Below are 72,089 nucleotides of genomic sequence, written 5' to 3'. Positions count from 1 at the left end.
AAAGTAGAAGCAGTGAGCGGATATAAAATTAATATGCCTGTTGCCAAGCCGCCCGTAGTCAGGATGGCGCTAACAAAGGCAAGAAATGCATTGCTATATGGACAAAATCTCATTCATTTCTCTAATTGTCAGTTCGATGCTACTGTTCTAGGACCAAAGTATCCAAAATTAAAATTCATCGATTAACCGCACAGAAAATTTGAAGGAAACTTTTCTCCACATACACGATCAAAAAATCCCAATCTATAACTTTAGAAGGTAAGAGAAGCAGTCGCACATTAGAAGGTAGCACATTTTCACTTATTTCAAACCTTATTTTTTATTCATGTTCAATTCAAATATCATTTACGTTCAATATCAACTTCACGCCTAGAGTCAACAGATCGGTATTCTGAATGGAATTCAACGCCTGACATACATGCAATAACTGAAACATGATCCCTACATGATGAATTACTGGCAGTGAATCGAGCGCATTATTGCGAGTAGAGCTTGAGTAATTGACGTTACAGAGAGCAGTGCACGACACGGTGCAGGAATTATGACGTGTATTAGTTTATGTCACTTGCGAGTGATGCTTAATTTATTAGCACCGCGCTATATCGACTCAATAACATAATGAACACAACACACCGTCAACACAGAGGCTAATATCAACTTGGTCACCGTGACCAGCATTCATTGAATGGCCGGTTAAGCCTAAAGGAGGCTTTAGGACTAGCCTTTAACTTTGGTAAATAGATCGTTGTTTACGAAAATTATCAATTATTATCTTTGATAACGATAATAATCCTTAGCGTTGTCCTTAGCGTGTAGATGGCGTGTAGAATATTCTTTAGCGTGTTGAACGAATTATTTCGCTGTTACAAATTTGATTTAATTATGTTCAGCTAGTACAATAAATTTGTAGATGCTTTTCTTCCCTACTGATTTTAAGCTTGCCATGAAATTAGAACAAATGATTTAATTTTCATCTTCTTTACTAATGACGTTGAGTTGTAATCTTGGCTATGAAAGGATGTATTTCAATTTTAATTAGCAACATCAATCCTCATGTGTTACTCTCATAATAATCATTAATGAATAGATAGATCAAGACTTCAAATGCTCAAGCTTAATTATAATTTTTATTGATTATAGTTGAATAATTGTAATTTCTATATCATAATTATGATACAGAGATCGGCTTGTGAATATATAGATTCACGATGTATAAATAAAATACGGAACTTAAGATATCTTTTATATGGTTTCCTTATTTTTGTACGCAAAACACAATGTAGACATTCCTATAAATATATATAATCATCAAGAAGAGTCGCATCTCGACAGAAAAACAATGTACGCCTTTTGGAATGAAATTTCAAGTGCCCCTAAATGTATATTCCTAACGCATTCCAATTACAGCTTGCCAGCCATGAAATTGCTCCAGCCTTCTCCAGGGTCTAGAAAAATCACTGAATTTTCCATGAGTCCCATTCAACTTTTTTCCGCCGGAGCCCAAACGGCGGTAACTTTAAGTGCTGCAATCAAACATATTAGATCATAGGAAAAACCGTTGAATAGTAAGAAATATGATTTAATTGCATATATATGGGAATATGAATCACTAACAATATTATTTAGTGTTTGACGCTGGAGCTTAATTTCCCCTGATATTTCTACATTCGATTTTTACAATTGTCCAAATAATTCATATGAGCTTATAAGGGAGTTTTAAGTAACATCATTGTAGTAGCAAAGCATTTACCACAATTGGGCTAATTTTCTTTTTCTTCACGACTACAATCATAATTAATCAACACGGTCCAAATAATTCGCTCATTTAGAAGAAAGTTTTCCAGCGAAATTTTATTTTCTTTTTTATTTTAATAGCAATGTGAAAGCAAAATAAGGCACGCTTATTCATTATCATTTATCAAAAAGTATGGCCATTATATTGACTATTAAAACCAGCATTCTTGTTATAACAACGTTCTGAAAAACTCATACTGAGATAATTATCGAAATACTTTATTTTCAATAAATACTAAATAATTGACCTTTTACTGAGACGAATATAACCTGTGTAACCGCTGCCTTGCAGTCTAAGATGGTTACGTACCTTTCTAGTAATGGTCTTCACGTTTACTGACTTAGTAATTCACACAAGGGCATGAAACTATAATGGATATTCAACACAAACAAATTTTATTACAGCAAAGTTTCGCCAAACGGGCTTCAAGTTAGTCTCAAAGGTCTTATGCCGCAGGTTGAAATTATTTGCATTTTCGTCTGCAAAGAGATTAAGAGCTATTACATACAGTAATAAATCCTACAACCATTCAAAAATAGCAATATGACAAATGTTCACATCTCCGCACCATACCGCACTGGTCAGCGTCGGGAGCAAAGTGACACGTGGAGAAAGAGTGATGCTGAAAACTACTCATGGTAAACAAATGCTATAAGAGATGCGTCAACCTGCGGCTACAACCTGTGTACCAATAAGTGGAGGTTTTAAACGAAGTATTATCCATGCAATAGGTGTTACTTTCCATCCAAACATAACAAATTAATGGTACCAGCGCCTCTAATTCTTGACTAAATAGGCTGGCGGATGCGATTTTTTATTAATTGATTTAATTCCAGTTGTGTGATGTTATGTGATGTTGAGCTGCCCAATCGAAAACTTGCTAAATTGGGCGGCATTAGCCCTAAATGGTTGTCAAGCACATATGGGAGCGACGCAATCCCAATTGATTGCTTAATTAATGAAGATATGGTGACGGCCAACTAGTTCTATTCAATGAATTTAGGTAGCCTTTTTAAGGATTCTGCAGCGGTAAATCAAATAGCCCATTATTTAAGAGAAATTTTTCTAGATTTCATAAGAAGAACTTTCAAATAACTTCCCGTTTCAAGACAAAAAAAAATTTGAGAAATATAGAAATTATGAAGAGGTTCACCAACCCCGAAGACTGACAAACAATTCAGGTATTTCAAAATATTTCGAATTTCATACTACCCTATAAACTTTAGCGATATTTTAAAGGATGGTGCTCTCTGATCCTACAAAAGTTTTCCCTGAAGCAGTGTCAGTCAGTCGGCCGTCTGCTGAGGCGTCCGTAATCTCGCTGAGGTGCCCTATGGAAAATGAATTTCTTGTGTGAGTGAAGTTTCTTAAGAAGCTCGGAAACACTTGGAAATAATACCGTACTTTATACAGATTAACTTGGGAGAACTCAAGAGAATTTCGTAAGGTTTATGCAAGGAGCCGTCAGTCTCCTGTTCCGCACTCGTGACGGGCTGGCAGGGGAATACACCCTTTGCAGCGGCCTTAAATCTTTCAGTGAACGCATGCCACTGAGTTTGTCGCTGCACTGTGTTTATCCAATGTAAATTATGAGAGATTTTTCAGTGGCCGCTGAACGGCCGACGCACGGCGGCCGTTCTGTTTAGGATTTGCTTGAATTTTCTGATTTGTTTAGGATTTTTAAGGGGACCAGTCCAGGGGGACTTAAAGAAAATCCCGGTTATCAGACTTCATAAGAAAAAAAATTCGCCCGAGTTATTCTCTTCATCTATGAATATATAATATAAGAAACCATAAGAGAATAAGAAAGCAATTTTTAGAATTTAAGACACCCATTTTCTGATCAGATATTCAATTTTATCGATTGATAGAGGTTAATTGGTAACAGTTATATAGTTTAGCGTATTTACTGAAAATGGTTGTTGATTTTAAAATCTATTGGCACAGGAATTAGAGAAAAACATCAATAGATAAAACATAACTTAACTCGTGCATCAACTGCCTTGTTTATGGGTTTTCCTCCACGACAGCGAGATCAGTCTGTTTAAAAAACAACAGAAAAATGCGTTACAAAATACGACTGTTACTCATGGATATCGGAGAAAACCGTCTCGTAAAAATCCATTTGTTAGCGCGGCATAGAAAGTTTTCTCATGGACCTCTCACTAAGGAAGTCGTAGCTTCAAAAGAGAGGAGACGTTACCAAAGATCGCTGAGACCCCGGCCGCCGCTCGAGCCCAAAAAGATCCGAACATTTTCGACGACAGCCTTGAATCTGACCTCTTTTGAGGTATTTTTCCAGTTGTGAGGGGTTAAGAAAATGTCAAAATTAGCAAATAAATATCATTAAAAAAAGTACAGGTAAACAATTATTTTCAACCTAAACCTACCTGCATCAAGTTAAAACCAAGCTGTTCATGCTATGAAGAAAAATATTTATATAGTTCAGACCTATCGTGATGCATATTTTACGACTAATCGTAACAACGATTAGTCATAACCAAGACATCATCCAGCTGCGTCACAGCAGGGCAAGTCAACGGCAATTCACACCCAAACTTCATCCAACTGCGTCATAGCTGCACTAAATAATGGGGAAAATGGACTAAAGTCAAGGAAGGAAACAAGTTTATTGAACGAAACTCAGAAGCTAGTAAGGCTTCTGACCCAGACTCCTTCCAGGCATCTTCCACCTTTAGCGCCACTTCACACGCCTGCAAATAGTTTACAAAGGTTTTAGCTATTGACAGAATTTCAATGTGATTTTAAATTAGGTTGTAAATTAGAATTCCCATTCAAACTGGCTGATTAAATGGTTTATGACGTAGAAGCTTTTTATATTAAAGGAACTTGCTCAGCGATCGGAAACAGTTCCATACTGAATGAGAACACGAACACTCTCGGACTCGTACCGTGAATTCTCGCCGTGGGGCCATCAGCGCTAAGATCGTGGGCCTCCCTGCAGATCTCAACACCTCCCATGCAAAGCCAACCGCCAAGACAGGTTGATCATCCACGTCACCACCGGCACGTGCTGCTCGCCGTGGGAGTAGCGAACGTCTCCGTGAGAGTAGGAATAACTCAGGAGATACGGCGAAGGTGTACGCATCAGGTGAAATGGGCCCAGAGAACAAGGTGGTCGAGTTACGGTGAAGACTAACTGAAGATACAAAGATGATGAGACCAAAGTGGACAAGTGGACAAGTCTGCACCGGATGGGATATGAAGTTCTACTGACTGTTGATTCATTGCCGCTAGCTAGCCGTGCGAACTGCGGTTGGGCTGACTATAATTCGTGACTACAAGCAAATATTGGAGTCACGGTACAGTAACAGTAATGATTTGGAATTCCAATTTTTAACATAAGGTGCAATTTCTTAATCTAAGATCCTTAAATTGTACTACAATTTTGTATAATAGCAGGGCAAGTCAACGGCCATTCACACCAAAACTTCATCTAACTGCGTCATAGCAGGCCAAGTCAACGGTCATTCACACCAAGACTTCATCCAACTGCGTCACAGCAGGGCAAGTCAACGTCAACTGCGTCACCGCAGGGCAAATCAACGGTCATTCTCACCAAGACTTCATCCAGCTGCGTCACAGCAAGGCAAGTCAACGGCAATTCAAACCAAGACTTCATCCAACTGCGTCACAGCAGGGCAAGTCAACGGCCATTCACACTTGTTTCATCAACTGCGTCACAGCAGGGCAAGTCAACGGCTATTCGCACCAAGACTTCATTCAACTGCGTCACAGCAGGGCAAGTCAACAGCCATTCACACCAAGACTTCATCCAACTGCGTCACAGCAGGGCAAATCAACGGCCATTCACACCAAGACTTCATCCAACTGCGTCACCGCAGGGCAAATCAACGGCCATTCACACCAAGACTTCATCCAACTGCGTCACAGCACGGCAAGTCAACGGCCATTCGCACTAATTGGCGCACACTTTACGGTGCTGCGATGGACCGCGCATGAGAGGCTGCGTAACGAGGCTACTATGGATTAAATATGCCAGGAGGTCGTTCACTTCGGCCGTCAAGCATCGACACTGGCCATCGACGGCTTTGGTTATTACGAGTATGGCGACTATATACTGGCTACAGACAGGACAGGAGGACTCAAGCCTACTATGTCAACATAGTTAAACCTTGAGTTCTCCGGGAGAAATATTCCAGCAATTTATCGGATAATGTTTAAATTCTATCGTAGTAAGAAATGATGTATAAACGTATATGAAATACCTAATACAAGTTCATTATTATTATTATTATATGAACTCTTAAAAACCTGGAAAAAATTAGAGGTGGTTTGCGAGTTAACGACAAGGCACAGGTAACGACAAGTGCATAAATGTAGTAAATGAATGGCGTATGATTCAAAGTCATGACGTGTGGCTGGGGCTCCGGTCATGACAAGAAGAATATCGCATGTATTGGCCCTGACAATGACTCGCCGAGGAAGCGTAACTTATTAAAGTTTGTTCTGATCATGACAACAGGAAGAGCAAGATTTGTTGGCCTTGACAATGACGAGAAGAAGAAGAGCAGAAGTAATGACTTTGCGAGAAAGCGTAACTTATTAAAGTTTCTTCTGGTCATGACAAGAAGAATAGTGCATGTATTGGCCTTGACAATGACGAGCAGCAGAAGAGCAGAGGTAATGACTCGCCGAGGAAGGGTAGCGTCGTCTTAAAGTTGTCCTGGTTGGGAGGTTGACTTGATTGCACCTTGAGTCGGTCTGCGCCGCGCCCTAAACTCAAGCCTCATTAGCCGACACAGTCCTGCTGTCAACACCGCAGCTTGCGACGAGCGCTGCTATATTACAGCACGCAACTTGACGCCCCAATTACGTTCGCCGTATAACACGGCTTCCCTAAAATACCCATGATTAATGCTAAGCAATCTAGCAAACAAGATATTACAATGTTGTACTATTGGAACCATGCTTCACCGAGTGCTTGTTTTTCTAAGAGATCAAGAGGTAAATGTTGTGCGGCTTCATAGAGCGGAAGAGAAATTGCGCTCTAAGAGAAAACTCTACGATTTTTTAAAACAATTTTATGTAATGGATCCACAATTAAGCAAACTTGAAACCATTTTAAATTGGTTATCAGTTGAAAAATGTGCATTTTCAATGCACCTTGCATTTAAAATACAAATCCCAGGTTACATTTATTTAAAAGAAAACTAGTGCTGGGCGATCGGTGGGAAAATTTGGGCTGAATTAGCAGGCAAGTAAAGATGGACGCCAATGGGGTGCGATGGTCTTAAACGGCGCGGCCGCGGATGTCGGAAAAACGGAAATGTTCTAGCCAGCCCACCGTATGATTTAACGGCACAAAACCGAAAAAACAGTGCAATGGCACAAAAAAAGCTAAAAAGCAAACGGTATTGTCAGCTCCGAAATCTGCGGGGAGGAGGGCAGACCACATCCTGCATTTTTGACGTTGGAATTGACGGAAGAAGAAAATTTTAAGAAAAATGTACAGGTGTGGAAATTGTACGAAAAATTGCCGATTTTAACATGGTTAAAAATAAGTTACTAATCCCAATAAAATAATAAAATACGAACAATTATGTATTATGCATATTCACTTCTTAAAAATGGTTCTGCTTTGGACTATCAGGAAATGTTGAAAATGCTCGTTATGAGCGAAATTTTTTGAGACGATGATGCTTAAAAGTACTTCAGACTATTTTAGTTTACGTCTAGCGATTCTTGCAAACTGTAGCCTGATTAATTAAATTTATGTCTTTCCATATAACATCGGAATAATAGCAAGTGATCGTATCCAAACTCTCTTATAAAAATGCAAGTTTCGTAAAAAATAACAGTTTACTCATTTACAACATACGAGATATTCATTCAAGAAATTTATTCACTCCCTTCAAGTTATCATCACCTGACTTCTTTTAAGATTATCAAGCAATGCCAAGTTGATAATCCGGTACTGTCATGGCCATAGTGGACATTGTTGAGAGCAAACAAGCTAGGGAGCTCGAGAAGTTTCCATATTTTAACGTTAATCTCTCGTCAAAACTTTTGTTTTTAAGCAGGAATTTAATATTCCTGATCCCATCCTCAAAACTTTGTCTGCCTTCCTGCGATCAAGTGGATACACACTGTGTACACTGAGTGTGACATTGTCCAAATAGCGATGCACTTGTGCCCTTATCTGGGTCATCCTGACCCAATTTGGCCTGGCAAAAATGGGTATCAGTCCTGCTTGCAGAGAGTGTGTTACTGCATGTTGAGACATTAGGAGGAATTATGTTGAGTGGAATTTAAGCTCGCTCTCAGAGATTCAGCGTTTCGTCACAACCCTTATTAAGCATAATTTACTTAGCATTTTGAACCACAAATCAACCGTGCAATACGAAAGATTCGTATGAAAGATTTACGACCTATGTTTTTCAACCGTTGGGTGATTCATGCATTCTATTACAATGTTTTCTTTATTTCATCTTCGCTTCGAAAACATTACGTATAATTAATGGGTTTTGGGCTTATATTGTATTTCATTTCCTATAGTCGCTATTTTGATTTTGAATCATGACGCAATTCATGCCCGATAAAAATTTCCTTTCACTATCCTACGCAGAAACTTCTCGGGATATAATTGTGAAATGGAGATTCAATCGTAAAATGTTTTCAATATTCAAGTTTTCTGACTCGCTGAATGGATTCAATTATTTACCATTCATATTAATGCAAGCCAAAGGAAAGCGAGCCGTAAGAAAGCAATACTTAAGATATCGTAAGCAAGCTTTCATAAGCTTGTTCAAAACAAATCCGGTCTTTGGATATTAAAAGACTTGATAATGAGACGCACGATTGATTCATTTTGGTGGAAAAACGTTCACTTAAAACGATGAGCATTTGAGCCGAAGCAATTAGTCTAGTATTTATCTACATACGAACCGATAATCAGAACATAAAATTTAAAAATATTGCTGAAATAGTTTTTTAGGAGCAGTTTAAAATTTAAAAACAAATAGTTTTTAGAAGCAGTATAATTTTTTACTATATAAACGGAATGAACATCTTTGAATTTAATTGTTTTGTAACTAGAGCATAAATCCTTGAGATGAAGAAACCCCTACCCTTTCCAAATAATTTTGGTTTAAATTAATTTTATTATTTCAGGTATATTGTGTGAGTCAGGATAAGAAAAATTTTATTTTCGAAGCTTGCTGCACATGGCAGCCTTGCCGATAAAGGCTGAACCTCTGAGCGATGCGTGAGATGCACTGCTGGAAATGAACCTCTCTAGCCTCGCTGAGGGCATTCAACAGTAAGCCGAGACTTAGGCCAGTAGGCACGAAACCTTCTTGCATCGACTCTTTTTCTGGGGGTTGTAAAAAAAATAAAATCAGAGATTCCGCGTATGAATTTTCAGGTGTAATTTTTTCAAGTAAAATAGAACAATATTGATCAATTGACCGTTAACTATACTGGCTCACAAATCAAGCGTTCATACATCAAAAAATCAAATCTACTCTATAAAATTATTTCAAACCTATACACTTTCCAAAGTTTACTGCATAATACTACGTGTTCTGATTTAATTCAGTTTCATTTGTCCGCACACTATTAGATCACAATATCAACCTTCCGTCGTATGCCCCTCCGGTCATCCTAGCTGTACTCTGCTGCACTAGTCTGTTGTAGCCTGCTACAACTAGTCTGTAGTATAAAATTGTATAAAATTCTTTGCTATTTCACTCGTCATTAACATTCTACACGCTCGATGGTCTGCTCTTCATGCGTATCAAATGACCACTTTCTTGAAAGGAGTGAAGTCGTTTTTGGCAGGAATTTGTCAATGCAAACAATCAAATCAACTCAATTGCACCGGGCCATAGTCTTATTGAACGCCACATACAGAGATATTTCTTTGTGATATTTCTTACAGAGATATTTCTTTGTGGTGCAAATATTTGCCAGGCTTGTTAACTGCTTCACTTCTGTTCAACAAGCAATGATTCAACCAAACAACCTTGAGTAATTTCTTGCCCTCATTATTTCATTTCATGACCTAGGTATTCAAACATAAGTTTAAACACCTAAAGTTTATGGTATTTTACTTTTAAAGTTTGCCCTTCTATCGGAAGATAAAAACTAAGCGAATCAATAGCTGAAGTTTCATTCTTAGCATTAACAATATTCCATCCTGGCTAGTCTTTTTCCATGTGTGTTCTGCGATATCGAGTTTAAGAAAGGCGTTGAATAGCTCGAGGTTGCATGGAGTCTTCAGTTTAGCTTCTGAAGACAATACCGGTAAGGGATCTCGAGCCAGACGGAGTTCGTGAAGGCAGTTCAAGCCCTTAAGACAGAAAACAGAAGGAGCCTCGGTGAACATCAGAGACCAGCCAATGGACAATAAAAATCTCGGCGATCTCCTGCCTCACAGGCTTGTTTGTTGCCGCTGCGTTCGATACAAAGAGGTAAAAGCAGCAGCTTCTGCTACGTTGAATCTGCGTAACGGGGAGAGAGATAAAAAATATTACAGGAAAATGCCCGCAAAAGTACTCTCATAGCAGATGCACGCAGTTATGTAATATAAAAATACTCACAAACTTGAAAATTCATTGAAGAACATAACGTTTGTCAGTGAAAGCTTGAACCAGGTAAAAAACGGTGGCAGTTTATTTTGAAAACAGCCAAGTTCAAGTTAGAAAATCGGTGAAGCATGACTAAAAAAGCAAGGGAAACCTTTAAAATTGCAGCAAAATATTGGTGAAAACTGAGAGCTATGAATATATCGGAAAGGTGTAGAATATTTATGCGAAAATCGTGTATCACTATCATGGAGTAAATAAAACTGACAGTTCATATGATAATTAAGGGGACCGTCTAACCTAAAATTTTCAATTTTGGCGTTTTCCACTTTTTGGGCTCATCTTAAAGCTCACTTTTCAACGCATTCAACGGTACCAGAATCATCCCTGTGCGTCAAAAAATGATTTCGTGACAGCTTCCCAAAGAAGGGCAGTTTTTAGGCCCTTTATGATAGATTTTCTGAAGTACCCGTTATTTGTCCGTTTTCTATGAATATCACGTTTTCTATCAATTTTTTCGAAAAATTCACAGGAGCAAAATGTTTTTCTTTTTACATTTTACGTATGTATGTGAAGTTTCATGTCAATCGGATAATAACTATAGAAGTTATCAAAATTATCAATCGGTCCCCTTAAGCAGGATTCTTATTAATAAGGCACTGAAAGGTTAGACCGGTTACAAGCTTAATTCAGTAAATAATTATTAATTAAACTCACCGCACCATTTAAACCCTGATCTTACATTTTTAAAAGGGTGAACATTTTTAATGATTCAGCTAACCTATAGTTTCTTTTATTCATTAAATTTACACGTATTAGACTAACACGCGAGCGTCAAATTTAAACGTTTAATTAATGGTGCAACAAAGTTTATACATAATTTCTCTTGATTAACGATGTTCCTTCATCCCGTTGAGTCGTCAGACAATTTAAAGGCGTCTTGAAAGCTACAAGGCAGGGAGGAATCAGCTTGAAGGCTGATTGCTAGGAGTCCGCCTGGCTGCAGATCGATATAGTCATATTCAGTCAAAGCTGAGACGTTATTTAGATGAGCGACGGCAGTCTAGCGAAAGGATGCACGTCGGTCGCTCACAGAGATTCACCAATTGATGAAGATGGCAGCTGAATCGATGGCTGATGCGCTGCATCGACTTTATGAATGCCTTCCGCCCCTTGCACTTCAACAAACGTGCTGAATTGTTGTATTAAATCACGAGACTAGCTGAAAATTTTCAACGGAAATTTAGTCCCCTTGCACTTCAACAAACGTGCTGAATTGTTGTATTAAATCACGAGACTAGCTGAGAAATTTTCAACGGAAAGTTGATTCAGTTAAGCGAAGAACTTGAGAGAACCATTCTTTAGAATGAATTCGATTGCGCTTAAAACAGATGGAAAAATCCTTTGAAAAGAGAAAACACCAAGTGCGTGGAAGAAATTTTTGTAACTAACTTGCTTTTTCAGGCCTATTAAATTATTATGACATTTCTGCATTGTATGTAATATCAAAAAAACTAATCATTGCTCATATATTCAATTATATTCTACGAAGTATCGACACCTATGGAAGTATTGGTGCATATTTTTCAGAACGAATTTAAGAACTAGAACACATCTTCAAGTTCACTTACATTTTTAAACGGCTAGAAATGGTTTACTGGCTTATATATTTTTTATTGTGACTCTCTTCACTTGCTTGTGGCTTTTATTGTGGCTTCACCCAAATGTCCTCACCTGCTTGTGGCTTTTATTGTGGCTTCAGCTAAATGTCTTCACTTGCTCTTTTATTGTGGCTTCAGCCAAATGTCTTCACTTGCTTGTGGCTTTTATTGTGGCTTCAGCCAAATGTCCTCACTTGCTTGTGGCTTTTATTGTGCCTTCACCCAAATATCTTCAGTTGCTTGCAGCCACGAAGGTTTAGCACCGCAAGGTCACACGCAGGCTCATGCTGGTATCTATCAGAGACGGGCTCGTTACGCCGGACACATTGAACGTCGTCAGAGACAATGTGCCCGCTGACTCTGATTAACGATTGCGTAGCACGCCAAGCAAGGCGCCAAATGCAGCCACGAGTTTACGAAATTCAACAGGAAAAAATGGTGTGAAACTTGAATTGTATTGGCAAATGAATTCCTGAATTCAGTCGATCATGCTTGAATAATAAAAGTAATGGAGGTAAGTTATTGACAAATGCATTTAACATCGTCAATGTTAAGTTCTTTCACTTTATGACACTTAACTGATCAATAAACCACTGTTCAAAAAATGTATGCTTTTCCTGACTCAATGCAAGTAAATACTTTGCGTCCCTAAAGCATTTCGAACATTGTATAGTGATCCAATGTTCAGGAATAAAATAGCCAACCATTTGTTTTGTGATGCCTCATTAAGGCATTGAACTGAATGCACACATCTAATTGAACAGAAAATGCTAACCGAAATTACAGAGAAAAAAGTTGGCATAGGATGACCGGTTTTCCAATCTTATTTTTCGTGAGGGCGCGTGATTTCATACGCAGTTCGGGGCATTCCATAAGTGAGGCAAATGCAAGTGTCTCTTCAACATAGCCCCGAACCCTTCATCGTTCAGTTTTGCGTATACACCATACAAGCCACATCTACCATCAGCGGTAATGGTGGTTTAAGACCAATTGGCGAAAAGCAGTTTTTCGGCGATAACTTGCAGTTAAGGTTGCGCTCTACCTTCGTTTAACTCTGCAAAGCATCAACTTTAGAAAAGTAATTTAACTTTGGTATGTAGCCGACAACATCAACTGGAGAGAAAATAAATTAAAAGCAAGCATGCATGTATAACCTGATTTAGATTCAATTGAATCCATGCATTCAGATGTACGTTGAAATTAAAAAACGATAGATTCTTTTTATTCTGAGTTGAAAACGCATATTAAGACCATGCGAACAACTAGATGAATTGAGTCTTTGTGTAATGAAGAGACCTCTCGGTCCAAAGTCTTTATGTACGAATAACATCGACGACGCACACGAAGAAACCAATACTCTTCTCGTGTTAGAAAAGCCGGCCAAAAAACAAACCTCAGCAGGCATGTCAGGTCCAATTAATTTCTGGCTGAGGATCCATTACCGATCGAGGAGTGTAATTAGCCGATGGCAATCGCACGGCCTGTTGTATCAGCCGGGATTCGGGCGTCTCTTTTCGCTTCCTCTTGTGCTCCAGGCTGACAACCTGACGCGCATGCCAGATGAACTTGTGGTGATCCTTAGCTTTGGGATTGTCATTGTTACGTATTTGTTTTATTTTATTATTTTTAGCGCATTTTCTCATTTATGGAAAAAATACACTATTGTGCTCGCCATGTCCGTCTGTCCGTCCGTCTGTCTGTCCGTCCGTAACTTCATATTTTCGTCGACGAGAAAATGTGCTTTCTGTCACTCACTGCAGTGAGTACTGAGTTATATTTTTTTAATATTCTCCGTTTCAGGCCAGGTCACTAACGGCTATAAGCCTGGATAAACATTGGTTTGGTAAGAAATGGACGAAATAAAGGATGAAATTAATAATAGGATCTCCCTGTTATTTCGTCGCAATTACGCAATTTTTATGTTTCTCAAAACAAATTATCTTTTGTTTCAAACAAGCAACTTTGGTGCAAGGGAAGGGAAGAGGAAACTAAGTGTAAATTTCGCTCTAATACTGAGATCTTTTAGAATAATTACGTTTTCATTCGCATTCTTATGGGAGGTAAGAAAAAGTGTTGGAATTTTGACTATGAAGTTTTGTATTCAAAAACAAATACATAATTTTTCATATATGTTGTCACATTAGTCTACACAGTTTTAGGACAATGAACAATTCGTTAAGGTATCAAGTTTCAATTTACGTCATTTCGCAAGAAAAAAAAGTTGATTTATATCCTAGCGCTTGGTGCCGGCGTCCGAAGACGCGTTAGAATTTATGAACGTATAACGCGGGACAAAAGACATGCTCGTTCAGGTTGATACCGTAACCAAAAACGTTTCGCCTGAGAGAGGATAGGACGCTTTTTCTGTTGCCGTGATTGCGTTTACCAAGGCCAAAATTAATGAAGATTTAACACGCTATCTTGGATTTTTCGGCACCCTCCGCCATTCATCGCACGGATGCTCTGATGAGGATTGGATCCGGAAGCAATCTTGCGTGTTGATTTATCATTCCATCTCACGCAGCAAACTAAATTTCTCGAACTTCTGTGCGTTTACTACAAATTCCTGAGTTCAAGTAATTTTATGTATGCGATTTTCAAATCTTGCATTAAAATTTCTCTTCCTTTCTTCTACGAAAATATTTTTCCTGCCGTCAAAGGTTGAAGAAAAATTGGATTCCTAATCTAATTTCCAAGAATTGGTTTATTTTCTCCAATACCATAAAAAATATATTTCATAGGCCAAGAGATATTCCCTTTCTTGTCATCTGCATCTTTTGGTGGCAACTCATTCATCAGGATTATTATTGAGGAATGATTACTCAATGAAGGGTACTTTTCACAGAAGATGATTTTTCAGTTAATTGTGGGATTAAATAACATCGCTGCATCATCGAAGTTCTATTCACAGTACAACTTTTTATTCAACGTTTGTACAATTCCCGGAGATAAAATCACATTAGAATCAAGCGGCTTTGCAAACCAACTCTTGAGGACAGCTAAGTTCCAAAATAGAACACTTCTTCCAATTCATCTTGAAAATACGGACTTTCAAGTCTATAATAAAACCTTCATGATTGGACTTCTAATCAATTATTTCTTGTTCATAGACCTTTCATAAAACATATTTCCTAAGGACTTTGAAACCATAATAATAAAAACAGCAATAATAATAATAGTAATAATAAGATTAACAATAAAAATAATAATAACAATAATATTATTAATATTAATAATAATGCAATTAGACCGGCTTTTTCTCACCACAGTTCGTTATTATTATTTTTTTATGCCATCATGTTCAAAGAAACATCAACTAGAACCAAAAAGTATAAAATATTATTCAATATTTGAATAATGACATCTTATCGTAATAATAACATCTTTTTCTGAGGATGTCGTAGAAATTAGACCATTTGCAAGGGATGTTACTCCTACTACATATATAATATTCAAGAGGAGGTATTATTGTGATCTCAATGGGAAAATTTTATGTATGCTATTTGTCCAAAGCAAATGTTTTAGTTACAGACTTATTCAGAAAATTTCCGAATTCTCGAAAAAATTGCTGTCTTCTTTTGTTTTATTCTTATAACTTTCTTTCGATTACTTACCTAATGTCGCTCTTGTCTTTCCTAGAATCAATGTCCTTGAGATATTAACTATTACAGAATACTCTTAGCTTCCAAATTTGTATTTAAAGTTTTATAATACTCAAAGAATAATATAATATTTAAAAATACTACGTACTCAATACATTAAATTTTTCAGTAGGGCCGCGCAGGGTAATAAATAGAATAACGAATGGAAATTGCGATGAACAGGAAATTTCTAGGCTTAAGCAGGTGGTATGTATAGTATGTATGCATGGGGGTATGTATAAGAAAAAATATAACTCAGTACTCACTGAAGTGAGTGACACAGAGCGCATTTTATCGACGACGAAGACGTTAAGTCACGGATGGACAGACAGACAGACGGACATGGCGAGCACAATAGCGCCTTTTTCCATAAATGAGAGAATGCGCTAAAAATATAACTCAGTACTCACTGCAGTGAGTGACAGAGATTGCATTTTCTCGTCGACGAAAACGTGAAGTCACGGACGGACGGACAGACAGACGGACGGACGGACAGACAGACGGACGGACAGACGGACATGGCGTGCACAATATTGCATTTTTTCCATAAATGAGAAAATGCGCTAGAAAGGGGACGAGGTTACGCAGAAAAATAGTAGGAGTATAAATAGGCAATAACATACCGAAAACGAAAACAAAATTATTTAAACAAAAAACAAAACCAGAAAACTCGTTTCCCTAACTTCACAGTTAGGGACACAAGAAGACATTTATCGGTAGAACATATAGGCAACACAATAAGGTAAAATTATTGGACTTAGCTTAATGCAAAGAAAGAGAGAATAAACAATTATTAAGATTTAATAGCTCTTCCTACATTCCTTGTCTCCAAGTCTTCAATTTTTAGCACTTTTTGTCCCTATAAATCGAAGAGCCCTAGCAATTTTTTCAATTCAATTTTCAATTGTTTTCTGCTGTTCTTGCATCTCTTACTGATTTTTCTTATGTTGCTAATATTCCAGTCTTGTCTCCAGTGTTATTCCCATCCCCTTGTACACCGAGGCATCCTCTTCATTTGTGGCTCTCATTAGAGAAGTCCGGTGAGCAAACACGCCAACTTCTGAATATGCGAGCGACGACTCCATTAATGGCCGCGACGGCACGCCTCTGCTTCGGTGTCGAATTTGGGTCAAAGAGAAAGCGATCTCGACTCGCCGCTGCTTTTGATGTGATGACTTACTCTGTACCTGGATTGTTGTTTGGTTCCTGCAAGAACGGGCTGGTGCTAAAACTGTCAAGCCACTGCTCGGCAGTCAGCTGAACTAACAAGCTACTGTAGAGCAATCAACTAAACTGTCACACCACAGCTGAGCAATCAACGAAACGGTCAAGCCACTGCTGAGCAGCTACTCATATGCCAAGCTACTGTTGGGCAATCTACAACTTATTTGGTTACTTGATTAAGATACGGCGCAGCACCAACTAAGGTATTAGCGCCCCCTTTCCGCCTCGTTTTAAAATTGAGTCCATGTAGTTGGGTCTTGCGCAGAAATTGTATTATCATTTCGGGGTCAAATGGTGGCGAGAAAAGAGTGCTCAGAGAGAAAGGGAGGTTCAGTTGCTGACAGGCTGTGCGCAAGGTGTCTTGTTGTTGAGTGTATATCGGGCAGTCACTGAAGATGTGTTTTATTGTTTGTTGGCAATGGCTGGACAGGAAGAGCATGTGAGTGGTGGGGACTTAGTGAACAGGTGACTGTGTGTGAGGAGGCATGTTTCCAGTCGTATGCGAGTGATGGCTACTTGTTGGGGTCGGGGCAGTTCTGTAGGGGTGAGTGAGGCAAGTTTGGGGTTTGACTTGGTGATGTGGGCAGGTAGGGTTGACCAGGCAGTATGCCAAACGCTGCGGTAGTGTTTAGCGATCTTGATTTTCCAGTCTCTCGTGCCCAAGGCAAGGTTGGTCGTGTTGCCTAAATTCAGTGATGCTCGTGCAAGAGCATCTGCAGCAACGTTGCCTGTGATGCCACACTGTACTGGCACCAACTCAAGCGTTAGTTTTCCGATTGTGAGTTGGTTGTATGCCTCGATGATCCATGGGACTAGGAAGTGCGTGGGGGCGACGTTGGAACGCAGGGCTGATACACAGCTGAGTGAGTCACTGAAAACGACAAAGTTGCCAGGTAATGTTGAGATAAATTTGATGGCGCAGTAAATGGCATAGAGTTCAGAGGTGAATATTGAGGTGTCGGGTGGAAGTTTGGCTTGCAGGTTGAAGTTTGTGGAGTAGACTGCGCAGCCCGACCTATCCTGGGAGACTGATCCATCAGTGTACACCAGGGAGTTGTCGGAGTAAGACTGGGATATTAGGTCTTGAAAGCATTGATGCCACTGTTCGTCGGAGAAGGAGGGCTTCGTGGCCACAGCGAGTGTTGATAGGGCTGGAAATCTTAGGCGGACGTAGCGACAAGCCATTGGTATGGTGTGAATGTTGTTGGGTGTGAGCTGAAGGGCTTTGAATTCTCGATGAGCTCTGCCTGGGAGTGGGAGAGGCATGGGGAGATGATCGTATGAGGCATAAGGGTGGTATTCTAGTAGGAGTTGGCGGACGGGGTGACGAGGTATTGTGGGGATTCTGCAGCAGTAAGCTGTGAGGAGTTGGGGCCGCTTGAAGCGTAAGGGGCTCAGCGATGCTTCGGCCTCCAGTTTCGCGGTTGGTGTGCAGCGAAGAGCACCCAGCATGATTCGCGCTGCGACGTACTGAATGCGGTCTAGTCGTGCAAGGTGACATGGTGCGGCCGGGAAAAATATGAATGAGGCGTAGTCAAGTTAGGGGCGAGTAAGGGCAAGGTATAGTTGACGGAGTGATACAAAATCTGCTTCCATTTCCTTGCAGCGATGATGGAGGAGTCTAAGCTCTGCTCTGCATCGGATGTTGAGGGCTTCGATATGGGGATGCCAGGTGAGATGCCTGTCAAAGGTGACTCCAAGGAATTTGACCGTTGGTGTGTATTGCAGAGGTGAGTTGGAAAAATAAAGTGGTGGTGTCAGCAGTGGGCGGTTCCTGGTGAACAGGACCGCAGATGTTTTGCTGGGAGAGACACAGAGGCCCCACTTGCTGCACCACCCTTCAACGCTGTTCAGGGCGGCTCTGAGTGGCGACTGCCAAGGAGGGGTGTGAGACCCAGAGTGCGCTATCGTCTGCATATAGAAAGCAGTTTATTCCGGCAGGTACGCCGTCGAAGATGTCATTAATGAGGATGGTGAAGAGCGTAGGGCTTATGACTGAGCCCTGGGGCACCCCGCTATAGAGTGGATGAGAGGTTGACAGTGTTCCACCGACTCGGACTCGAATGGAGCGCAGACGTAGGAAGTCGGCTATAAAGGCAGGAAGGTTCCCTCTCAGTCCCACACTACTCAGTTTTATGAGTATCCCATCGTGCCAGGCGGTGTTGAATGCACTGGCAATGTCCAGAAACACTGCGACGCAGTATATATAACCACAACTGAGAAAGCTTAAATCTACAAAACTGTCAAGCTATTGCTGAGCAATCAACTAAACTTTCAAGCCACAGCTGAACAGCGCTACGAAACTATCAAGACCATCCAGGAGGTTCACGTTCTTGAGATGTCCTTTACTGTACTATAGACTTTTGTATCGTCAGCGCACATGAAGTCAAACGACAGGTTGACAGAATACATAGGTTATTAATATTAGGTTTTCAAGAGTAATGTGATAGAGATACAATGTAACAATATTACTTCAACACATTTCTCGTAGATTTATCTTCCATAATCTCATTGTTACAGAATTAAAGCGGTTATATTCAATAACTTTGGCACCAGAAAAGAAACCCATTACTATGTTTAGAAATGGCGTTTACAAGGAGGATCGTCCACTTCATGAACGGAGCTGAAATGAACCCGATAATAGCGACGGTTCTGCCACAATTAAAAAGACTATTGTACTACGCTGCGGTAAATACATAAGCCAGATATAATAAATACTCCATCATAAATATCACCACAAAAATACTCCATCATCTCTTAGCAGAAATAACTTAAATGTTTTAGGTTTACAGAATCAAGCCGAAAGTCCATTGTCCATCCTAAACTGAAAGCGTAGGCCTAAAACCCAATAAAAAATCAGAAGGATTTGTTCATGTATGAAGTTTATACATGATAATAATAAAGGTTCAACTCATCCGTTTATGCAAGCATTCATATGGTTTTGGATTTCAGATGGTTTTGGATATGTACGTTAATTAACGCATTCTCAAGTAACTGAAAATATATTACGGGCAAAATATGTCACTTATATTATCGACCAGTCAGGTGTTGCCACACTAATAAAAATACATAGCGTATATACCTAAAAACGGCATTATTTTCTATAAATTTTTGAGCTAAAATAATGTGGGTTTTGACTATTTTGCGCGTTAAAAATATTAAAATCAAAATTTAAAATACATAGCGTGTTTACGTAAGGGTATAACGAGTCTTTGCTTTGTTATGCTCAATGCAATTCTTGTTGGAATCGTGAAATTCGTCGAGTATTTTATTCGTCGAGTACTTGATGGTTGTTAAACGACTGGAAAATACACTTGAACTTCAGTAATAATCTTCGCACCAAGTCGTGCACGAAATCATTTTTCACGAAGTTCATTTCAGGAAAGACTTTCTAACAATTCAGCAAACGACTTTTTTGAGTTTTAAAATATTTTCGTTGCATTTTTCAGTGCATCGCTCACTGGAGCAGTCAGTTTAAAACTGCCCAGACACTGGACATTTCCATCTCATTTTTTTAATAGCTTCGCACGGGGAAGGGGAGATGGTTGTTTTTAAGCCGATTTTTCAGCCAGTATTTCGACTCTAAAATTATATATTGTATTCTCTGCAGCAGGTTCAAGTTTCTGCATCAATTTTGAAAAAAATTTGATATGTGTTCTTCAGTAATAATAATAGGTTGTAAGGGCCTTTTGTGCATTATATGCAGTTAGAAAAATCAAGGGATAACATTATCCAAGTAGGGAAACACTTTTTACACTTATCACTGATACGCTTGTCTGGCGGACCAAACTGGGTCGGAGTGACCCACAAGAAAGTCAATATTGTATCGCTATTTGGATAAAGTTTCATTTATTTCCCTGAGTGAGAGATCTGACCGTTAAACAATTCACATAGCTGATGCAAAGCCTCAAAAACTTTCAGCGGTTAATTTCTTCTATAAAAGAAAATAAATTCCATATAATAGAAATTTCATAAAATATTGAGGAGCAGATACAAGATGTAAGTTGATCACTGGCCAAGAATCAACGCGATTATGCATTCATTTATGAAATTCTCGCGAGAACTTAAGCTAAAAACTTTTCAAGTCACCCCGAGCAATGTTTCGAAATTTCTCGTACAATTTTTATCTTGCCCGCATTTCAGATGTTATTTTTTCAGAGACGCTGCGTGTAAGAATAATTGTTGACGTCCGAGATTCAAAGTTTTAGTGACATTTTACCTCATTTTTTATGAAGGTCAGTAATTATGAGTGGCGCACCGCACAACACTCATTTCCCACATGTCTGGAGATATTGAAAGAGTAATTATTTGGACATGCATGAGTTGTCATCTGCTAATAAATCAAGTATATAAGTCAAAATTTATTGTTAGTTGTTCATATTTTCATAACTTCAATATATGCGTTGTTTATAAATTCAATCGAGTCTGGGATTGTGTTTTGTACCAACACTGCGACTTATTTCTGCAGCTTATATATAGAGTGACGGATTCAAGCTGGATATTTTCGACTCAAAGAGTCTATGAAATTGACTCCAGTGCGGGTGAATGTGATTTCACATTCACCCGCAGAATAAGAGCGAAATTCAAGCCGAAACGCAATTTAATTACATGAAAAATATTCGTTGATGAAAAACATACGATTGAAAAATGGCAATATGGACAACACACACCAAGCCCAATAAATTTCAGAAATAGAGAATAAATTTTCGTCCGTTAAAGGCCAAACTGTGAATAAATAATTGTGGAATTGTCGCCAGAACTAGGAATTTCCTTAATTTTTTCTCAGTTCGATTCCAGTTTTAAGTAACGTCATCCATGTAATTTCCTGGATCATAATAGTAAAATGAATAACATTCTTGCTACCACGGCTTGCAATTAAAAAACCTCTCGTATCACGATATTCGTCTATGTTTACCACACGATATATGAAGAGACAAAATTAAATCCAGCATTCCACCAAAGAGGATGATATCTTCTGCCTCGGACACTTTCTTTTCGTCGCACCTAAATTCAATTCTCTGGCACAGGATGAAAAAAGTGCCCTGTTAATTAAAAGCTGGTCAGCCCGCGTCCCCATATTAGGCCGCTGATGTGATGTGGCAAGCGACTAATTCTATGCATATTTTATGCGTTGTTTGCGGGGAAATTATCGTTGACTGCATATTTTTGCATAATATCAGGAGCCCGGTGCTAGATTCTTTTTCACATGATTAATATTATGACTTTGACGTTGAAAATTTTAAACTTCCCTTCCCTGAATAACATGAAATGTTAGACTTTGAAGATATTCTGACTCTATTTTATCCATTCGTTTAACCATTGTTATTTGCTGAAAGTGGAAACATTTTGCATGTAGTAATCAATTTCGAATTAGGTAGTGACCGTAACATTTTCAACGTAAAGAAATTTTGTGTAACTTCTGTGACTACACGGAACTAACTACACAGAAAATATTCTTCTGTGTTTTCTTTTAACTGTTTTCTTCTAACTACACAGAAAATATTCAGTGAAAACGAGTCCAATTTAAATCGAAATAAGAGGTCAAATAAAAATCATCAATGGCATGTGTGTGGCTCGATTAACACTTGCAATTTTATGAAACACTGGCTGAATTCCGTCCTCTAGGCCGGGAATCAATACCAAGAGCGTCCAGTTTTCGCTAATTCAACAATCAAAGCTTAAGTAGAAACTGCCCCGATTGATATTTACCCTTCGATATTGTGGTATTTTTAAACCCTAATAGCTAACTATATCGTTTAATTCCATCAGTCCAATCACTTAGTCTTGGAACCATTACCAGGGATCGTAGCTGCGAGGCCTGGCCGTAGGAAACTTGCAATTCAATAAGTTAGTGAGTCTGATATGCCGCAAAATTAAGATTAGCAATCAAATAATCAGCAAAAATTACAATTAGCAATCAAATAATCAGCAAAAATTACAATTAGCAATCAAATATCCAGTAATAATAACGATTGGCAATCAGATAATTGCGATTAAAGAGTAGCAATTCAGCAATAATTACGATTAGAGTCAGACATTCAGAAATGAGTACGATTAAAGCGTCAAACACTCGGAAATAATTCTGTCACTTCACTTGAAATTTCCAGCGATGCAATTCAGTAACACTGCTGGAACTACGTAAGGATGATATCGCATTTACGATGACCTTATGACATTCAAGTATGTTTCAAATTGAAGAAATGTCTCGATATCAGGACCTGGTGCCTTTATATAGCGCCCGCATATAGGCATGGCGGGATGGAAGCTTTGGCGCCTGAGCCACGCCGTGATTTATAGCGAGAATTTCTTCGCCGCCGCAATTTACCTATTGACTTCGCTGATTTATGATCTCAAACTCTCTAACTTCGCCTCCGATGAATACAGAAAACCGAGCGCGTCAAGTTCAAAATACTTTTTGTCAGTTCTATGGCAGTTCAGGGGCAGTTTGTTAGGTTCTAATGCACAAACGTTCGCTTTATCAGAGCGCTGTGTGGCATGTAGGATAATAATTTATGAATTTAGGGTAGTTATGGTATTTTAATTCGGAAGATTTTCATTCGAACATTTTCATAATGACAATGTGATCTCACATTCACAAGTTATTTGACTTCTGGAAAGCTGCAACGTAAAAACTATCTGGAGCACCAAGGTGATGTTTTATTCAAGACACTGTGAGAATTTTTTTTATTAAACCATCGTTAAACCCGAAACGAACTTAACATTCAAGTCGGCCCTTTATTAATGTATCCCAGAAAAATGGTTGAATATTTTTGAATAATTGTGAGATCCTACAATCCGCCTTCTCAAGAACATTTCGCAGCAGCCGAATAAATAAAAATATGAATGGCCGGTTCATAATGAGTCATTCCCAGCCAGCCTTAGTGAATTCCATGTCACTTGAATTTTTAATTTGCAGCCAGCATTGTGATTTTCGAGAAGCAGTGAAATGTGCAGGCCTTTCGGAACCACAATTAAGCACTCAGCATATTACTGACGACGGGTCGCCATTAACGGACTGAAATCTACAATAAAAAATTGCTCAATTAATTCAGCCGTCGTCTGAGAATATTTATTAACGAGTTGATGTGCAGCAATAAACATTGACAAATGAATTGGAGACTTTTTTCTTGCTGTAGCTAAGTGTCAGGAGAACAAAACTATTTCCCTAGGACGCAGAGTCGGATTTGCAACGAAATATATTATCACATTACAGAAAAGAATAATTACTTAACATTAAGTAGTTGACAATTTAGAATAACTACTTAACATAACTGTGGGACAAAAAATGTAATTTTTCAGAATTTTCTACTAAAGAAATTGAGATGAAAAAATCTCAGGCTAAATTATTTTCAATGTTTCCATGTTTCTTTACAATTTTCATAATAATGCGCACAATAATCGTTTTTTCTGCAGGTAACCGATTGTTCTGCAGGTATAACAGAACAACAAGGCTAGATTGCAATCTAATTTTCGAAGGAAAAATCGACTATCAAACGATTAATTATTCATTTATTGTATTATTGTATTATTTAAAGTTATGTAAAGATATTTGGCCCGCCCCCAATGAAAAATAATGCCTTCTCATACATCAATCAAGTAAATTTAGGCCTGAATGTCTCGAGCTGAACACATATCCCACAGCAGAGCAACGTGCACTGGATGTTTGAGTTCCGACACATCAAACCCGGACGAGGATGCTACCTGACAAGAAATAGAAATATTTTGGAATTTATAAATCATATCGAGTAAGTGTCTTATATTTCATTGATACATTTACTAATAATCTTTAGTTCAAGAATCTCGCATATATACAACCGCTGACGCCTGCAGCATCTGTGCTCCAAAATAGCACCTTAGTTTTGTTTTTGCGACGTTCTACGACGTCTCCTTTTGTCAGCAGCGTTCAGCGCTCAATCCTCAGCACTGCTGACGCTTGCAGCATCTGTCAGCACTGCTGATGCTTGCAGCATCTGTCAGCACTGTTGACGCTTGCAGCATCTGTCAGCACTGCTGACGCTTGCAGCATCTGTCAGCACTGCTGACGCTTGCAGCATCTGTCAGCACTGCTGACGCTTGCAGCATCTGTCGCAACTAAACGCAATCTACGCGCAATGCGTCGTAACCTTGCATCGGTGAGGCTAAAAACTTCTTAATTAGCTGTAGCTTTTATTTGTTCTTGTCTTGTGTTATAAGAATTCGCACTGATACTGAAATATTATCTTTAATTGTTATCTTGCTACGTATTTATAAATACGTAGCAAGTGGCGGAAAATGCATTTCTGCACGGCATAGGAAGTGGAGGAGATATGAATTATGACAAATAAAACGTATGCGGATGCTGAATTATCAATTTGAAGACCAATTATTGTGTTTGTTTTTAAAAATGAAATCAGGATGACAGATCAACAGGAGAATCTTTTTAGCGCATTTTCTCATTTCTGAAAAAAATGCACTATTGTGCTCGCCATGTCCGTCTGTCTGTCTGTCCGTCTGTCCGTCCGTCTGTCTGTCCGTCCGTGACCTCAAGTTTTCGTTGACAAGAAAATGCGCTCTCTGTCACTCACTGCAGTGAGTACCTACTGAGTTATATTTTTTTTAATCCCAATCAGTTGAGAAGACAGAATAAAGTGATCAGTAGGTAAACTATTCACTTTTACACAGTTTAAGAACGATAAGAGGACAAACTTCAAAATAGAAATTAAAAATCTTTTTTACTAAATTTTCATGGTTTTGTATACAGACCATTTTCATTAGAAAAAAACATTCACCATCCAGCAAACGTGTAACGCTAAGACTGTTTAACGAAAAATTATGCAAGCTTTCTTAAAAATATACATAAGTTTTATTAGTTGTCCATTCTTCATTCGATCGATGTAACATTTACAATCAGTTTATTTTATTCGACGGTGAATTAAGTTTGTTTACAAAATTATAAAGGAGTCGAAAAAGTATGCCAGAGTGAGCCATGCAGACTGCAGCGTTCCCAACTATATTATAAAACATCTTGAAAGCATCTCGACCATATGAATAAAAATTTAGATAATAAGTGTAAATAGTGACAATGGTGATGACTATATTCCGGCAGGAAGTAATTTCATTGCAGTTTCGGTAATCCCCATACATATCGCCTGTTTCTTTCACGAGATCTGAAAGTGTCTTCCATCTATATTTAATAACTCATGGTTATCAACTTCATCTGGTACCTGACATGAACATGTCATGCAGAGTTATCTACCCCTGTAATTATTGCACAAGGTAATTAGGCCGCTTAATTAATGCATTAAAATCTCTTACCCAGTCTCTATAGAGTCATTTATCATTGAACAATTGGTCGATAGGGTTAAGGAGCCACCATGTTAAAAACCCTCAGGGGGAGTGTCTAGGTAAAAAATCGACTAATATGCTTTTTTCTGAACTTATTTTGTGGCTGCTGCCTACTTTGTAATCATGTGAAATTCAGTGGCCCTTTTAAAGTTTCATATGCAAAACATTAATTAGGCTTATATTTCTATCGTTGATTACATCGTTGGCACTCCAGTTGTGAACGCGTTCAAAAACACACTAGAAAATGCTATGAGGACGTCACATTTCAAGTCATAAGTTCAGACTTGAAATGCCTAGCACCCTTAGAAGTCCAGTAGCTGTTTCAAACCAAGGTCAGGTTTTAGATCTACTGGGAACATGTCACGAATATTACAAGCTTCGGCCACCGGCAATACTATATTATGTTATTTTATATAGGAATTTGTATGAGTGAATACATGTTTATTAATATTACATACATTGAGGGTTTATTTGAATTTACTCATTTTTTCCATTTTTTGTTATAATAGTCTATGTTAATATCCCAGGGTGTTTAAGAGAAGCCAAAATAGCAATAGCTTACAATATAAAAGTCTAGTGACTTAGCTCCATCATTTCATTGCTCCATACTCCTATATATTATTTTATCTATCCGTACCACTATACAGTATATTATTTTATATGACCACACCTCTCATATTACGAAGTAAATTCTAGACTGCGCGCCCACAATAACATCATCAGCAAAGTTATTATAGTGTTAAAAAGCAAAGTTTACGTAAATATCATGGAAAAAAAGTTTTTTTTTAGTAATGTTTTCTTTATACTCCACTCTGATAAAAAAAAAAAACAGGAAGACTCTTAAATTGAAACCAAAGTTGAAAATGTTTGATAAAGTGTTGCGAAAAACTTCTATGGAGTTCATTTCTTCAGCTATGATGTAAAAAAAATGAAAACAAATTAGACGGAATTGTGGAAATCGATAAACAGACTTTGTTGTGAAGTAGATATCATGTGGGCACTTTTTTTCTATTTCATGTCATTTTGATATGGCAACTTAGAGGACCCTGTAACATTTAGAAAACTATAAAATGGGTGGGTTATTCTAAAGAATCGCCATTGTTGTTTTTAGGGGCTTGCTCCATGATTACATAATTTTGAAATGACCGATTTCGTAAAATTTAAATTATTACAACCACTGCGCTGGTGTGAAATTTACATTTTTCTCGAGTTTGGTGATCCATTTCTCGATCCAAGCTCGTTTACGGGAATCGGTTAATTACCTAATTTATAATACGACTAATCCAACAAACATGAAATTAAAACACCCACTGCTCAGTAGTGAAATTCAAATTTTCCTGCAGTCTGGAGGAGATCCAAGTTTGTTTGATTCAGTTTTCAGCTGATTGCATTTTTCTTGAACGACTCAACCCGCATACCTAAAATTTTTACTGTTACTGCGCCGTAGTAAAATTCACATGTTTCTGTAATTTGGTGAAGACCCAAGTACGTTTGCGTCTGTTCTTGGTTTATTGCATTTATCTCGAACGACTTAACACACATACCTAGCTGACACCTAGATCATCACTGCACAGGTGTAAGACTTACTTATTTCTCTAGTTTAATGAAAATCCAAGTTCATTTGCAGTAGATATTGGATTCAATCTCCTAAAAAATAAGTTTTTCTCTCATAACTTTCGTTGAAATTGACGTAGAACTTTGAATTTTTTACCTGAGCGTGAGCCATTTATTGCCGCCCATGCACAATAATTTTTTACCTAGTATTTCTAGCTCTTTTCAACTATGAAGAGAAAACACGCGAAATTGACAACACCCACGTTTTCGCAAAAGCAACCCATTAGGTTATCAAAATATACCCGAAAAAATTTATAAGTTCACAGTATGTTCAAAAATAATAAATACTCTAGAAGTTTGAATGAACTTTATATTTACCTCCATTTTTTAATTTTGTGAAGTTAGTCTAAGTTGAGATCTCAGTGTGTTTCATGAGCTAAAATACGAGGAGGTTCTACAATGAAAGTCTATGGACTTTGATCCTGTCATTTCATTACTCCTCACGCTTGTTGTAGACTATACAGCCCAAAATTTAGAGCCGGGGCGATTCTGAAACAGGGAACGCCTAGAACTCGGGGAGCATGGAAATCCGCTTCTCTATGTTTGCTCTTTGGTCAACATTTGGTCTTTAACGAAAATAGACGTTGGTTTTTTAGGGGCTTGCACTCAAATTATTAAATTTTGAAACGACTGATTTCTCAAACTTTAAATTATTACAGCCTCGGTGGAGGTATGAAATGTAAGTATTTCTAGAGTTTGGCGGAGATCTAAGCTGAATTGCTGTAGATATCGGTTAGAGTTCAATCATCTAAAAACACATTTCCATTTTTTTCCTTTTGAAGAAGTAGACTTCAACTCGGAAATTTTTACCAGAGCGTGAGCTTTTTGCAATTACATATTCACAATAATTTCCATTCGTGAATAGATAGCGATTTTTAACTAGGAAGCATAATTTTGCCCAAAAACACAGTTTCGGAAAAACAACCCATTGAGTTGCAAAAACCCTAAGGTACACGAAACTTGACCTTTCTCAAACGCATCGTTAACAGGCCCCGAAGATGCATTGTTTGTTCTTTTGGCAGCATTTTAAACTTCGAGTTGTTGCAACGAAGACTCCTTTTTTACTTTATCTTCGCTCGTATTTATTTCTCGTTCTGTAAAAAATTAAGAGTTTGGAAATGAGATCCTACACTGCTAATAGCCTCCACGACAAGATTTTGTTTGTTCCTCAAAGCACTTACCAGATTCGAGGGGACAGCAAAAGGAAGCGGAAAAAATATTACTTCTGCACAAGTTTTTCCCTGAATTCGAAGTCAGCTGGACAAAACTGGTGGTACGGCTCGCGATAAGTTACACAAGAGATTCTGAACTACAGTACGGCTTTATAAACTTGTATTGGGCTCTGTACCAGCTTCCGCCATTAATTCTCTAACTAATCAACTTGATCATCAAAAATGGCTAGCTCTTAAAACTTTATCGGACTCAGGAAGCTGTCAACTGGCCATTGAATCCTCCTGCTCGCCGCTCTGTGGGCACGAGGTAAAATACATTTTCGGTTCTTTTGATCTTTAAACCCCCAAAACGGGCTGATGCTATCCCAGCTAATTGCGGTAACTCTGGAGGTATATGATAATGAAATAGTGGTGTGCGGATCCACCGAAAAAAAATTAAGTAAACTGTCAAATTATTTTTCTAAACAATTCAGGTGCAATCTATCTGTTACCAACAAATTTATTTCAGGTGTAACAATGCTCTCTCACGATGAATTGCGAAATAATTACTGTCACATGTTATGAAAAATATCAATTGTCAAGCAGTAGAATATTTAGGCATCTGCATTTTAACTCCCATAAAAGACATTCTTAATCATCCAAATAAATTTGAAAGCAGTCTCAGCAATCTCTAGCTGTCTGATTAATTAAATGCCCGGGGCGCTCTACACCTCCAGTGTTTAGTTTTAAAAAAAGATGCCATTCCTTCACGCACAATTTTCAGTTGGATTTTGAACCAAAACGTGTCATCAAATAACTCTTGTGTTCTCGTCTGAATCTCTGTTCAGACTTGTCCTAAAATATTCACTTTTTATAAAAAAAACTAGAATTTAAACATCCCTAAAGAACCTTCTTCTCACACAAGGGAATCTCTGTTAAAACATCATCAAGCAACTCATCTTTTCCGAAAAAGAATACCTGTTCAAACAGATCATCAGACAATGGCAGCCGTGGTTTTAAAATTTCAGGAACATAATTCGACTTGGCACACAGTTCAAGCCGATGGGATCGTTTCAAGTAGCACAGGGACGCAAGGCTTCAAAAAAGCGTGCGTCTCTATCCTTTGTTTGCCCAGCAGAAGAATCTAATGAGCCTGACAGGCGATTTGCCTAATTTTAGCTGGTATTGAATTCCATTTGCATCTTGCTTCTCGGTTTGAAGGCTTCATTCTACTAAAATCTAATGCATTACTCGATAAGGAAACGAAACGAAGGTGAAGACTGTGGAGTGTCCGAACACTTTTATTATTTAAATTATATTGTATCTTAACCTGAAAACATTTATTTGTCACTCATAAAGCTGGGAACGTTGAACGTTATTTTAGAACCCTAGCAGTGGTTATGTTAAAAAAACTCAGTAGTACCTTCAAACTCAAAACAATCAATAATTATCGCAGTAATATGAAATCAAATAATGGTACAGTTATCTTGTAAAACATAATTGACACTGTTGACTGGGTTTAAGGTTTCAGATTAACTTCAAATTTTGGCAAATTGATGGGCTTTGCACGGTTGGTACACTGTTAGAAAAGTTACCGTTAACGGTATTACCGGCGTTTCAGTGGCCGGTTGGTACGTGAAAAGAAACACTGTGTCGCCGTTTTTATTCTAATGTAACACTAGAAATCCGTAAAACATCTGATAAAAATGACGAAACAGTTAATTTTCACGGGGCGACCGGCCACTAGAACGCCAGTGGGACCGTTTTTTCACCGTTTTTTCTAACAGTGTAGAAGTGCTGAGTGTTGATCAATTTATGAACATGAGCCTATAAATAAATGAAGTCCAACGATTGATCTCGATTACATTTTCTGTTTCACTGAATTTTCACTGAAGGTGGCTTCCAGTTACTCGGCTGTCAATTTTCATTGGTTGTTTTTCAGAAATTTTTTTAGTCGTCAAATTTCAATTCATATTCAAAAAGTCAGGCTCAAATTTTAATTTTTCATACCGCAGATTCATATATTTTAAGCCCAGTTTTTTATTACATCTGTACTCACATCTTATTTGCAAATAATGGATTTATCAAATGCATCCCCTAATCTTCGCCCATAACCTGAACCCATAATTAACATTTCTATAACAAGAAATGTCCTCAAATGAAGTAACTGCATCTCCTAATCTTCGCCCTTAGACTGACCTCTTACCATTCCTAGGGCCAAAAATGTCCTAAAATTAAACAACCGCAGCCCCAACTTCTTTTTCTCAGCCCACCCTGTCCTCGGATGTCAAAAGCACTGCGTTGGACTGCTTCAAGGCCACTTGCATCCCACACACCGCTCTTGTTTGAAGCATTCCTGATAAATTTTTTAAAAGTAACTTCAAGTCGAGGAGAGGTGGACTTCATTGCCTGGAGCTCAAGCCCTCTATACCCAAACATCAAAGTTGAGATTTGTTCCTACAACTTTGTGGCAAGAAGAACTTCTAAACAAGAGACCGTGATCAAACAGCTCCGAGATTGGCCTGCGATCTCCAGGATGCGTCGCAGACTTCCTCGCTGGTCATTGAGGCACGGCTTTAGAAGCTACTGTATTTTCTGGCAGTGCAACTGGAAATTATTATATTATAATATAGTCTTAAATATATTGGTTCATTTCTGATGAAGAGGTAGAGAGAGAGAAGCCACGCTAAATGCAGTGTTGAGTGGACTGGTGCAAAGATGCTGTGATAGATAAAGATCGCTTGAGATTATTTTTCAATCAATTCTAGGCATCAATTTGTTACTTAGTTTCTAAATGCGTCTAACTTTAGCGCTTGTGCGAATAATCGATCGCCTGAAAAAATACTGATACTGAAAAAATACTGGTAGCTTGTTCAATTGTTCAATCTAATAATGTGCAACATGATTAATTTTTTGTGAAATTCATAAATCTTTACTGGACTGTTAAATTAAGACTGGCGTGAACAGGTAAATTGTATGCTGACCATTATTTAGAATTTGAAATGCTACCACGCTCATATGAATTGGCGAAGAACGTCTAGAAATGAGCCATCGAACAACTAAAAAATGAATTATATTAAGATACAATTTTTGTTCTAAGTTTCCATCACCTTACCTAAATTTAATATGAGTACTATATAAACAAAATATTTGTATGATGCAGATAAATTTATGTAAATGTGTTTTCAGATAAGTTTTATTTCTATTTAACGTTAAAATATTGAAGTGTAGTTCTCCTCTAAAAGACTTCAACACTCGACGACGTTAACAAGCCGAACTCAGTATAAACAAGGTCCACTCGTAATCATTTCTCGGACGTGATCTGATAAAGCCCAATCTTACAGGTCGTGCTGGCAGATTTGTAGCAAGAGGAAGAAATATTTCAGAAAGGTCACGCGGTTATTTCCTGCTGTGTTTCGTATCGTCCCCTGCGCTTTAGTGAAGGCCGACAAATCCCTAGGCTGCTCAGCTATTTATTGTAGCGCCTCACCGCCTCAGACAAAGACCCGGGCTCGACGACCGCATACTTTGGATGTTTATTTTTGGGTTCACGCTTTTATTTGGAAATTAGAAGATTATTCACTATTCGACTGCTATCACGAAGAATAATATCGCCCACTAAGAACACTAAATGGGTTATGTTGTCCACATAGTGACATACTTGCTGCCGTATGATGCAGGTAATCGAAATTTTTTCTGGGACAGTGAGAACATATCCAGATTATGTTAAATTTCCTGGAAAATAAACAATAGCGCTTCTCCAATAAGTTGTTCCCGATCTAAAGAAAACTTTTCCATGTACCTTAGAAGGAAATAATAAATTTCAATGCATTCATTTACCCTCTCTAACAGTCCATCGAAGGTTAGTGGGTCAACACAAATCTTGGAGGATGATGACTTACGTGAGAATTTACTCCATATGTCACGGTAAGTAGGTTTTAAGGGAAAATTGGAATACTCGTTAAAGGAAGCTTCAAATGTAGCAACGGAAAGTAGAAAGAATTTGATTCACACTACTGTGTTCATTACGGCTATTATCGCAGGTAATTCCAAATTAGAAATTTGGAACATTCACATCATTAGAGATGAATCATAAAAATCATTCCCGTAACATCACACCTAAAATTTAGTGAGATTCGAAAATTTGCCATCGAAAAAAGAAGCGTTGACAACTCATTAGTAAATTTTGATCGGGCAGAATTATATTAGTATTGAAGGCAGCTCGAAGCAGGTTGATTATAGTGGAGCACAAGTCAATTTGAAGTGATGCGAACAAGTGGCTCTGCCATTAGCATATAAGCTCTAGACTAACGCCAGGTTCGTGCTCATGTTCGACTCTTCTGAATCAAGGTAGGATGGAAACAAATTTAGACACGAGTTCTTGATTTGAAAAACAAACCGGAACTTCATTTAGGAGACGCAGCATTGAGTGCCTTCACGTGTAGGTGTAAATTGTATCATGATTAACTTTAAAACTGGTTATTTCCCAATTGATTTATAAGTTTTGTTTATTCCAATTGAATAAAATTAATTTGATTGATGATTTTAATATCTCTATTGTAAATTCGAACTAATTTCCATGATAACAGTTAAATCATAAAATATTCATTAATATTAATTCGAAAAATAGTCGTAGGCTATTTTCCTTAGGCTCAGGCAAAATTTCGACGCATGTATATACTTGCAAAGGACTTATTAATAACCTTCGGAAAACATGAAATATTTGGTAGTTATATAATCATTCACTGCTTAATTATGCTAGGAATTACCTTGAGCTTCAATTAATTTGTGAAGGACCAAAGTTCAGTCCTTTTGTACGCAGCAATGTCGCTCAAACGGCAAGAAGGCCGGGCGGTTAAGCACAGCAGAATTTGAATAAGCGAGTTGCGAGTTCGAGACCGCAACAAGCTGTGGATGTTATGCGATGTTAAGAATCGGCGACAGTCCTATGTTCTAATAATCGCTGACACCACTATTATTATTATAATTCGATGTAAGTCGAAAATTATAATCAAACTAGATCCAAAAATCTTGATCATTGCATTGTTCTAAAATAATGGCATGATATTAATATAACATAACATAGTGATGTCGTCGCTAAAGAGTAGGCCTGATGTGGCCTGCCGCCGATTCCTGTACTTTTCGTGACTTGTTCACAGATGATCTAAAAACATGTCCTTTGACCGGATCTTTTCAAGACTGACGATAGTTTGAAATAGCTTCTAGACCTCCACTCTCTCTCTCTGCGAACATTAGTTTTGCATATAGAAATAAAATATTTAATTTTTCAGTAAGTAAATAAGGAATCCTTAATTGATTCGTTTCTTTATATATGAGCCCATATAGAATTAAATAAAATATACTTTACAAATCACACATGCAACTTTACATATCTCATCAACATCGGAAACAATTTTAACGCACTACTTGAGTGCGATTCTCACTGCGCGGGCTATTTAATTGACTTTCAGACGCATAACGGAGGTGTTAGTTTATTATTTATTGTTGTTGTTTATTACATGATTATTACATCGATGAATATTGCACGAGATTTCAAGCATGACGATTTCTCGACAACAAAAACGAACACAGCGCAATTTTTTTGATACGCATTGTCGTCAAGATGGAAAGAAAATTTCAAAACAATTTATCCAAAATGAATCTAATGATTGAGTCATTTTACACTCCAGTTACTATAGATTAAGGGGACCGACCTAGCTAAAATTGTCAATTTTGGCGTTTTTTGGTTTTTGTGCTCATCTGAAAGCTGGAATTCTGCTCTTTCCAATGGTACCACTGCCATCTCTCTACGTGAATATTTACGTTCATGACGTCTCTTTAAAGGGAAGCGGGTGAGAGAGTTCTTCAACAAATTAGATATAAAGTAATTAGCTGCTGAAATCTTTGAATATAGTTTCTACTTGAGTTGTGCTGCAGTTACATGCTTAGTCTCATCTTAAAGCTGACATTCTGAGCTTTCCAACGATACTACTGCCATCTATGTACGGCTATATTGACGCAGATGGCCCGCCTTTATTTGGGGGCGGGGGGTGGAGTTCCTTCAGTAAATAGACTAGAGAAAAATACAGCGGCAAGACCACATATCTTGGTGTATCTGGCATTCTCGATGTTGTAGGATGATATTTGTGGGAGGAGATAGATTTTCTGAAGTACCCCTTTTTAGCCGTTTTCTATGAATTTCACGTTTTCTATCAATTTTTTCGAAAAATACATAGGAGCAAAATGTTTTTATTTTTACCTTTTACGTATGTATGTTAAGTTTCATGACAATCGGATAATAACTGTAGAAGTTTTCGTTTTGCTAGGTCGGTCCCCTTAATCTGAAGACTGTATAGAACTTTCTCCTAAACAAAATCTGTAGCCTATAACACAAGAAATGTATTTAAGTACAATATGCGTTTATATAAAGACATCAGTAATTGAATATTCGTGTTCGGTGCTGAAATAATTTGCGGAGGTTCTTAAAAGTCTCTTCACTGCAGCCAGACATACTGTGAGATATTCCACTCGCGCACCGCTTCTGCTTCAAACAACGTGCAACGATCGCTTCTTTGGGCGAAGAGCAATGTAATTAAGTATATTTTCAGAGGATTTTTAACTTTTCTAATGAAAGAACACGCCGAGGAAGTTCCCTTTGTGCTCTTGTTCGCAGGAATTTTTATCTGAAGCTCGGCGGAATACTTGATGAAGAGTGGCCATGTCTAGGCCGATATTCGTTTAAAAATGCATAGGTAATGCCTATACAAGGAAGCATTGGAGTTCTGGTCAATTCTTATCAGGTCACATATGTCTTCTTCAATTCCAGACTATTTGTTGTAAGTAGGAACGTTTATATTTTTTGTACAATTGAAAAAAGATGATAGCAAGTATATAGATAATGGTTGGGACAATTTAATAAAGTTTTAACAATTTTGGAGTTGCTGTACATATTCGTGTTGAAGTGCCTTAAGCTTATTACGAGCCGTGAATCTTTATACGTATAAATTGCACTGTGGAAATAATTTCCCACGCTTTTTAATGTCTTTGATCTGCTTGAGCGTTAGCGTTGGATGACACTATATAGACTGCAGCCTCAAGCACCTCTAAGTTCATGCATGGAATTTCATGAGAAACCCATTGCCTTCGTTACACTATATGATTTGTGCAGTACGAAATATATTTTGATGGTGTATTTGAAATTCAGCCTACATTTACGAGCTAAACAAAGTGAAATGTAGTTGTGGCGTGTCGGTATAGCATCCTATATATAAGCAAAAACTTATATCAGGTCACTGCAGGCGCTTGACGCAGAAATTTTTATTTTCACCGGAAAGAAAAAACCTCTTCCACATAACACCAAGGCATGTCAAGAGATATCAAGCTTCAACCAATTACAAGATTTAAATATCCAGCTAAATTTAGCCTCGCTTGAAGTTTAAAAAAGTAATTTCTGAGTATCAAGCATGCTAACAGGAATGTGATCGCATTAACTAAAGCGTGGAGACAGCCATCGTGTGTTAAAAAAACTTGTGTAACCGCTTGTGGTATGATTTTTTATGAATATATAGACACACTTTTGATTAAAATATATTAATTTGATTTTCATTTATGGCATTGAAAGTTTGAAGCAATAAGTTAATTGTATTTCTATTAGTAGACAATGTGTTTCGAAAGTTTGAAAAGCAAGGTCTTGTATGATCCTGAAAAAGATATAGAGTTTATCACTTGACTCCGTGCTTATTTTCTGCCGGGAAGTTATCTTTACAATGTGACACGCGCTTTAAACTTCTCTCCGAATATACGCTCAGGCGTTTGATGTTTTTCTTTGCAGATTCGCCTCAGTCTAGGCGGGATCATAAGGACAATATTTGCTTCCTACAGTAAAAGCAAAATTGTCCTGTCAGCTTGCCAATCGATGGCTGGCTTTTGTTTTGCATCTTTATTAACTCAATTATAGCGGTCCTCGAGTCAAGAGCTTGTAGAGACATGAGCAAGTTTTGAGAAATTTTACAAGGGAAACATTTACCTTCTTCGCGACGATGATCAAGGAAAGTAAGAATAAGAAGAACTTGCGGTCGTCCAGTTTTTAATCGATTTTTTTCAGCCCAGTGTGATCAACGCTTGATATTCTTTGCCAAAGGAAGAAAGTTGCTCATTTATTTATTGCCCAGTGATTTGCGTTTATAGTTAGAACCACCAAACAAGTGTTGTATATTTACAATTATGGGAAAGAGAATTATATTTTAGCGTTACGAACAATTATTATAATATTTTGGAACTCTGGGCGGGATGACATTTCTTTTACTCAACCCCTCAAAAAATACGAGATAAAAACTCACTGCATCGAATGACAACTTTATCTGAGCCCTGTAAAGAATTATCAATCCTAATTATTAACTCAACATAGAAGTCACTTAGGAGGCCTTTCTCTTTGTGGGAAACGTCGAGGCAGCGTACGTTGATGTAAAAATACAAGACACACAGGAGGAAAAATGCTGCTAGTGGATTCTTTCTCGCTCGACAAAGGCTATGTACTGCACAGCAAGCACGGCTTTCATCCAAACAAAAATGCTGACAATTTCGGCGCCGCGAGATGCGACATTACCGCCCTCTTGTCTACATAACAGACAAGGAAGTAGTGCTGAGGGGGAAATCGAAGTTCTGTTTTCATTAGATTGTTTCAGGTACAAAATTTAGATATTTAATAGTCACGATATCAATACTGCATCTTCTATCTGTCATTAGATTAATAGCTGATTTTGATGTATCTCAGAAGGTCTCATAACATAACATAACAATAACATAGTGATGTCGGCGCTGAAGTGTAGGCCTGATGTGGCCTGTCGCCGATTCTTTTCCTTTTCGTGCCTTGTTCATAGATCTAAACTCGTGTCATTTGACCGGATCTTTTCATGATTGGCGATAGTTTGAAGTAGCTACTAGACTTCCACCGGGTTCGATAAGGAGCTAGGCATTTCAAATCTGAACATATATTTTTCCATAGCTTTATCTAGTCTGTTCTTGAACGCGTTCATACTTGGAGTGCCAACGATGTCATCGGGGAGGCTGTTCCTCATGTCGGTGATTCGAAGCGAGAAGAAATTTTGTCGCGTGGAGAAGTTGCAGCGCAATTTTTTTAACTTCCAGCCGTGGCCCCTGGTGTTAGTTCTTGTTTCAAATTCTAGTAACCCTTCAGGGACCTTGTATAGACCATGAGTATACATGTATACTTCAATGAGGTCCCCACGCAGACGTCGATAACTGAGGCTTGGAAGCTTCATAATCTTCAATCTTTCTTCATAGGACTTGCCCTTCAAGCCTGGAATTATCCTTGTTGCACGTCTTTGAACATTCTCTATTAAATTTCTGTCCTTTTCAAATCTCGGTGACCACACAACGTTTCCAAACTCTAGACTCGGGCGTACGACGGCAACAAACAACTGCTTCTTCGTTTCTGCATCTAGGAACTCGTATGAGCGTCTGATTAGTCCAAGAAGTTTGTTGGATGTGTTAGCTTGCGTTTCAACATGCTTAGAAAATTTCAGCTCCTTGTCGACATAAACTCCGAGATCTTTTTCCACACTAGACTTTTCAATCATTACTCTCTCGTTGCAACCATGTCTTCTCATACTGTAATCTTGCTGTTCATTGTTCTTCCCGAGGTGAAGTACTTTACACTTGTCAGCATTAAACCGCAACTGCCACGTAGCAGCCCAGTTAACTAAGCTGTCAAGATCATCTTGCAATTGCGCTTTATTTGACGCATTCTTCACTGTATTATAAACTTTTGTGTCGTCGGCATACATGGAGCACACGCTGGACACTACTTCTGGCAGATCATTTATAAAAGCAACGAACAAAATAGGCCCAGGACGCTTCCTTGTGGCACGCCACTGCGCACTGATGCCCAGTCTGACACGGTTCCGTCAATACTGACACGTTGTCGTCTACCTACTAGAAAATCTCTGATCCATTGGAGTACGTTTCCCTCAATCCCCAAGGACTTCACTTTACGCAACAGCCGCTCATGCGGAACACTGTCAAATGCTTTGGCAAAATCGAGGTACAATGCATCCACTGGCTCCCTTTCATCCAGCAGGCGAGTCCAATCGTTCAACGTAGGTAATAAGTTAGTGGTGCAGGATCTGCCGGCAATAAAACCATGTTGACAATCTGATATGAGATGGTGAGCAGTCAAGTGATCGATAATCCTATCCCTCACAACAGATTCCATTAGCTTACAAACAACACTTGTTAGACTGACAGGGCGATAGTTGCCGGGTCTGCTTTTGTCACCTTTTTTGAATAATGGTGTTACTTGAGCTTCTTTCCAGTCGGACGGCAAAGTTCCTTCGTTCAAGGTTTTTTGAAAGAATACTGTCAATGGGCCGGCCAGAACGGATGCTAATTCTTTGAGCAATCTGGGATGGAAGCCGGCCAGAACGGATGCTAATTCTTTGAGCAATCTGGGATGGAAGCCGTCTGGTCCACTTGACTTGTTGGGATTTTGAGCTACCAAGCGCTTGAGAACCTCTTCTTCGTGTATCTTCGAGCCGACTGGGCGCTCCTCAATATCTGGAATACTGTTCAAGTCCTCATCTGTGAACACACTGCTGAAGAACTGATTAAGAACGTTAGCCTTGCCCTCATCAGAGGAAATCTTTCGTTGGTCTACTTTCAAATCAGATATACCGTTCTTTGACTTACACTTCGAACTAGCGTACAAAAAGAAGGCTTTCGGATTCTTTTCGGCATTTTTAGCAATATTTTTTCGAAGTTTTTCACTGCAGTGCGACAAACTTTTTTAGCTTGATTTCGAGCTCTGGCATACAGGTTATAATCAGACTCGCTGCGAGTTCGTAAATAACGCTTGTAGGCTTTTTTCTTGGTCTTTAGCTGAGTCTTAACTGCACTGGTCATCCACTGGGATTTTTTGACTCCTCCAAGCGTAATCTTGGGTACATAGGCATCAACTGCAGACATAACCGTGTCTTTGAGAAACGACCATGAATCAGCCACATTCATGTCCTTAATACAGTCCGAAATATTCGCCGCATTCACTGTTTCACGGAGTTTATCATAGTCGCCTTTCGCAAAGTTCAAACGTTCACGCTTCCGAAGCGTCTTTTCTGTACAACACTTAATATTGAAAAACAATGATTTGTGGTGGCTTTTGCCCAACGGAGCCTCGTGGCGAAGCTCATCTATCATTGATTCTTCACTAGTAAACACAAGATCTAGAATATTTGGGGTCTGTTTACCCCTAAAATGGGTTGGCTTGGTGATGTTCTGGATTAAAAATGAGTCTCGTACAGACTCCAAGAACAGGGATGCTGGGTGATTCTCATCTCTTTCAAACCAGACCAGGTTGGCCTTCCTACGTTCTCTATCAAGCAATTCACGTGAGCTGTCATTAGCGACTTCAGATAAATCAGCTGTCTTGTTCTTTACTTCCATTTCTTCCGCATTTTTCAACTGAGCCTTCACTTCAGTCAGCTCATTGCATAGCGAGCTCAGTTTGTCACTCAGCGAGCGCACCATCTCACTCAAGGAGTTTACTACATCATTCAACAATTTCGACTCGTTGCCATGCTCTTCCACCAACTCCTCTCCTCTCGGCTAAACTCAGCCTCAAACCCAAGGCCGGGTGCGCAGCCGTCGACCAAAAATTTAACTCTTAATTAAACAAGCCCTGTAACAAACGCTCTGTATAAAAATGCTCTGCTAAACTCAGCCTCAGAGCTAAGAAGTCACAGCCCACGCTAGAAAAGCCGCAAGCCATACCAGTTCCAAGACGGCTTGAAGCCTTAAGTGCTGGGTGCCAGCAGCCACTGCTCCAGCCAATATCGGTAGTCTTCACGACATCTACACACCCCAGCATGCGCCTTCCTCCACACCTGCCCCGCCTCCCCCCTTGCTGCAACCAATGACCTGCTCCAGTCCCTCACTTGTCCCGTTTCTCCACCATGCAGTGCAGCCAATTAGGTTAGGTTAGGAAAGCTTTGTTTGGGTGGAAAGTCGGGGCAAGTGCGAAGGAAGAAGCATACTGGGGTATAATAGCGGTAATAATAATAATAATAGCGGTTTCAGCGTTTATTAGGCCGTAGGCCTGTCGCCGATTCTTAACATTGCAGAATATTCACAGCTTGGATGCGCTCTCGAACGCGAAACTCACTGCTTCAATTTTGCTTTGCTAACCACCCGGCTTTCTCGCCGATTCTGACCAGAAACTGGCACACAGAGCTGGGCTCGAACCCGCACCTCTCAGCTCCAATCTTGCTAGGGTAACATGGGGCAGCGGGCCCCCTCCCTTTTTAAACTAAATTTTTGGTGAAGTTTTAAGTGATACGAGATAGTTCTTTGTTTTGTTTAAAGTTAAAACTAATGAGGAATGTATGATGTGAATTAGACGCCTATAGAGTTATTCAATTTTTAATGAAGCACTATTTTGTAAAAAGTGTCAAAATGGGCCCATTGCCTCACCCCTGGGGCAATGGGCCCATGGGCTTGGGGCAAGGCGTCCGCCCCTGGTCACATTACCACAATTGCATATTTATTGTTTAAAAATGATAAAACAACACTTTACAGTTAAAATAAGAAAATGTAATAAAATTATTACATTCATTCATTTATTAACAACTTAAGGGGCAGGGTGGCCTAGTGGTTAAAGTGCAGAGTACCAAGATTGGCGCAGAGAGGCGCGGGTTCGATCCCAGCTCTGTGCGCCAGTTTCTGGTCAGAATCGGCGAGGAGGCCGGGCGGTTAAGCACAGCAGAATTGTAGCAGTGAGTTGCGCGTTCGAGACCGCAACAAGCTGTGAACATTCTGCGATGTTAAGAATCGGCGACAGGCCTACGGCCTAATAACGCTGAAACCGCTATTATTATTATTATTATTATTATTATTATTATTATTATTATTATTATTATTATTAAAAAATCATATCCTTAATTTGAAAAATATATAGTCTTGGTTAAAAAATATATAACTGACGTGAAAAAAATATTTCCTTGACATAAAAATATATATCATTGGCTTGAAAAATATATCCTTGCCATAAAAAATTCATCCTTGGCATGAAAAAATGTATCCTTGACTAGAAAAAATAAATATACTTTATCAGAAAAAACTCCGTTCCAGTTTCGTCCATAATCCAGATATTTTAAATAAATATAATAATATAATTGTTTAATAATGTGGAGAGAATTCGTACTTAATCGTGATTTCAGCCAACACCAAAAAAAAAAACTCATCAACTTTTGGCTCATTGGTGTTGGCTGAACTCAACTTTCGGCAAGGCCTGAGTCGCTAATTCGATCAGGGGTCACAACTACGCATAACTAGAAACTAGAACCTGCTGCTGCCACGAGGCGGTCTAATGATGTATAACACAAGACTCCACAGAGGGGTATTGAGCCCACCATGGGCTCTTTGGCCCGTGACACGCGTGGACCCGTTGCCCCACTAGGTATCATTTCAATTTATATCGTGTCAACATTTTATTTTAAAAGCTAATAGCCTAAACTTGAACTCAAAATTATCCCTATAAATAATACTTTCAAAATATAATTCACAGTAATTCCAAAAGCTTCATATGCAGTAATTGAAAACAGTTTTATTTAGCAGCAAAAAAAACTTTCATCTGGGCTTAAGCAGTTATTTGCGGGTAACTTATCAACGCAAACTCTTAGCAAAAAGTAGAGAGGTTACTGTAGGTACACTAACCCAGTGAAACTGTCGACCGGCGGTAGAGCGCATGGACCAATAGCTGACAGTCTTAGCGGGAAACCCGCTATGGGCCCATGACCCGCAATTGTCCCGTTGCCCCATGTTACCATACTCTGAACTTTAACCACTGGGCCACCCTGCCCAGACTCCGTGAAGACTATACTGGATGGAGCAGTGTATGCTAGCTTGCGATGCCTATGGCTCTAAGCAATTCGAGTGCAATTAAGTCTCTAATCTGCTCAGTAGCATGCTTGCGCAAGGGAAGAATATGAAGTGATGACGGTATTGGTCAATGCTGACCTCCTTCCTCACCTACAAACTGGAAACAACAACAATGCTGACCTCTAACATCAGTAACATGCAACCATGTAAGCCGACATTGAAGCAGGCAATTTCGACTAGCACAGTTGTTAATTAGAAAACACAAATGACCACTAACAATCGACATTGTTCTGTCAATGTTAGCAGTTACATATCAACTAGTACAGTACATGAACGGCTTGAACGTTACCTAATAATTTTACCCATTTTTCTTCGACAATTAAGAAATGAGAATTCGTAACGATACAATATATTCACCTTGTTTCCAAATATGAAGCGAAAAGTACCTGTAATGCAAAAATAATAGACCTTCCTTTAGTTGAGACCTAAACAAATCTACTGTTTCGACAATTCTGCTGAGACGGATTATGCGACTAGCCTCGATTTTGGAAATTGGTTTCTCTGATACTTGAGAGTCGGCGACAAGCATCTCACCGGCTCACCGGGTGCGGCTGCGGGTTGATACTTGATATCTACCGAACACGTACAGTACCTAGTCTGGCAAGCTGAGAGTAAGATGAGCATGATCAGAATATTTGATCTCAATTGGACCCAGTGTATCCCCACGATGGTCTGCACCAACCGGAAACTGAGAGTAAATATGCCGGATTCATTTATCTTGTTGCTTTACCTTTTACAGGGTTACTAGAATAGTTTATTTGAATCGTTGAGCGACTTGAGCCTTAGGGTAATAACTTGAGAAGTTATTATCCTCAATATGTATGACAATACATATTGGACAATAATATGAATTATAAATATAGCTCTTACTCTTAGGAAGTTAGGTTATTAGTGAGTGTATTATTATAATTCATTGTCAATCAGACAATCACCTTGCAAAGTTGCATGCAGTGATACAGATGCATGATAAATTCTAAGGTTTCAATCCAGGTACCTATTCATGAAAATGGTCTGTGTAATTTTGACATTATACTGCAGTCAAATCCATGACCATGACACTTCAGTTTTGTTACCTGGGCCCTAATTTGATTACCCTACCAACTGGGAAAATTAATCAGAAGGCAGAAGCCAGTAAAGCCACCTGGGCCCTGGCCCACCAATGAATGAGACAAACATGCCCAGCATCTAGTCTGGAAAAGTCCTATTTTTGTCTGAAATATCGCGGCTCTAATATCATATAATTTCAGTAGGTACTAGGTATGAAATCTTGCGGCTCGAATGTCATAAATTTTTGTTTGATTAAAAAATCGCGGTTTGCACTTCGCAAACATGTCATTTCATACAATTTTCAACTTCCGCAATCCGCATTGCTTTACCGTTTCCGCCAAAAATATCTTGCAGAAAATGGCTGGCAAATCCATAAAACCACGGCTCAAAAAATTCAGTCGCGGCTCGCCAAGTAGATATATTCCATACTAGCCCAGCATAAGCCCAAATTAGCCCATGATTGTTTATTGGACCATTTCAAATTTTCAGCAATTCCTATGAGGCTATGGGCCATGGCTGGATAATAAAGGCTCTCCCTGGCTGGACTAGTGACTCCTATGATTTTTCCAGCAAAAATTAGAAAAACATATTTTTCATATAAAATTTTCTTAAATACTAATGTAAAATGATTTTCTTTTACAGGTTTCCTCTTACCTGTGATAATGTGATTCCTGGAAAATTCTCCCCAATATATCAGACTAGAATTTAGAAATTTCAAATTAGAGCAAAATTTGTGAAAATTAATTTATGAAAAATGATAACAAAATATTAGGCAAACTTTTCTGAACATAGTAAGGAAGATTTATCTTTTTAGTAATAAATTTTTAAAAATTTCTCCTGAAAATATTTTCAGTATATATATATCCATAAAATTAATTAGACCAAGGGAGTAGATGTAGAATTAGACCAATATTATTGTCTGAAAGCAGGGTCATTTCTCATTTTCTGTCTGAGTTTCAGGTGTTTTTTTTTTTTGGAAAAATCGGGCAGAAGCCACGAGCCCACAACTACTACAAGCCAGTTGAAGGCTTGAAGTCACCTGTTATAGGATTAGAATAAAATCATTCAGGATCCTACTTATTAATGAAATGTTGTGGCTTGCCAGTGACAAATTTTTGTATATATCTGTAATGTTATAGGCTAATTGTGTACTTTTCTTCATAATTAGGTAAGAAGATAATTCATCTAGCCAGAGTCATGCAGCCCTGAAAAGACAAAAATGCATAGTCATTTCGTCAACTTCACCCATTTGTATGGCTCTTGCCAGATTTTTTTCTTAATGAATAAGAAAACCATTCATTCTCTGTGTGATTTTTGAAAAATTACCCATGCAGTACTTTTTACCATCATTTATGTAAAATTCTACCTCCCAAGAATCTAGATTGAGGTGGCTTCTGCCCAATTTTCTAGTTTGGTTTAACACATTGAGTGCGGCTATGTAATATTCAATGCGTATTTCTTACTGGTGGTACAACTCAATGGTGGCTCCTGTCGCAATTAATGTGTTTACTGTTTAGAATTGATCAAGAAAATAAAGTGGATAAATGTTGAATGTATTATATAAACCAACATTTATTTAATTCAATATTGTTTAAAATCAAACATTGCTGATACTTAGCTGCCATATAAGTCACCGCAGTGCTCATATTTCTGGCCTTTAAGCTTTTAGGTATTTGATTTTCCACACTTGCTTAAGTGATTAGATAAAACACAGAAGTACCGTACTGATGACAAGCAAAGAAATTTTTTGCAAAAACTATTTAGAATATACAGAGGAAAATATTTCTTAAATTTGTTTATATGAGAATATTAACATATTCTAGGAATATTAGTGTTGAACCATTGTAAGAATATAAATCATGAGAACATCAGTGTGGCAAAAAATCTAGTTGTTAAATTAATAACTTTCACCCTCTGTCACACATCAGTAGCAATACCTCATAGCATTCACTGCTCTTAACTTGCTTCTTGTCATTAAAAACAATTGAATACATGTCAGAACAACAATTTGTTGAGCTCAACACTACATCAACTACAAAGGTACTAGAAAGTCAAGAATCCAGGCTCTGATTACCTTTCTGTTAACACTGCCCAAATATTCATACCTGAATTGTGGTCGTTTTAATATGCTAATTGCTATATTATCAATGATGTGTATCCCAATAAGTGTACTGAATTACACTAAACTTAGTATCCAAATGCTATCAGGAAATCTGCTCTCAAATTCAAACCCTCTTTCTGGTAATGACAGAAGTTATTATTTGATCATGTTCATAACATTTACTACTATATTTTAAAACCGATGTTAACAAGTTCTTACTCACTCAGATATTTCGACACTACATGCTGGTGCCATGGTATGCTCGAGCTGGTGCAACAATTCTTGTGGTTGCTGTTCTGTCTTTCCTTCAAGGCGCTGATGAAATCAAACATGTTGATGCTCTCACCTCTAAGGACAGCATTCTTAATCAGGTAATATGATTTCTGGTTTCACATGCAGTAGATATATTTATTTTGAATAATACTAGAAAATACATATTTTAATTATTTTGATCAACATACAATGCAAAACAATTTGCTTCATCATTAGAATTTGTCTCTGAAATCATTAGAATTGGTTTCTGCCAAACTGTTTGTCAAAAATTCAATTATGTTATGATTTGGGACTTTTTTCCAACAATAAAAATATTAAAAGAAATTTCTCTACCTAAAGGCAGGTATGTCTTATATCATTACTATTATTTTGAAATTCTATTCTCTATTTATTTTTCAAAAGATTGTATTATGTACCTATAGGTATAAATAGTATAAGTACCAAGAATTTAAAAGCAAAGAAAACAGCCAAAAAATTCACCATTTCTTAAGAATGAAAATGTTTTGGAGTCCAGCTCCATCATTCTTAAGAAATGGGAAATTTTTTGGCTGTTTTCTTTGCTTATAAATTCTTGATAAACTCACAATTTTAGCAATCAAGGGATTTTATATGTAGAAGTACCACGTTTGCTTGTGTGAAAATATTGTGTACACTTTAAGATTGATTTCTGACTAATTTAGTTTATTCTGCTCACTAATTTTCATGTTTTGAAATAGTCTCAATCATACTCCAATATATATTTATACTACCGGTACGGTACATATGAATGTTGCACATACAGTATATAGGAAGATGCATCTTAGCTAGACTTGGATCTGATCCTATCAAATCAATATCACAGTTGCTCAATAAATTATTCTTAGTCTATATTTTTTCAAATTTTTTCATTGTGCAATTACTATATTTTAAACTCAATCCTTGTTTGATCTTCGAGTTGCAACTTGAGTCATTGATGTTTTGATTAATTAAAACTGCTGAGTAATATTGATTGACCTTTATCATAGCCTTACTAAACACGTAGCCTACTAAAGCCTCAAGTTATCCACTCATTTATAAATATTGGTCATCTGGACTTTTCCATGTGCATCCTATGTCGATTATATAAGCCTAATGTTGTGTGATACCTGATAAATATCTTTAAGATGTTCTTGAAGTCTTCCATCTGTGCCAATGTATCCTGTAATTGATCTGTATTTCCCTGTGCAAATCGATTTGCCTGTTTTGCAGCAATTTGCAGGGAGTTGTATTTATTTATGCTTTGCAGGTTTTTGTTAAGATGGGCTGGGCATGGACTCTGTTGGCTTTCTTGGTGCTGACTTTGTCTCTGCTGCCGCTCTCTCCTCAGCCACTGAATGCGAGCATCAAGATGGCTTTGCGAGCCCTACTGCTAACGATCATTTTCTATACCTGGTGTGCTGTGAGTTTCTCAGCACATTGAATTGCTTTCAAGATTAGGAAATATTTGGGTTGAAAATACTGTGAACTGCTGAGAAAGGAAAATCTCATGTAAAACATCTCCCCACAATTTTACTTTATTTAATTTCTATAAGTTTTAGTTAATCAAACCATAATTAATCAGCTGATGTTTTTTTGTTATATTTTAATTTGAACGTTGTTTCAGGTGATTTTTCCCAGCATTGAGCACTACACGGGTATGTGTCTCTCGAATAACGTGGTTGTATCGCGACACGATAAGAAGAAATGCCTCAAGAGCGGCCACAAATTTGACTCCTTCGACATCTCCGGTCACGCATTCCTGATGGTGTATTGCGTCCTCACGATCATGCAAGAGGCCCAGACCATGAGGCGTTATATGGCGCTAGGCCAAGGCATTGGCAAACTAAATGAAAACCCAGATGCTGGAAACGCCAATGTGCAAGGAAACTCGACCATGACCAAAGAAAATGCACAAAACTTGCTTGCAAGCGACCAACCCAAGTCATCTGAAGATATTAATAAGGTAGCAAGTTCGCCAGTTCAGGAAAATCTTGAGGCGTTACCGGACAGTGAGGTTATCAAGTTCCAAGCTACATACATGAGGCTTTGGCCAATTGTTTCTATAGCATACGTGGGAGTTTGTGTCCTGTGCGTAATGTGGGACATAGTTCTTGTCATCACTACTATTTATTATCATACTCTCTCTGAAAAATTGTTGGGGATCTCAATTGCTGCGAGCTCATTCGCTTTCTTATACAAATACCTCTTCATAAAATTGAACTTATTGTAATAGTAGAAAGTATTTGTTATTAATATTGTTCATTTTGTTTCAGACATTATTGATATTTTATTTTATGTAATTTAAAAGAGTTGGTTAAAAAGAGATGTATTTAACTTGATCACCTCGACAGTTGCCAGTTTATGTTCGTTTCCTGCCAATTATAAGTATCCTTGATTCTTGATGATACTGTATCCTATCATAACATCTCTGCATTTCATTGTTGAACTGGGCAAACTGGCTGATTTATCTTAAACAGTCTACGTTTTGGTTACGCTATTGAGACGATTCATGTCACATTTAATGAGTGGCTATATCTAAAATTCTGCTAATATCCAAAGAACTTCCCTTCGTTGCTTCTACTTTTATTTAATGGCTTGTCCATCTTCGATTTTTAGAGGCTTTCTTAGCCGCATCCGTGGAAGGTGCGGTACCGTAGTCTAGTCTCAAACTTGAAACGCAACTCAAAGCTGTCTTTCTTTCTTTGCATTGAATTCATCTTCATTTTTCTTCTTTCAACAGAAGTTTAATTTAGTAAGGCTATGCTATCGTTCAAAGTTCAGTTGCAGTTTAAAAAGATTACTCTGATCATGCGGTGTGTCTGACGTAGGGCATCGTTCGTCATCACCCCTGAAATATTTGTTGTTCAAGGGCATTGTTAAAATAAATTCAACTTTACGGACAGATCTTTTTTGTGCTCCTTGGCTCGCAGTGCATCTTTGTGCGTCTCGTTTTGTGATATTCGTTTCTGTTTTTGTTCTTTTGCCCAAGCTTCAAGCTTTTTTACAAGCTCCACCTCTCTTGAGATGCTGACGCAGCTTATTTCTTGCAGGCTTCAACGCGCTGCTGCCTCTAGACCTTCCGCCACTTGTTGCGCGTGAATAATCTTTGATGTGATGGAATCTCTGCTGATCGAGGCTTTCTGTCCTGTTTGTGCCGATCTAGGCATTCTGGCACGTTTGTTCCGATCGAGGCATTCAGCTCTGTTTGTGCCGATCTAGGCATTCTGGCACGTTTGTTCCGATCGAGGCATTCAGCTCTGTTTGTGCCGATCTAGGCATTCTGGCACGTTTGTTCCGATCGAGGCATTCAGCTCTGTTTGTGCCAATCTAGGCATTATGGCCCGTTTGTTCCGATCGAGGCATTCAGCTCTGTTTGTGCCAATCTAGGCATTATGGCCCGTTTGTTCCGATCGAGGCATTCAGCTCTGTTTGTGCCAATCTAGGCATTATGGCCCGTTTGTTCCGATCGAGGCATTCAGCTCTGTTTGTGCCAATCTAGGCATTATGGCCCGTTTGTTCCGATCGAGGCATTCAGCTCTGTTTGTGCCAATCTAGGCATTATGGCCCGTTTGTTCCGATCGAGTCACTCTGGCCTGTTTGTGCCCATCGAGTCACTCTTGCCTGTTTGTGCCAATCGAGTCACTCTTGCCTGTTTGTGCCAGTCGAGGCGTTATGGCCTGTTTGTGCCAATCGAGTCACTCTGGCCTGTTTGTGCCAATCGAGTCACTCTTGCCTGTTTGTGCCAATCGAGTCACTCTTGCCTGTTTGTGCCAGTCGAGGCGCTATGGCCTGTTTGTGCCAATCGAGTCACTCTGGCCTGTTTGTGCCAATCGAGTCACTCTTGCCTGTTTGTGCCAATCGAGGCGCTATGGCCTGTTTGTGCCAGTCGAGGCGCTATGGCCTGTTTGTGATGAGTGATTTTTTGAATTTCTGTGCGATTACTCTTCTTGTGAACCTGGTGTCGGCTCGACTAACTCTGGGCTAGTTATGTAATAATGGTCTCTACTAAAAGTGAATTATTTTACTTTATTTACTACTTGGTATACGTTTCTACGTTTAATTTTTAATTCATAGTAAAGTGTAACCCTTAGTTTGACACATTCTAGAATGGGTTACACTGGGACTTCCCGATGGCTTATAAGATGATATTATATCTTTCTTAAAAAGGTACTGCGTGCCACTATGTAAGGTTGTAGAGTAATGCTTTCCCTCCATAGCGGCTATTATGTATGCAGTTGATGTATATACCACCACAAAGAAATTGTGCCTTACTGAACTTCCGATCGGAAGCAGTGTTTGGAAAATTGTAAATGAATCTATATAAGTTAAGATTGAAAGTGTTGGAAATAAAATATTATTTGTAGGTGTTTGTGTATAAATTACTTGCAGCTTTAATAATGTGTTGGTATTGTAAATTTGTAATATCTTCTAATTCGTGATTTCGTAGCTTTTAAGGTCATGATTTTTTGTGGCTTGCGTAGTAATGTGGCACATTTACTTACTTCATCCGCGGTGAAATATTTTTTTCTCAGGGCATGACTGCAGCTTGCGGTGTCAGCTATGATTACCGCTGATTTTTAATGTGATTTTTTTTGTCACATTTTAGTTACTTTCGACTAAGTATGAAAGCGATGACATATTATATCTACATGTTGACATAAATGTTCTGGTATAAGGTTTAATCTATGACATGTCATACATGACGCTCCAGCGAGTGTTTAGTTCTATATTAGTCGTGTTCATTATTTTATTTAGCATTTGCGAGGATTACTTAGAAGCAGCGAGAGCGTTCCTAGAGTGATGTATGTGGACGCTAGGGTCGTTGTTGGTAACCTAGTACTTCACAAATATACCTACTAAAATAAATGAATGGCCGGTTCTGTGTAGGTTTCTTTAAAAATAAAGGCCCCTCGCAAGTGACAAATAGAACTTTATTGATAAAATTTGTCTTTATTCAAGGTAATTGTAATTCCTTCATTTGTAATCTGGTTTATACATACAGTGGGGGGAAATAAATATTCGTACACTTGAAAAATCGTATTTTAATGTATGTAAGTACACAAACTTAACAGGAAAAGTGATTTAAATTATTTATAGAGACGCATAGTATTCAAAAATACTATCAAAAGAAATTAAATCTCAATGCAACAAAAAACAATGCAACATGTTCACTTTTCGGGTGAAAAAAGTATTCGTACAAAACAATAAATCCGCATTATTTTAATAGAAGAATGGTATAAAATACCAGTCAGCATCTGCAAATCATTGGTCGAGACGTATAGAAATAGACTGGTGTCTGTTGAGCTGAATAAAGGGTATTCAACCAAGTATTAAATTAAAATAATGCGGATTTATTGTTTTGTACGAATACTTTTTTCACCCGAAAAGTGAACATGTTGCATTGTTTTTGCTGCATTGAGATTTAATTTCTTTTGATAGTATTTTTGAATACTATGCGTCTCTATACATAATTTAAATCACTTTTCCTGTTAAGTTTGTGTACTTACATACATTAAAATACGATTTTTCAAGTGTACGAATATTTATTTCCCCCCACTGTATATATATATGTATATATGTGTATATAGAGACTGCGAATAATAGAAAAAATGGGGAAATTTCCAGTTTTGCCGGGCTGCTAGCTCAGAAATTTCTATATTTTTAACGAATAGTATTTCCTTGTTGTAGGCTAAACGAATTTAAAACAGCTTCAAAATAGCAAGAAAAACGAGTCTTGTGATATTTCGTGTCAGGACTTACATTTAATTCGGTTATTTGGAATGCGATGAACAGCGCAGCTTTTTTGAAAAAATTGAAATGGGAATAGATAGATTTCATGTAAAGAATTTATTTAGAAACTTTCCATCACCTTTTGAAAGGTTCTTAAACAATTGAATTTTATTCCAGAAATGCTATGCGAGCGATTAAAATACATACACAAAACGGAACATCATTAGTTTTAAGTCGAATTCTCGCCGTGATGCAATCAGCTGAATTCAGCGACCGCATTACAATACTTACATCGGAATAAGTTAAAATACTCAAGTCAACAACGAAAAATTAGTTCAAGTGACGACGTACGTGTAGCACCAAACTTCTTCGCTTGTGAAGAGTTCGGTATAATTTTCGGTACCGAACTCTTCGGTGAAGAAGAGATCGGTACCAGCTTTTTTCACTTGAGAAAAAATCTGGTGACCAAAGCTGGCGTTATTGACAAACAGTAGCGAAAATACGCCCTGTTCTGATAAGAGCACCTATGCCCTGGAAAGTTGATGCTTTAAGATAAATCAAGACTCGCTAGCGAAGTGTTGGCCGCGTCAAATGCCACATGATGGAGACGTGATACACTCAAAAGCTGTTACTATATCTACGAAACATCTATAGACTGGCTACTCAGAATTCAAAGTACGGAATGTCGAAGATGAACGACAAAATTCTTATTAGGTTACTACGGTTTGCTGAGATCTGGTTGGCCTAAGGTAAATGAGCCTAAAACCAAATGCAATCATATGTTTTACGGAGCGCGGAACAATATCGGTCGCACGGCCTTCCGTAATTTGAACTCTGTGAAGCTGCCTTAACAACTACAAAGCTCTCCTACTAACAACAAATTGGTCTCTAAATGTAACCCTAAGACAACACGACCGACGTCTCCATTCACGAAGCTTTTAGGAACTAACGAACAAATTAAGATGAAAATATTCACTAACCTTAGTTGCGTTACACATATGAAGATTGTTTATTATAACTGGAACTAGCTTCTTTGTTGGGCATTTTATTGACGTTATGCATGTGATTTCACATACTGTTGAACGGACGTTGCTGGCGCGATAAGTTGTCAACGGGCCGCTGCTAAGGAAAGTCCAATCAATATACTTGAGAATTCTACTGGACTTGTCTTCCCGTCTAATGAACTGTATTTCGTGTCTACCGCGTAAAGCAGCGTGCTATAATTTTGTCACTTGATATATGAAAAATGCTGGCTTTAATCACCATTAAAACAGTTTGCACTATTTTCTGCAAAGTAACGTTAACGTTGTAAGTTGTAATAACTTACTGTATATAACTTGAAAGGGAATTCTAAAGTTTCTAGAGGCTCTGTGAATGAAGAGTCGGATAGCCAACATTGACATGATCCAGCAGTCAATGGACTCCATATTTTTAGGTATGTTCGTAACACGAGGCAGGTTTATTGCACAGAACTTTAATGAGGCATTCGTTATCCCGGGATTTAATTTTCAGAGCAAATATAGTATGAAATATAAATAACGTAACTCTGAACAGGACATCAGCACACTTAGAAATATTTTATTACTCTCTTCCGTATAGTGAATCCAATTATGCATGCCTGGAATGACGAATTTTCTCTGGAATCGCTCTCACAATTACGAACAAAGAAACATGCATTATTGATTAACAAAAATTTCACCTCAGAACCTAAGCTTAGTTTCACCATATTTTTACATCGAAATTCGTCTAAATGCCTACGCTTTATTTCATAAAGTGAACTAATATACGGCGATAAACTTTTTACTTTTCACGTAAATTTTTCTTACAAGCGCTGCAAATTCTGACATGATCGAACAAAGCAGTTACTGATAATTGAGAAGCATAATAAGAAATTAGATGCTAATGCTAATGAGATAACTATAAAGAATACATTCGCTACGCCCGTCAGGCGAAAATACGCTAAAATTTCTGCTTTATTAACCTCGATACTCGAATGCAACATAAAATTGTTTTAAGCGGAATAAATATCTCTAATTTTCGTTGTGAATACTTAAACTAAACTAAAAAGTCTTATTATTAATCCTTGCAAACCTATAGTCTTTGAATATTATGACCAATGATATTATCATTGGGTGAGAAACATCGACCAAAAAATACGTAAGTGATGGGCTGTTAATATCAGCCTCATAAAACACGTAATTAATGTAGTCTCGCTTAATTAATTAAGGATGTTAGGTTCAGTGCTAGGTTAGACAAAAGTTTTAGTGGACGGCCAGAGGAGCATAACATGTAAGCATGAAGACGAGAAATGCAATAACACTCAAGCATATCATCTTCCTGCACATAAACATCATCTCTCATAAACATCATTTCTCATAAACATCATCATCTTCCTGCAAAATTGGTAATTATGGGTAACGGATACTGATATTATGACAATAATACTGCGCAATGCGAGTTCACTTGCGAAAGACAGCCGCTAGCTAAAAGAATTGGGCTCTACGCAGCAGACATTGTTTATAGTTTGGCGTCCGTCTTCTTAGAGTCGTTTATTCAATTTGTGTTATATTTACCTTTAAGTCAGAAATTAGGGACCCATTGAATTACAAGTCATCCAAAATTATATAATTTTACATACGAATTTTAATTTTTCTACATTAATTCACAGCAAGCTGTACATTTTTTGCGATGTTAGGACTAACCTCCGCCTCATAGAAAACCTGCTTCAAGAACCTGCTTACACGAAATTCATAAAGAAACTTAAAAGTTTCAAAGAATCATGACAATAGCATGAAGCTGATAGGGACAAGCAGTAAGCATGTAACCAATTGACATTCACAAAACACTGCCGAAAATCTTGAAGCACAAAGCGTTTACACTTGCCGCGTTAGGTCGTTGCTCAAGGCTGGATTATAACCGACTTGTAAATAGCGAGCGGTAACCTGAATCATTAGTGGTTGAAAATATATTTTTTTACATATTAGGTTTTGAAAGTATCTTGGAGTTTGGATTGTGATTTGCACAGATGATGACGTTAGTAAGACAATCGATTCGCATTTGGTTGCATTTCAATCTATAAAATAATCGTTCAATACTCCACACTTAGATCGCCTATATGTAAACTTTCCAAAAAAATTAATTTTACCAAAAAAAGGCAAATTTAGCGCAATTTATTAAAACTCGGCTCTTTTTTCTTTTTCCTGATCAGACATAACAGGCAACAGCAGTTATCTACATAAGCGACAATTCATTTGACCCTTTCGTATCCCTTGCTTCTCTTCAAAATTAATTTCATAAAACAGTTCCTCTATCTTCCAATTGATTTTAAGCCATTCAATCATTAGAACACATTCATCTCACAAAACATATCGGAAAAGTTGAAAGGAAAATCTTCCAGAACGCCTTGGTATTTCCTGGTCACATTTCGAGCGGTGCACATAATGCGAGTCTTTGCACGATATGAGCGGTCCTTTGTTGTGACTTATATTGCCTAAGACGCAACGAACGTAGTATGTTGGCACCAGATCTTGAACCATTCGAAGGGATGTCAGTTGTTGACGGAGGCAGTCGCTAGTTGGGGGTGCCTGCAACAAAAAGCAATATTTTCAGTGCAAAATAAAATCAGAACAATATTGCAAAAATTTATTTTAAAACATGAGGCAAAAAAACGGTGCTGTACCAGATATTTAATCGTTAGTACATATCGTGAGATTCATTTAAAAAATGACAAGAAAATGACAAGTAAAAATTTCAGCACTCTTATAACAATATTGTTACGTATAAGCACTAATAGGTACGTGTTCATCGTCGTAGCGCTTGTACGAAATTTAAATTTCCTTATGTGCGGAATTTTACACGTCAATTTCCTTCTAGTACATAACCATCATCACAAATTCGTCCACATACAAGAAAAAAATATCCCTTGCAGGACACCAAGGCGTGAAAGTCAGATAAATCATTACATCTTGTACATATCACTCAGGTACAAGTTCACATTACGCAATTTTATCCCTCAACCCGCACACCTCGCACAATATATATACCAAACACAAGTAAATCACAGGGCATATATTCCGAAACTTCCAAACAAACCAAATAAATTTCTTACTAATTAATCCTTTTCTTCTTGAAATTCGCACAATCACCGACTGGATGCAAAGTAGAAGTATAACTAAGTCCATTCTTCAATAGCACCACATTCTACACAGGAACTTAATAAATTGGGCTCTAAAGGGTTTTAAAATCCATCTCATCCGGTATGGCAGGTTGCCTGACGAGATGCCCATGAACTTAACGTGTTAATGTCAAATATTTCCAAAAAGTTATAATATAATAACACCCAAGTCCGGAATCATAGCAAAGCTTTCGTACTTTACCCGGTGCAGCAAAGCTCATTGATCAGGCTTTGTCCCTTCAATATCAAAGTATATTGACAATACTGAATTTTTGTACACTTTTCCTTGAAAAGTGAAAAAAAACTTGAAAAAGAAACTGCAATTAGTTTTCAGCCTCACTTACTTACGTTCTATCTCCGCACTTAAATTTACAGCAGTGATTTGGAGTAAAAAATATCACTTTTGAATAAAACAAAAGAAAAAGAACAAATGTTTGTAAAAAAATTCCTTTTGTAATAAAAAAAGAAGAAAGATTTGAAATAATAAAACCATTTTGGAATAAAAAAAGGAAAGATTCACTAACCTGCTTTATTATTCTGCATTATTTATCGCCGTTTCCAAACGCACCTGCATCTGATGTTGGGATTTTATCAATGACCGCATCCGATGATCTCGAAACTTCTGTCTCGTGTTCTGTTGTTGCAGGCATCGAGACAGGCGTTTCTGGATTTCCTAAATGACCGATCCTGTAATTGTCATTCCCATTCATAAAAGCACCATTCACTTCGTTACGATTGATTATCATTCCGCCTCTTCGTATTGAATCTCCATTATCAATTTCATTATTATTCGCCATGTCAGTCTCCTGCTCCAAAATTGTTGGCTCATCAATTCCCAAATTTCCCTCATACTCTTGATCCTCAGGCTCCAAGTACTCATGATACTCAGACTCCAAGTCATATTCAGCACTTAAGTCAGCTTCATTGTCGGAATTTCCAGCAGTGTCAGCTGATCTACGCTGTCTGGAGTACGCAGTTGTGAGTGGGTGGTTGTCAGGAGTAGCTGTGGTCGTGGTCAGCGGTGTCAGCGCTGAAACTGAGTGCTGAAGCGCAAGCAGTTGCTGCTTCAAGGAACTGACACTGCTGGCAAGCTGAAGCTGACTACCTTCAAGCTTCTTTTCAACGCCTTTCACCACACTGACATTCTGCTTGAAAGATAACGAAATAAATAAAAGATTCTTATGCAGCATATATTTTCAAATCCACATAATGCCTTAGAGGTAAAATTATTTTACATTGTTAACACTAATGCAAATTTTATATTATGGAGTTAAGCACAATCGGTTTTCTGAGATGCATTCAAGTTTCTATTAACCTATTGAAAAAGTTAAATTTTCATTATGAATACGTTCTCTAACGTAGGTTTCGTGTAACTTATTGCAATTTACACCAAGAAATTCGAATTTCATTACAGTATATTCCCTTATAACTCTCTTCAGTACGCGCACGAATTAAACTTTCGCGTCAAAATTGATAAAGAATAATAAATATTCAAAAATAAAATTCAACTTTAACCAAGGTTTTATTCATACCTGAGCGAGATCATCGATGGCTTCGTTAAGACGTTGCAGTTTGTGAATTTCATCGCTTATGTTCTTCACGTCATCCCTCAAAGTGGTGACGATGTCATTACTTGACGATGGTGGTGCTCGGTTATGAAGCTCTTCGGTGATATTCTTCACCAAAATGTCTTGACTTTCTTGTTGATTCTGAAAGTAAGGACGCGGTCAGTTACTTACTACTGCAATTTTTGGATGAAAACGAACAAATATTTACTATTGAATAAGGAATGCGCAGAAACTGAAAATTAATGAAATTTAAATACAATTTTTTTGCAAATCACTTCGACTAAAGTTATTCTTTAGGGGACAAATTTAACGTATGGACTTTTGAAGCTCATTTGATTCACGCAGTTTGGAAGCTAACGCATTTACAGTTATAATAAAATTATTGATGTAATTTGGCTACGTAAATACTCAACATCTATCGCACATTCACTGTCATTTAACCGCTGTTTGCTGTCGTTTTGTAAGAATAGGAATGATTGTCTTCCCACCTTCAACTCCTAATGCTGTCACTCAGGAATAACTCTCAGTATCATTATCCTCCAACTTTAACTCCTGATGCTGTCACTCAGGAATAACTCTCAGTATCATTATCCTCCAACTTTAACTCCTGATGCTGACACTCAGGGATCACTCTCAGTATAACTATCATCTCACCTTGATCTGCCGGATGCTACCACTCAGGTTCGTGTGCCAGGACGTATCATTCCCCAGCGCTGTCTGGAAAGACGCCTCAAGCGCCTGTAGGTGCCGCTGCAGGGCCGTCACCGCGGCCCCAACCGGCCCTCCGCCGGCCTCGGACGGCAGTGTTGTGGCCTCCTGCAGCGCCGACACCGCAGCCTGTGCCGGGGCATGTATCATGAAGCTCATTCATGTAGTTAGGTTAGTTAGTGACCTCTTGTTTACTAGCGCTTCAGCTAGTTAGCTAGCACGTTCATATAGTTAAACATGCGTGATTCAAGAAGCGTTCAATCATGATGCCTATCGCGTTCTATCATGATGCACGTTCTTGTAGTTAGGTTAATTAGTCACCTCATATTTACCAGTGCTTCGATTTTTGGCTAGCACGTTCATATAGTTAAACATGCGTGATTTACGACGCGTTCTATCATGATGTCTATCGCGTTCTATCATGATGCACGTTTATGTAGTTAGGTTAATTAGTGACCTCATGTTTACCAATGCTTCAGCTAGTTAGCTAGCACGTTCATATAGTTAAACATGCGTGATTTACGAAGGTTTGGTGGTTAATAGTGAAATTTTCACACTTCTTCATTACCTGCATGGGATGGTGCATGGTTACATATTGAAGTTTAAACTCTAAGATATTGCCTGTGATTTAAGGTCATATTTGCGGTCAGATGAGCTTAACGACCTTAAAAATTATAATCGTGATCACGCTAATTTTTTTAACTTGTCTCAGCCTGATGAGGGTTAAAATGATTTGATGAATCATCAAATCATTTTTAATGATTTAATGATTCATCAAATCATTTTAACACATTGATCATCTTTGAATGATCAGTGTGTCTATTTATAGTTGATAGTTCTAGTAATTTTTTTTCTTTACTAGCTTCGTTAATCGATTATTTTGACATTCTCGCTGCACTTTTCATGTCTATAACATAAAATATGATGAAGATTTTTAATGATATTAACATAGCAATTTCGGCGCTGAGGAGTAGGCCTGCTGTGGCCTGTCGCCGATTCTTGAACTTTTCGTGCCTTGTTCATAAAAGATCCAAAGGCAGGTCCTTTGATCGGATTTTTTCAAGACTGACGATAGTTTGAAATAGCTACTATACTTCCACCGGGTTCGATATGGTGCTAGGCATTTCAAGTCTGAACATATATTTTTCCATAGCTTTATCTAGTCTGTTCTTGAACGCGTTCATACTCGGAGTGCCAACGATGTCATCGGGGAGGCTGTTCCACATGTCGGTGATTCGAAGCGAGAAAAAATGTTGTCGTGTGGATGAGTTGCAGCGCAGTTTTTTAGTGATATTATAGCGTTACTAATATCGTAACTCCCATCAAGGACCAACGTGAGAATAAGCAATAGAATAATCTTAGTTTTGTTAATAAATTTTATTAGAAATCATTAATTATTAATTCATGATACACGTGGGCCATAAGCAAGACGTACTATTGTACATAATGTTTTATGAATATAAAATGTATAAAAAAAATTTTTAAAGACCACGTTTTTCATGTGGACTCGAAAGTAGAAAATAATTTTTCGGCAGCTACTGATCTCTGTTTGCTTTCATTCTCTTGGTCTTTTGTATTTCAGTTAAAATATTTTACAACATCTAAAACGAAAAACTTGGGGCGCATGTGTATTTAATTGTTTGGTGATTACTTGATATGATGAATATGATGGTTCATTGAACATTTGATAAGTGTATTGCTGATATATGTTTCAGAGCGCTAGCTAATGGGAAAGTTGGTGAAATATCGATTGCAAGATTTGATCATCACAGACACGAAAGCGAGCTAAGAAAAACGTGATAAAAAACGGGTGCGAAGATATAAACTCTCAATCATGAGGCTATGATTTCGTGCGAAGGTATCATGTTAACAACGACTTATGCTTATATCATTATATTATGTAATGAACGTTAATGTTGGTACGATTTATTAAACTATGTTAATAACGAAATGCAGACCTTAACCAGCTGCAGGTCAGAATGAGCGGTGCTCTGGTCAGCCTTGCCAGCTCGGAGGGCGCTCTGTAGGTCCTGCAGAGTGCTGCCAAACGACGCCACTGAGACCTGCAGAGCCTGTACGTCCTGCGGCACAGAGGACAGCAGGGGACTGGCCTGCACGGAGCTCTGCAGGCTGCTGACTTCGACCTGCAGCTTGTCAACCTGCACCAATCACGACGACAGTTTATCCCGTTCTTTATATTCATTTTGACTCACTCCGTTCATCCAGTGGTAATTTACTACACAAATTTTAAAACAGCGAGAATATTTTTGTGCATTAGGTTAATAAAGCTAACTATTCAGTGAAGCTAAATTCAAAAAATAATAATGTCTCACCTTCATTTAAACTAAGTGGAATTCAGTCTACTAATACGTATAATCATGGCGCTAATCATCGGTAGTAGACAAATAGTTATAGCCGATATTCAATCTGGAATGATTGAATAATCAGTTGCGTGCCCTGGATCTTAAACACCATCACCAACTCGTACCAAAACCACCAGCAACTGATCAAATTATTACGCTCAATTAATATTGACCTAGAATCATATTTATAATAAATAGATTAGTCCTAGAATTTCATCCTGTCAAATTATTATGCTCAATAAATGCTTATCCAATAATTAGATTTATAATAGATAGATTAGCCCTAGAATTTCACCATGTCAAAGTGTTATGCTGAATAATCTTGATCCTATAATAATATTTATAATAGATAGATTAGTCCTAGAATTTCACCCTGTCAAATTATTATGCTCAATAATCTTGATCCTATAATTAGATTCATAATAGATAAATTAGTCCTAGAATTTCATCCTGTCAAATTATTATGCTCAATAAATCTTGATCCTATAATTAGATTCATAATAGATAAATTAGTCCTAGAATTTCATCCTGCCACCAACAACTCGCAGTCTTTTCGTGTATTTTTAGCCACTTGTAACGTGCCCTCGAAGTTTGATCTGAACGAGACGCCACGACAATCGCTTCGTGGAATAATAATAATAATAATATTAATAATAATAATAATAATAATAACAATAATGATAATAACATTAATAATAATAATAATAAAAATAATAATAATAACAATAATAATAATAATAAAAACTCAGACTGCAGCAGACACTCGCCTTGCTGGCGTGCGTGTCGAGCGCGTCTCTGAAGGCCTGCGCGGCGTCCCAGAGCGCGCTGGTGTTGCGCTGCAGCGCCTGCAGCCGAACGTGCGCCTCGTGGAACCGCGCCGGCAGCTCCGAACTACGCGCCTCCACTGTAGGAGTCGAAAATATTTAATTAAAACATGAATAAATTCGTTTCCAATTTTTAGGTCAGAAATATTTTATGAAATATTGAACAAATAAATTTATCTCCACTGCTCAACTCAAAAAGATAATATCAGAGTTACTGCTGATTGAGTAAATATTCTGGCTACATATATCAGTTTTGTCATCTGATAACCTGATCTGAAGATGGTGATTTTAAATGGTCAGCCCCACGTCCCCGGTCCCCACTTCCCCCGTCCTCACTTCCCCCGTCCCCACTTCCCCCGTCCCCACTTCCCCCGTCCCCAGGCAATCAATAGAAGCGGCGGCCGCCAAACGCGGAAGTCCGAATGAACTCAAAGAAATTTGTTAGACTTTGTCCTAATTGCAATGCTCTTTTTTCTTTAGGATGTGTCATCCTGACCCACTTTGGCTCGGCAAAAGGGCTCATCGGTGCTCTCTGCTCGTCCTGTGGGTAAGAGAGTGTTTCACTACTAAAACAATATAACCCATTCACTTCTCTGAGTGTTTGTGTTGGGGGATACAGCGATTGGATAAAAGTGAGTCTGCTGGTTTTTGTACCTGATTTATGAGTGACATTTGAGCTAAATTTATTGTAAAATAATATAGAGCTTTGACACGATGACAGCTCTTAGCTTGACAGTCATTCAGCTGACAAGACACCGCAGTCTGCAACTCTGCCATATGACTCTGCAAGACACCGCAGTCTGCAACTCTGCCATATGACTCTGCAAGACACCGCAGTCTGCAACTCTGCCATATGACTCTGCAAGACACCGCAGTCTGCAACTCTGCCATATGACTCTGCAAGACACCGCAGTCTGCAACTCTGCCATATGACTCTGCAAGACACCGCAGTCTGCAACTCTGCCATATGACTCTGCAAGACACCGCAGTCTGCAACTCTGCCATATGACTCTGCAAGACACCTCATTTTGTGGTTCGGAACGAATCGTAATAAGTTGCAATAAATCTTAAAGTAATATTTAGCACGGCATGCCTCACAAGTGGTCATAGAATTCATCTGCTGTGCACGCTTATTCTGTGCATCGCTAGTGCACCAGCACAGCACGCTGAGAGCATTACTAGTGCACCAGCACAACACCCTAAGAGCATCGCTAGTGCACCAGCACAGCACCCTAAGAGCATCGCTAGTGCACTAGCACAACACCCTAAGAGCATTACTAGTGCACCAGCACAACACCCTAGGAGCATCGCTAGTGCACCAGCACAACACCCTAGGAAAATCGCTAGTGCACCAGCACAACACCCTAAGAGCATCGCTAGTGCACTAGCACAACGCCCTAAGAGCATTACTAGTGCACCAGCACAACACCCTAAGAGCATTACTAGCGCACCAGCACAACACCCTAAGAGCATCGCTAGTGCACTAGCACAACACCCTAAGAGCATTGCTAGTGAACCAGCACAACACCCTAAGAGCATCGCTAGTGCACCAGCACAGCATGCATCCTGAGAGCATCACTAGTGCACCAGCACAACACCCTAAGAGCATCGCTAGTGCACTAGCACCCTTATGCCTGATTCACCCCACACTGCCGGGCACGTGCAGGGCATATGCCAGTCAAGGTCCAGTCAAATATTCTTTAATGCATTTCTATGGATGTATTCACTCCAGCCATACAAGGCACCTGCCATGAAAGGCACGATCAATGCAAAAGATATTATGACCGGGACGTGACTGGCATGGCACGTGCCTTGCACGGCTGTGTGAATTAGCAAAGGTTCAGTCCGGTAGCATATCTCTGGGCAAGAGGAGTGTTGGTGCCTCCGTTGATCTTCAAAACAAATACGAGATGGATAGAAGTAACGCCAGACAACAATGGGATCACACAAAAGGCATGTAAACAATTGAATATTGTCACAAATATACACAATTGAATATACACAATTTAATATGATTTCTATAAGTACCTAGGTTAAGGTGCTTTGTTTCATACAGATACGAACTGTTGTAAAAAAATATAAGTTAAGAAACGAAGTATCGAAAGATACCCCATTTCGTTACAAATAAGGGTAATTGTTTTTACATTAAAAGGTAGATTTTTTAATCATGAGCGTTGGAAATATTAACTTTGATTTGTAAGAATTTAATTGAGTAAGACTCTGAATATTCCTCGAGATAGAAATGCTCACAAAACTGAAGCACTCAAATAATTACCAAAAACAACTTACTTAACTACAAATTTTTAACAACTGCGTAATTAGGATGTACTTTATCATCTTTTCTAACATAAACACCACAATTAGTGCTAATTACATCTCATACTTTCAGATGAATTCCTCATTGATCTGGTGAAAGCGAGGCCTGAGTTGTATGACTACTCATCACAATACTACAGCGATGCAGTGACCAAAAGAAGAAGTTGGGTGCATATAGTCAAACAGATCGGTTACGAAGGTAAGGTTCACACTACTGTGAATGTTTATAATTTGTCATTTTGCCAGTGCTCCAAACCAATAGAATAGTATTTCATTGTGTCTCTAACTTCGACTGAAATAGTCTTTCATTGTCTCTCTCACGCTCAATGCCTCTCATGCGGCATTTCGCCTCTTCGTCTCATTGGGAGTATTAGGATAGGGCATGTCAGGAGTTTCTGGTATCGAAACGATGTTAGAATGTATTAGATTGAAAGATATTTATGTAGTTGTAATAACTGTGTTAGTATTCGAAGGATTTGCTTTTTCTTTTATGTAACCTGAAGGTCGGTTGGTATGCCAAATGAACACTCAACCATCCTCCTCGCTCCTGATAACGAAAGTTGTGTCCTTTTCGTCACATCGTGTTTAGTTTGTGGGCCTGGATATGACCGTATTAAATTTGTTTTTAGTGAGAAAGCATCATCTCCAGCTATATTATAGGGTGAGAGCTCATTTCTTCAAGAAAGTGCAACATCAGTTGGTACATTCCATTGGCCCTCGTCTATAAATATGCAAAGTTTGCAGTTTTAAAAGATTCCAGTGTCATTGTTTTTGCCATATGCTTGCGCATGAAAGAGCCTGTAATTAACGTCTACCAAATCTAATAAATAACACTGAAAACATGTTATTGTAGTTGAAATATAGGGAACCACTGTTTGCTGTTGTTTCAATGACTACATGCTTACCATCGAATGAACGAATTCAGTTAGGGAAGTTCCTCTACGTCCAACATTCATTAGCAATTTTCTTCCAGTCTCCGTATCTTCCAGTAGGTATAGCTTCTACATATCATTGGATCTTGATTATCGCATGACACACTTTTAGGTCAATATATAGTATGCGTAGTTGTATGACCGATACGGTAGCTGAAAGCTACTCTTATGCTTGAATCTCCTAGCTGTAGCCAGAAACCTGTAATAAGAAAACATAAAGGCTAACTCATTGCAACCTCTACTTGTTCTCAGGGTCCAAGTGCAAAGACAGATGGGAAAGCCTGCGGGGGCAATATCGCAAGTACATGAACAAACTGACAAAGAGTGGACAATCGGCTGACAGAAAACCAAAATGGAAATATGAAGACCGAATGTCTTTCTTGCGTTCATTATTAGAAGAAAAACAGAAAATACCATCTCCCGAACAAGATGTTACAGAAATTGAAGATGCTGAAGAAATAGGTCACGCTGAAGACAACAGCGCACAGCAATTATGCAACGAAGTGCGTGAAGCAAATGACGAAAATTCTTCTGTAAATGCTTTAATCTCTCAGCAGGAACCTCGCACTCTCAAAAGAAAACTACAGCACAATGATACCAGTGCCTTTGCTACACTGATGACATATTTAGTTGATATAAAAAGAGAGGAGCAGTCTACGGACCCAATCGATATCTTTTTTTCGTTGATGGCAACAACAGTCAAGAAATTTCACCCAGCTGACCAGCATTACGTTAAATCAAAAGTGTTTTCCTTAGTGAGTGAATTAGAAGTAAAGTATATTCCTAAAGAAAACAATCCGACACTTGCAGGCTCAGTGACACCCGCATCAGCTGCTGAGTCCAAATTCTCTACCACAACTTCAACGAGTATTAAAAATAAAGACATTCATAACACAACAAAGCAGGAGTAAACCCATCAGTTGCCACCACCACTTCTGCGATTTATTTGAAGTGTGGGCGAAGCCGGATGATTCTGAGTTATTCTCATTGAAAGTTTATATTCCAATGAAAAAGAGAGATTCTACATTTTATAAAGAGATTTTAACATGAAAGAGGGAAAGGATCATTTTTTATTTGAATTAATGTTCCCTTGAAAACCAGCGATGAATTTTTTGTTTGATCGCCTTTCCTCTTCATTAAATTGAAATTTCTATTACTTAAATAAAAAAAAGTTCACGATTTTCACGAATTTTAATTAGTTAAGTGGAGAAAATATCCTTCTTTAAATAAATGTCATCATATTCATTTTGTGTATTTCTGTCCTAATAAGTGTTTAAATGGTATCTTTTCACTCCTTATATAAGCAATTTTGCCGTACGTAAACTAATTGATAACTATGACACTCATTATTAAACATTGACACATCAAGTTCATCAATTAATCAAAAAGGAAACTAATTACACACTGGATTGCAACTCTATTGAAAATAAAAACAATTCAGAGTTTAAAACTAAAAAATAATGAAATTATTTATTGTTTATATATTTGATATATTTTTTAATTATTTTTTATATTTTATATCTATTTTCAATACATTTTCAATATATGTCTTAATAAAATATAATGTATGTATTTATTTTCGGAAAATACGACTATCCTAGGAATATTCATGTATATGTAGTATTAAAGAAAATGAACGAAAACGCGATTTACAAAAGAGCGGATAATCACTAGTTTGCAAACAATTTACTGATGCATTACAAATCTCTTGTTTGTATCAAATGAGTTATGAAAAATAATTGAAAGTCTCATCATTGAATATTGTCAAATATACGGTGTTGCACAATATTTCCTACCTTAGACATACCGCCAGCCTTTCTCTTACCTTAGACATACCGCCATCCTTTCTCTTACCTTAGACATACCGCCAGCCTTTCGCTTACCTCAGACATACCGCCAGCCTTTCTGTTACCTTAGACATACCACCAGCCTTTCGCTTACCTTAGACATACCGCCAGCCTTTCTTTTACCATAGACATACCACCAGCCTTTCTCTTACCTTAGACATACCACCAGCCTTTCTTTTACCTTAGACATACCACCAGCCTTTCTCTTAAAATGATTGATTTTCTATATATAGCGTTTTCTTATTTCAGCCCTCGCTCAATTTTTGATAGATTGATTTCAAAAGTGACAATGTACATCCGAAAATAATTTTAAATTCAGTTTCAACATCCATAGGACGAAGGTACAACGCTTGAAATACAACTTTTCATTTTCTACCTTCATGGTTGGGATGGGCCAAAATTTCTTTTTGGCTTTCTTTCTTCTTCGTCGTTAATAGTAATAGCAATTAATGACAGCCAGCTAGCGACCGAAAAACTCACACATCCTTCTGTGCTGATGATACGAAATGAAGAAAGGACGGCCCGTGACCGGACCGAACATGTGAATGCACCTGACAAGGAACGGACCTTGACTGGCATATGCCTGGCACGTGACCAGCAGCAAGGTGCGAATTAGAGATCGCGAATTAAAGATCAGCACCCTAAAAGCATCGCTAGTGCACCAGCACAGCTCCCTAAGAGCATCGCTAGTGCACCAGAACAGCACTCTGAGAGCATTACTAGTGCACCAGCACAGCACTCTGAGAGCATTACTAGTGCACCAGCACAGCACCCTAAGAGCATCGCTAGTGCACCAGCACAGCACCATAAGAGCATCGCTAGTGCACCATATTAGCACTCAGTAAACAAGTTCAGTGCACCGGCGGTGCACCAACAATGCACCAGAGGTCAGGCACTATCGCGGACGATCCTCTTTAAGCGAACGCAGCCTCGTGCGATAGCGAACCACGTTGCACTGCACCGCCGAGGTTTCATTTCTTCAGCTTGTATATTTCAATCCCCAAAACTTATCATATTTTATAATAATAAGAAATTTTAAAAAGTTATAATATAATATAATATAATATAATATAATGTAATATAATATAATGAAAAACGTTAATAAATTCATCGTATTTAATCCTGTCACGTTATCTTGCAGTCTTTTCTTTTGCTAATGAACGCAACTTGCTCTAAGATGCAGCCTACTTCTTTGGATTGTTGCATACTTTACAGAATTCAATAGCCTCTGGAAGCGTGCATGGTGCTACCATATCCTTGCATTAACTACTTACACCTTTGCCAAAAAGTTTGCAGTTCTTTGCCAATGAGTTTTCTTCAGTAAGTTTTTCATATTGCTTTCATATACTCCATTTTTCCTTGAGCAATTTCAAATGCTAAAAAAGAGTCATCATGATAAGAAACTTATTTCGTCTGGATAAGTAGATGGAAATTTTTTTTTAACTATATTTTGAATAAATTCAATCGTCTTTCAACACACAAGAACTCAAGAAGCCCCATATCAGGTAATTGGAAGGAAACATCAACCTCCAAATAACCTAATAAGTCTTATATCAATAATTAATCTTTAGAATAGAACTGCGTGAAAGGACGTGCAAGGCCAAGGCGAATGTGAGCCTTGACTTTATTGAACGGCGCGATCGATCTGCTGCTGAAATGTTCAGCGCTTTTAATAGACAAGGCCTTGCGTGGCTCTATCAAGGTGTCTGAACGCTGGGCCCACTGTGTTTGCGTCAGTACGCAAATTACGGCTATGTAAAATACAGTTATGCAAAATACGGTTACGCAAGCGGCGGTTACGCAAGCTGCGGTTACGCAAATTACGGTTACGCAGATTACGGTTCAGCAACTTACGGTTTCGCAAATTTTGGCGATGCAAGTTACGGTCACGCAAATTGCGGTCATGCAAATAACGGTTACGTATATTACGATTGAGCAAATTACGGTTATGCAAATGATGGTCACGCAAATTATGGTCACGCAAATTACGGTTACGCAAATAATGGTAAGCAAATTACGGTTACTGAAAATACAATTCATATTTTTTTACGCCTAATCAGTATTTAGAATTATATAGTGACAAGCACTTCCTTCGACCTCACGGCGGGCGAAGGTTCGGCATTTGCGTATAGCTTCAAAGCGCTTCTAAATTTCCAATTCATGACACCGCTATATCCATGCGAATATAACGATGATATATACATTCAAGATCAGTTGTGATGATAAAGGCAGCTTGGGCGAATATTTGCAGGATTTTTGAACAAAATACTCATGTATTCGATATTTTTCGGGTGGGAATCAACACAGCCTCAAAATATCTTGCATATGAAATTTATTCATGAGTATTAGATTGAATGGTTGTAATGGCACTCGAAATTATTATTTCAATGCAAATGAATATTAATAAGTTAAAAGGTTCATGATTTTTCGAGTACAGAAGAGCCGGTTATCATTTCATGCATTTTTATTTGGTATTGAACTGCGTCATCAAATATCAGGTTGATTATCTTTACCACTATTTCAGTATAGCGATCTGTCATGATCGACTTTAACATGGATATTCACTGGATTCTCGATTAGGAATCCTAATTTAAATGTTATGTTTTTTTCTTTCCATGACGCCCGGAGAATCAGGTAAACGTAAAAATATAGATTATTTCATATCAATTTCAAGCGAAAACCGAATACTGAAGCCGAAAAATGAGAAATTTTGACATATTTTTGCTGCGATACAGCGACTATACCGCCCCTGGAGAAAGATATCCAACGAAACTTTTCCTCCAAGCGGATTCCGAAGTTCATATCCGACTTTTCAAGTGAAATGAGGAAAGCTTTCCGGAACTTTGGGGATCTATATTTCATCGGTCTCGCGTAAGCGGTAAAATATTTATAAGCAACTTCATTGTGTTTTCAGTGAAAACATTTATATCATGTATTTTCCTCATGCATGACTTTGTTCTATACTATAAACATCACCAGAATTTGACTAGTTTTGTGTCATAATGAAGAGCTTTCGAAGCATTCATATATAGCAAGAGTCACTCGTGTTAATTTTCACAAATTTATAACTCATTAGCTAGCCAATTCTAGCAAAATCAATATCACTAAATTTAAAATCTTGCGAATAAAATCGCCTTAAATTTTTGGACAGAGTCAATCATTATACAACTAAACATACACAAATTTACAAATGCTATGAGAAATTCCTAAATAAATAAAGAGAGAAAAAGCTATGAGAAGTTCCCTAAATAAATCCTTTTTATCTATTATCTGGCTAATTTATTTGACTGGAAAGTAATGGCGAGAGTAAAGACTGGGGCGAGGGATAAGAACTTAGGCAGTTACTTTCCTGCAATAATTGTGGGGTTAATTAGCTCATTAGGCAACGAACGGGCAAAAATGCACATTAAACTGTAGAATTTATGACTTTGTCTTTTTGCGGTGCTCATTAAGAAAGACATTAAGACTATTTATGCCAATTTATTCTCTGGATATATCAAATATTTTATTCGTAGCAAGGAGAACAAAAGAATCTGTTGAGAATCGTCAGAATTTCTACAAATACCCATAATTAAAAGCTCAAATTGCAACGGAGATGCCATGAAAAACACGTGTAAATTCTAGACTTCGACCGCATTCTTTCAGGCAAAATTATCTTTTTAGTATGAAATAACAAACATTTATCAAATAATTGAGCACGTGTCAAAAGTGTAGAAATTATGTTAGGGGTATTTCTGGTTGCTTATTTGAACTATAGATTAGATATGTTGTGGGTAGAAATGATTGGTTGTATAAATAAACTTATAGTACGAAAGAATTTGTGCGTTTGTCCGCATTTTGAATAATGTCATATAACAAGTGAGAATTATTAGGTTTAGTTCTGGACATTTTTGTCTTGCTCGATAAGATGGTTTAATTCGCCATCGCATCATGTGCGACCGCAGGGAATTATTAACGTTACAAATAATTTTACCAGCACCAGGTTTTCAATTAAAATTATGCCTATTTCCATGCGGGTGACGCACCGGGCATTTTTCTACTTAAGAATAGCAATCGAATAATTTTACCCGAAAAAATTTCTAAGAAAATTAAGCACATTTTCATGAGTGAAGTGATATCATCACTAGACATTTTTTAGATTAAAATATCAATTATCTTACTCTGACCAAATTTCTCATGAAAGGTCTGCAATCTGCATAGTTCTTTTAGCAAAATACAGCATTCACTTGAATTTGTAACGCAGCTATTCAATAGTCTTTATGTCTTTTTTAAAAAATTGCATGATTGAAATGCACCGTTCAATCGATTTTTTTAGCACAGCAACTGAGTAATCTTACCCGAACCGAGTCTCCTTGTTAAAGTCTCCATGTCCCGACGTGTGACCATGAGCAGACGAAGTGCAGCCATCGCCATCACGGCCGTGCCCACGACCAGCACGATGGCGAACACTCCAGGGACGAAGCTCCAAACTCCCAAATTTGTCGAGTTTGCACTCGAAGATTTTGGTAGCAATCCTAATCGACCGCCTTCCGTATCGTCAGAATCCCCGTTAAAACTGCAGGACGCGCCGGCGCTTCCCAGTGAACTTTTACGACGTATCTTCTCCTCTGGGACGAGAGCGTCTAGTTCCTTACGCTTTTTACGAGACTTCTTGTGAAAATGGGGCGTAGAAGGAAGGGTGATCGAGTTCGTGGGAAGGTTTGGGGCTGAATGGATAGGAGATCCAAGGAGGGATGGAGGCTGTGTGCTGATGCCGGTGGCACCGGATGAGACGGAGTTGTGCATTCCGGAACCGAGAATTTTGTCTTCCATCGACATGGCTCTATAGTTCACACCTTAAGACTTACGTATAAAAATAGCTGGCTTCACAATAATAACGGTTGATATTCTAACACTCTTAGTCAAAATTGTTACTAACAGGTATTGAGCACTGAGCAGGAATACATAATTCTTCTTCTGCAAGAGAAAATCTTCGTGAAGTCAACTTTCAGAATTAACTTAAATTTAAATGCAATATAGGAGTGTACTGGAACTACTGGATGCATGTTTAAATGCTTAAATCTTAGGGTGTTTACAAACCCAACAACATGAAATTAATTTACATTCATCTAAAGCGAACGCCGGACATAACTAAAAAAAATCATCATTTTCACGAAAAAAAACTCTAGCCTAGTTCCACACATAAATTAACAATTGATGCTCAATTCTCAACGCTGTTTTGTATCTTCAATATGAGCCAGATTTCAAATGATCACCTTTAATTTTTCAGCATAAATCAA

At 38.1% G+C, this 72,089-nt stretch overlaps 2 protein-coding genes across 3 annotated transcripts; one reads left to right on the top strand and one right to left on the bottom strand.

Annotated features, from left to right (window-relative positions):
- The first annotated feature begins 43,458 nt into the window (after positions 1 to 43,458).
- On the top strand, positions 43,459 to 48,619 carry LOC108670323 (acyl-coenzyme A diphosphatase FITM2). Of its 2 annotated transcripts, none has more exons than XM_018157789.2 (4): positions 43,459 to 43,624; positions 46,306 to 46,449; positions 47,616 to 47,768; positions 47,973 to 48,619. In XM_018157789.2, the coding sequence occupies exons 1-4, from the start codon at positions 43,547 to 43,549 to the stop codon at positions 48,576 to 48,578; spliced, it is 981 nt and encodes a 326-aa protein (XP_018013278.1). In that variant the 5' UTR covers positions 43,459 to 43,546; the 3' UTR covers positions 48,579 to 48,619. The 2 variants fall into 2 exon arrangements, with proteins under 2 accessions (XP_018013278.1, XP_047736728.1); XM_047880772.1 differs by lacking the exon at positions 43,459 to 43,624 and adding an exon at positions 45,760 to 46,017.
- Positions 48,620 to 52,180: 3,561 nt separating this feature from the next.
- On the bottom strand, positions 52,181 to 71,766 carry LOC108670316. Its single transcript, XM_018157778.2, has 7 exons — positions 71,148 to 71,766; positions 61,659 to 61,795; positions 60,487 to 60,687; positions 58,475 to 58,657; positions 57,785 to 57,961; positions 56,821 to 57,397; positions 52,181 to 55,662 (listed from the first exon to the last, which is right to left on the bottom strand). Exons 1-7 carry the CDS (start codon positions 71,626 to 71,628, stop codon positions 55,649 to 55,651), a joined length of 1,770 nt encoding a protein of 589 aa, XP_018013267.1. The 5' UTR covers positions 71,629 to 71,766; the 3' UTR covers positions 52,181 to 55,648.
- Positions 71,767 to 72,089: the final 323 nt, after the last annotated feature.

The sequence above is a fragment of the Hyalella azteca genome, unplaced genomic scaffold (assembly GCF_000764305.2).
Source record: "Hyalella azteca isolate HAZT.00-mixed unplaced genomic scaffold, Hazt_2.0.2 contig6181, whole genome shotgun sequence".
In the NCBI taxonomy this organism is placed as follows: domain Eukaryota; kingdom Metazoa; phylum Arthropoda; class Malacostraca; order Amphipoda; family Hyalellidae; genus Hyalella; species Hyalella azteca.
The sequence above is the reverse complement of the archived record's forward strand: the minus strand, read 5'-3'. Positions and strand labels throughout refer to the sequence as shown.

Coding starts and splice junctions, on each gene's coding strand:
- LOC108670316 (XM_018157778.2), bottom strand. CDS start 71,628: ATGTCGATGGAAGACAAAATTCTCGGTTCCGGAATGCACAACTCCGTC. Junction 60,688..61,658: donor TCGACACGCACGCCAGCAAG/GCGAGTGTCTGC, acceptor TGATTGGTGCAG/GTTGACAAGCTGCAGGTCGA. Junction 58,658..60,486: donor CTGACCTGCAGCTGGTTAAG/GTCTGCATTTCG, acceptor GCCCCGGCACAG/GCTGCGGTGTCGGCGCTGCA.
- LOC108670323 (XM_018157789.2), top strand. CDS start 43,547: ATGAGCATGATCAGAATATTTGATCTCAATTGGACCCAGTGTATCCCC. Junction 46,450..47,615: donor AGGACAGCATTCTTAATCAG/GTAATATGATTT, acceptor TATGCTTTGCAG/GTTTTTGTTAAGATGGGCTG. Junction 47,769..47,972: donor TTTTCTATACCTGGTGTGCT/GTGAGTTTCTCA, acceptor ACGTTGTTTCAG/GTGATTTTTCCCAGCATTGA.